The sequence below is a fragment of the Anguilla rostrata genome, chromosome 13 (genome assembly GCF_018555375.3).
Source record: "Anguilla rostrata isolate EN2019 chromosome 13, ASM1855537v3, whole genome shotgun sequence".
Lineage (NCBI taxonomy): Eukaryota > Metazoa > Chordata > Actinopteri > Anguilliformes > Anguillidae > Anguilla > Anguilla rostrata.
The window spans coordinates 18,463,691-18,533,291 of NC_057945.1; the positions used below are offsets into that span (position 1 = coordinate 18,463,691).

General features: G+C 44.2%; 6 protein-coding genes and 1 long non-coding RNA gene across 12 annotated transcripts; 2 read left to right on the plus strand and 5 right to left on the minus strand.

The window, feature by feature from the left end:
- The first annotated feature begins 2,988 nt into the window (after positions 1–2,988).
- Positions 2,989–4,226, plus strand: LOC135237724 (guanylin-like). Its single transcript, XM_064305098.1, has 3 exons — positions 2,989–3,147; positions 3,481–3,673; positions 3,975–4,226. The coding sequence occupies exons 1-3, from the start codon at positions 3,076–3,078 to the stop codon at positions 4,040–4,042; spliced, it is 333 nt and encodes a 110-aa protein (XP_064161168.1). The 5' UTR covers positions 2,989–3,075; the 3' UTR covers positions 4,043–4,226.
- Positions 4,227–8,574: 4,348 nt separating this feature from the next.
- On the minus strand, positions 8,575–13,387 carry LOC135238170 (lens fiber major intrinsic protein-like). Its single transcript, XM_064305886.1, has 4 exons — positions 12,508–13,387; positions 11,180–11,344; positions 10,790–10,870; positions 8,575–10,019 (listed from the first exon to the last, which is right to left on the minus strand). Exons 1-4 carry the CDS (start codon positions 12,865–12,867, stop codon positions 9,834–9,836), a joined length of 792 nt encoding a protein of 263 aa, XP_064161956.1. The 5' UTR covers positions 12,868–13,387; the 3' UTR covers positions 8,575–9,833.
- A 4,447-nt stretch (positions 13,388–17,834) lies between these two features.
- Positions 17,835–21,939, minus strand: LOC135238336 (aquaporin AQPAe.a). The gene is made up of 6 exons (XM_064306118.1): positions 21,848–21,939; positions 20,391–20,585; positions 20,056–20,217; positions 19,550–19,714; positions 19,260–19,340; positions 17,835–18,686 (listed from the first exon to the last, which is right to left on the minus strand). The coding sequence occupies exons 1-6, from the start codon at positions 21,911–21,913 to the stop codon at positions 18,471–18,473; spliced, it is 885 nt and encodes a 294-aa protein (XP_064162188.1). The 5' UTR covers positions 21,914–21,939; the 3' UTR covers positions 17,835–18,470.
- A 2,980-nt stretch (positions 21,940–24,919) lies between these two features.
- LOC135238646 (uncharacterized) lies at positions 24,920–25,187 on the plus strand. The gene is made up of 2 exons (XR_010325165.1): positions 24,920–25,027; positions 25,096–25,187. It is a non-coding gene; the product is annotated as an uncharacterized LOC135238646 (long non-coding RNA).
- LOC135238644 (bromodomain adjacent to zinc finger domain protein 2A-like) lies at positions 24,979–45,698 on the minus strand. Of its 5 annotated transcripts, XM_064306787.1 has the most exons (28): positions 45,488–45,696; positions 43,830–43,959; positions 42,686–43,669; positions 41,599–42,195; positions 40,768–40,944; positions 40,065–40,361; positions 39,776–39,830; positions 38,936–39,044; positions 38,737–38,838; positions 38,304–38,535; positions 38,004–38,065; positions 37,163–37,225; positions 35,790–36,119; positions 35,118–35,372; positions 34,587–34,801; positions 34,246–34,320; positions 32,764–32,896; positions 32,527–32,589; positions 32,295–32,439; positions 31,338–31,756; positions 30,958–31,141; positions 30,265–30,420; positions 29,956–30,113; positions 29,312–29,595; positions 28,820–28,940; positions 28,458–28,708; positions 27,974–28,117; positions 24,979–27,676 (listed from the first exon to the last, which is right to left on the minus strand). In XM_064306787.1, the coding sequence occupies exons 2-28, from the start codon at positions 43,957–43,959 to the stop codon at positions 27,517–27,519; spliced, it is 5,901 nt and encodes a 1,966-aa protein (XP_064162857.1). In that variant the 5' UTR covers positions 45,488–45,696; the 3' UTR covers positions 24,979–27,516. The 5 variants fall into 5 exon arrangements, with proteins under 5 accessions (XP_064162857.1, XP_064162855.1, XP_064162853.1 ...); XM_064306785.1 differs by having other exon boundaries at positions 28,458–28,940; positions 30,958–31,117; positions 45,488–45,698; XM_064306783.1 differs by having other exon boundaries at positions 28,458–28,940; positions 45,488–45,698.
- A 1,775-nt stretch (positions 45,699–47,473) lies between these two features.
- Positions 47,474–54,534, minus strand: LOC135237576 (prostaglandin E synthase 3-like). Its single transcript, XM_064304829.1, has 9 exons — positions 54,358–54,534; positions 52,506–52,619; positions 51,146–51,215; positions 50,910–51,008; positions 49,787–49,876; positions 49,566–49,622; positions 48,917–48,941; positions 48,791–48,823; positions 47,474–48,688 (listed from the first exon to the last, which is right to left on the minus strand). Coding segments are annotated over exons 1-8 (477 nt in total). The 5' UTR covers positions 54,360–54,534; the 3' UTR covers positions 47,474–48,688; positions 48,791–48,803.
- Positions 54,535–55,658: 1,124 nt separating this feature from the next.
- On the minus strand, positions 55,659–62,466 carry prim1 (DNA primase subunit 1). Of its 2 annotated transcripts, none has more exons than XM_064305509.1 (13): positions 62,126–62,465; positions 61,584–61,741; positions 61,339–61,445; positions 61,165–61,238; positions 60,344–60,480; positions 59,897–59,955; positions 59,424–59,534; positions 58,946–59,036; positions 58,601–58,733; positions 57,782–57,851; positions 57,581–57,678; positions 56,775–56,873; positions 55,659–56,252 (listed from the first exon to the last, which is right to left on the minus strand). In XM_064305509.1, exons 1-13 carry the CDS (start codon positions 62,232–62,234, stop codon positions 56,233–56,235), a joined length of 1,266 nt encoding a protein of 421 aa, XP_064161579.1. In that variant the 5' UTR covers positions 62,235–62,465; the 3' UTR covers positions 55,659–56,232. The 2 variants fall into 2 exon arrangements, with proteins under 2 accessions (XP_064161579.1, XP_064161578.1); XM_064305508.1 differs by lacking the exon at positions 55,659–56,252 and adding an exon at positions 56,491–56,628 and having other exon boundaries at positions 62,126–62,466.
- Between the last annotated feature and the right edge of the window lie 7,135 nt (positions 62,467–69,601).

Consider the following 69,601-nt stretch of genomic DNA (forward strand, 5'->3'; position numbering starts at 1 on the left):
TTTCCTGTTTATTGTTGTGGAGTGGGTTATGACATGAACAGCCTTTCCTGCTTAAGTTGGTATTTTTTCTTTTCTCTTTTTTTTTTTGTTAAATAGCTACGCTTGTAGCCGGTAGATGCATATTGTTCCTCAGTCACCTGTGTCAATATCCTGCTATACAAATCAATCATAATGCACAGTACAATGTTTGGTGTTAAATCAACTCTTAGAGTACATATGGTACACACTGGCCTCATATGTTCTCTTGGAGTTTAGAACTAGACATTTTGCTATGTGTGAGTCATAAAAGCCACCCTGGATATTGAATATTTTCTAGTAAAAATAATAAATATAATGTTTTGATCATACCAAACAGTAGCACCATCTTTAATTGTTTCTCAGAATTAAAGCCACATAAAAATAAAGTACACAAAAAATAAAAAAATCAGAGGCTGTTTTGTATACAACATAATTAGTAGGTATAATTAAGATGCATTCATACACCACATAATTCCATATGGAACTCTTCCTTACCAGCATGACTAAGCACTAAAACAATTAATATATATGAATCAATATAAAAATGAATACACTAGAAATAGCACAGAGAAAGACCCAGTGAAATACTATGCAGCTTAAATCACAAAGCATTAAATTAAGATCAGCTTACAAAAACACAACCTAACCCTCTTTATCGCATTGTTCAAAACTGGTCAGTAGGTAAATCTTGCGTAAGCAGCCTTTTCATGGTGATTGTTTTGTGGGTTTAAAAGTAATTGCTTTATCTTAAACAAACACTTGCACTGGCTGGTGCTCGACTGCTGTAGACTGATAGTGAGGTTCCCTCCTGCAGCAGACTTTTGGGGTGTGGTATCTGACTGCAGAGTGATATTGTGTCCTCACAGGTTCAAACACCCGTTCTCAAATGATGGCAGCAGCCACGTATTACTTATGACTGTTCCATGATTTGTGTCATGCATCTCCTTACCACATATTACGCACTTTCTGTATATATCAGTACCACACAAAAAATACTCCTGGACTGACATATCTGTTGAGGAATGATATAAATTCATGGGTCTCATGGCTTTTCATGGCTTTGCTGAAGCTGGGAGACATCTGTTCATACTAGGGACAGAGCCACATTTTTTCTGTCATTCCCAGCCTCACTAGTGACTACAGATGGAGTAATTTCATCAAAGTGATCCAGATGAGGATGTGGTGAAGGACCCCTTCTGGAAGTCATCAGTTCTGTCTGCAGGTCATTCTACCATCCACGGAAGGACCTCTCAATTAATCGATGGTGGCGACAAAGGCTCATACAGGAATGGTGCAGTGTATGAAAGCCGATCCTACTAAATGGGGATTCAAACTTTCTGTTTTGGTTGACTCCAGTGATGGCTACCCTGTGGACTATGTGTACACTGTTAAATAAACTTTCCCTTCTGGCACTGGATGTGGGTTTGATTTTGATGTGTCCCTGATTAAGTTGATAATCAGTTGCTTAAAACATTCATTAAAAAGATTTTTTGTTATTTGACATTCTGATGTGACTCTGTTTGAATAATCACATTCTCTTCACATGGTCAAATGAAAAAACACAGGACAAATTTACATGAAATAATTTAGGAAACATTGGGTAGCATTGAAATTGAGCTTGTTTCATTTGTGTGAGCTAAGACAGCCAAACGTTGTATCTTGGCCTCATTTTGATATAAATACTTTTACCGGCAGGCCTAGATTTTGCAAGTATTAATGAATGTTTTTTTTAGATACTTTACTATGAATCTTTAAAATTCCCATTGAGAAAACACACAAGTAAATCACTGAATTCCGAGAAATTTCAGCTCAGACAATAATTAATGAGTGATTAATAGTTGTAAACAGGCACATGATCACAAGAAATGCTATTGATGCTAGATGCACATGTGAAGCACATATTTCTCATAGTGGCAATAATCTCACACTTTTACTACCCCTAGTCTATCGTGGATAGAAATATGGTTGTAATAAGATTCTTTTGTGAAAAAGCCATAGAATGTAGAGCTGTGTACCTGGGGATCATGAGTTCAAATCCTGTCTGAAATGCTTGCAATGTTCTTTAGTAAAAAAATAAAATAAAATAAAAAGATCATCTCCACTACATGGGTGTCTAAGATTTAATATTTCATGTGACTCTGGGCAAGGGTATAACTATGGCATATAAAACTGTGAAAAACAGAGAAAGGGGGAAAAATAACATTTTGCAGGTATGTCTCGCACTCAAAATTAAGAGAGAACACGTGTATTATACATGACAGTTCAATAGCATTCTGAATCTGAAACACAAATTGCACTAACAGTCTAAACTCGGGCAAATGCACCCTAATGATAGGAATGTGGAATGGAATTACCAACTTTATGGTGAATAGCTCACTAATAACTTTCATTCCTTCAGAGGATCTACCTCTTAATGTACTATATTATTACTACCTAGTTATATTATTACATTAAATTGTTTTATCAAATCTCATCCATATAATCTTAGAATTGCACAGTTCCATAAAACCTTTAACAATGAGAAGGGCTAGAAAACTGTATATCCCTAAAGGTTTTGTCAGCTATTTTAAGTTTTCATGTAAGCTTTCAGCTCAACATGTTTTTATTTCTGTTAGATTGCAGAGGTTTGAGTGTTAGGCTGTTTGTTTTATCTGAGTGTTTGGCTATTGGATTTCTTTCCAGTTTCAGGTTATCCCCTTGAGCCATGTTAGTTTACGGACTGAAAGTGTGTGCCCTGCTACACTGGGCTATATCATTGATTAACAGAGGCAGACCATATTTTATGACTCTCACACCAGGGGTGCCTGAAAAGTCACGCTCTGTGAGGTCAGGGGAAATTTATGAAATTTATTTGAGATCATAAATCTGAAACTTACACATTAACTACGGAGACCTTTGGTCCGTTACCTGCCCAGCCAATCACCTGCTGTTATGATTCTGAAGTAAACACTTTAAAAGGAGAGGAAGAAGCAGAGCACAAGGCATAGACTGAGCAAGGTCACAAACAGGAAGACAAGACACAAAGCTATATCAAAAGCGAACCACTCACAGAAGAAGATGAAGCCGATGCTGTCTATCACGACCCTGCTTGTAGCTCTCGCTCTGGTCACCGAAGCCGTCCAAGTGGAAGTATGTAACTGTTCCCTGGGATTTATTTTCTAGATCGTGGTATTATCACAAAGTCTGGCTGGGTTCTGAAAGGTGGATCAAGTCAAAATTTGGGCTTCAGAAAATGTTTCCGACGTAGATGAATTTGCAATGTATAATGTTCAAGTTTTAACTCAATTCATGCCACGTGCCTAATTATCACTTGTTCAGTATTCATCCATAGTGTGTGTGTGTGCACTCCAAAAAAGGGCAATGACATCATATCTTTGGCTACCAGTTAGGATGCCCTGTGTATGTGTACTTAATGCAAACAATATTGTTTTCTAATTTTTGTCTCTTTCTCTCTGTTTCCAGGAAGGAGGCTTCAGCTTCCCACTTGATGCAGTGAAAAAACTCGAAGAGCTCATGGGGGTTGACATGACAGTGAAACAGAGCCCTCGCCTGGCAAAGACCAGTACTACGGCCGTCTGTACCAACCCAGGCCTGCCAGCTGTGTTCTTGCCCCTCTGCAAGAGCAAAGGAGCGGCCAATTCTTTCTTCAGACTGGGTAAGCTAAGGGAAGAAATTCAGGAGAAGGGGGGGTGGGGGGAGGACCTGTGATTGTGTGTTCAGCTCCATGTTGGTGAAGGGGGGGCATTGCAGACGTACATGTACATTGCAGAAGTGAAAATAATACAAACTTATTAATTTGATATGCTAATGTGTATTATCCATGAAAAATAAAAACTTCCAGAACCCAGCATCATTGCTCATGATAGGTGTGTTTGTATGCAGGTTCATGGGTGTGTGTGTCATTTATGTGAGATCTGATGAAATGTGACCTCCTGCTCATGTCTCTGTATTCCCAGGTTTTGTGGCAGCCCGAGCAGACCTCTGTGAAATCTGTGCATTCGCTGCCTGCACTGGGTGCCTCTGAAAGTCCTGATCCTGACTGACTGTCACACCCTCCCCCGAGTTTTCATTTCTCCGTTCTTTAAATTAATTTTTAAATTAGCGCACAATTATCTGAGATTTCCTGATAAAATAGGGAGAAAATATATGCTTTTTGTTTTTCCTTGTTCATTTTTTAATATCATTTATTAAACATTTGTTTGAATTTGTATTGTTTTATGTTTAATTTAATACTCCTATACAAAATCCAACCTTTTACATTGGAATAATGTGCTGAACGTGCAAAAGAAATGTTTTTTTATTTCTATTTTTCTATTGTACTGTTACTTTGGCTGAATTTAGCCATTATATGCTATTTAATGGTTCTTAATTTTGTGTTGTTATCATTGGCTTCCAGAGGCCCAAAAGGTAGCTACTTTATATTTAAAATAGCCTTTTTTTTATATTTTTGTAAATACAGTATTAGTATTGGGGCCTGTTTTAACTTGGTACAATGCTGTTTCTTGGTTCTTCGTCATTTTAATAAAATGCTTTAAAAAAGTTGAGTATCTATGTGTGTTATTTTTTAAATATGTTGTTAAAAAGACAAGTGGAGAAGCACATTTACATTAACTTTAAATCTGGATGAAAAAAAAATCATGTACATTTTCTTATATAACTGACACCCTACATTGCCTGTTGTATGCAAAATGGTCATTGATAGTGCATTGATGGGTACACTGGGTAAGTGCACCACACGTGTTTGACCACAGTAGGGATGCATAGGAATGACCTGAGAAGCATAGCTGGTGATTCCATATTGGAGAAAATAGGGCAAAACAAATGCTTCCAAAAATATAAACAAAACCTTGTTTATTGTTGTCCAAAGAGCTTCCAGACTGATTATGCAGGCTGTTTTTAAACCACGACTAAATCAGACGTGGGATATAGCTGGTGATGCTACTTAAAGGCTTCCACAGCTCCAAAAGTCGATGCTAGGCATTTGCCATTTTTTATTAAGGCATTCCAAATACCATTTTCAATATCATACGATAGATTTTCCAGCTGTTTATTGTTTTTCATTACATGAAAAGAAATGAGAAACAGGAAAGGAAACCACTGTTGATCGATTCCTCAGTATTGTCAGCTAGACATGAGACTTTCTGCTTTAAGATGAAAAGACATACCTTTAGTTATACAACATAAAGCAAAGTAAACATCCAGCTTTATTACATTTTTATTGACAGTACGTAATGTGCATTTAAGGAATATTTTATGTGCTCTTACTAGTAGCCAACTAGGTTAGTGTGTTATTCTCAACAAGTAAACACCAAGCAGAATGTGTCAATGCCAAAGAGAGGGACCAGGAGGGGAACCAGGAGATACTGCGTATGCGTGGGCTGACCAGACATACTCTTTTTACTGGACATTTATTCTTTTTGGGACCATGTGGGATTTCTAAAATCCTAAAAATGCCTCTTTAGGTTTTGCTAATTACATAGACCACATAGTTTCATACTATGTTCATAAAGATTGCCCACCCATCCTCTTTGTTTTAAATCCACTATATCGTCACACTAGTATGCAGTTAAACATTCCTTACTTGGTTTCAAAATGTCCGTTTTTCTTATGTGAAGTCATATGTTTCTCCTCAAAGCCAGTAGTGCAAATGTCAGATTTTTTTTTTTTTTCAATTTTTTTCATTTCAAGACCAGCTAGAGAGTATTTGCATAATATTCAACTTCTGATTGACTATTTCCATCCTTATTTTGGACGTATATACTTGTATATATCATTATATGAACATTAAGCCACAGACCACAAAGTTTCAGTGTGCTGTAAGGGTTGGACAGTGCCTTTTCAAAGATGTCTTATACAAAGGTATTTCTGGGGGAAATTTTAAAATGGCTCATGTTATAAATTCTGCACATGCAGCAAAACAACATGTTTTGCACAAAATTCTAGTGATCAGAGAATGTTGCTTTGTCAACCAGAGTTTGGCGCTACAAAACAGTTTAACACTGACCAGTTTCATTGCAGTAATAGCAGGGATATTTCATGATTGAAATTGCAGTTTGTCGGGTAGTCAAACCACTAAACAATTCCTGTATGATGGTAGAAAACTTTAGCTCACAAACTGTCTCATATCCTGACTGAATGTGGGAAATGAATGCCACATCAAGTGAAATCTCACATTTCCATTCCAAAAAATGGCATATAAACACCAGAATTAAGTGATTATATTGCACAGTATTTAGAGACATTACATAGAGAATGGCCAGTGTTACCCCATCTCCCCTTCTTTCCCCTCTCTCACAGGTCTAAAATGATGGTCAAGATTTTGAATAAAAATAAGAAGTAATAATAATAAATAAAATTTGTAATGATGGCAGGAATGTTGGTGCATGGCACAGAGGGTGTTCCTTTCTGATGCACTGTCCGTTCAGCACCTTGCCTATTTTGGCAACCTGGGAAAACTGTAGGACCACGGACAGCACTCATAGGAAGCTCATTGCCAATCATCACAGCTGTTACCCATTGCCTAATCAATGGGGTGTATAAAGGTCTTGCCATAGCAAATTACTAGTAAATGACGAGCGGTTAGCTACAACCATTTTTGTGCATCCATTCACCAATCACCATGTAACACAGTGACCACCCCGAGCACCGTGTCGCACTGGTGGAGAATGCAGGCATAGCACCCCCTGGTGGACAAAATAAAACAACAATGCCTGTTTTTGTTTCTACATAACTTATTTAAAATTTTCTATTTTTGTGACATTCCAGTCTGGACTGTAAATCTGCCAAGTAAGCCACAGTAAAAAGATAATGAGGCAAAAATAAAGCTGGACAGCTTTATGGAAAAGACATCACCTTTGAGAGGTGTGCAGTGAATTTCTGGAGGGCCAGTGATGACAGCTAATTTCACATGGTGGAGTTGGAGGAAGACCTTTCATATGTAGCTTTGGCACACAGTCTACAGACATTTTATTGACCCATGGTAGTCGCTGGGGAGTGATGAAATTAAGAGCCCTAACTGACTGATCCCTCTCCTACCTTGGGTGACACAATAATAATATATTAAGTTGTTTTGTTGACAATAAAGACCCACAGCTTATTAATTAAATCCAAATGGGGTATTTTTGATATAAATGCATGTAAATGTATCTAAAATCACACTTGAACACTGTTCCCAAGTGCATTTCATGAAAACCACACAAAAAGAAGCAAAAATATGAATATATAAAGAAACCAAAAGAAAACTTGAGAACTATATTTTATTTTCTGATCCTGAGAGATGAATACTTATTTAAACATGTTAATGTGTTCTCCCAGGATCTATTTTTGACAGCAAAAACAACATAAAAAATATCAAATGAGAAATTGAAGATTGAAGCTGTTTCAAAGCATTGTCTTCTCAGGCCCTCTATCTCTAAATTGTTGAAAAAAGAAAGGTAACATTATTTATCCAGCTTTTGTCAGTGGCGTAATTCCATTACGTTTTACATCAGAAACTTTTTCACATAGAGACTTGGAAAACAAACCTGTCACTGCAACACCTCGGAACACCCCAGTGATTAAATATGTATGCTTCACGTAAACTTGACATTTCAACTCAACACATCTTTTCATCTTTAATTGTTTTCTAATGCTGAGGGGGAAAAAGCTTGAAAAACATATAACTATCTCCAAGCAACTGAGATACTGGTTACAGAAGAGGGCTTGAGTGACTCATCTGAGGGCTTTTTTAATGCCCCCCCCCCCCCCCCCAAAAAAAAAAATCCCTAAACCTCTTTCAGCAAATCCAAGATATTTTGGTCCAAAAATCCCTACCCCATACCCTGCCCATGCAAAATAAAGCACCAGATCTCTACCGATACCAGGGTGAAGCACAATGCCACTGTATCACCCTGCATGTAGTTCTTCAGCAAAAGATCTCTTAAGTAAGATTTTATATTAATTTTTATATTTAATTTTAAAATTAAATGAAGCATCAATGCCTGCTGCTGGATCTAAGCAAGTTTGGAAAGTTCACCCACCAGTCCACACTGGGGCAGTCACTCAGCCCTTGTACTGCTGTGAGTGGTGGAAAGTGGTTATACTTGAAAAAACCTGCCTGATGCATCTAACCACAATGTTATTGTTGCCCAGCATGGATATATACAATTAAATTAAACTGGGGAGGCACAATACCATTCTTAAAAAACACAGCCGAGGATCTGTTTTCACACAGTAAAATCTGCATCTAAAACTACATGTATTTGGGTAACTAACACACAGCAGAGGGCTGAAAGGCGCGGTTACGACAATACATCAGTGTTTGTCATGTGTTCATGTTTTCGTGTTATTTTTTTCAATATGGTTGGAATCACTTTGTGGTATCAAGACCTAAAAAAGAAAGTCTGATATGTGTTCATACAGCTGCTTTCAACTGACTGAGCCGTTTCAAAACTGAGATGCAATATGTTTTGCGGACTGTGTCTTTGGAAAGAAAAAAAAGGAATAAAAAAGATGAAGTGGAAAGTCAGCAGGAGGTTTAAAGGTCTAAAATGAAATCTGATGGACAATGTCACCATATGGGATAATTCATGAGTTTATTGTTCAGGATAAACTGATGAATTAAACATAAGCATTGTACAAACACAGGCAAGTGGCAGTGAAACATCCTAAATGAAAGAATCAGTAAAAACAAACATGCGCACACACACACACACACACATACACAAGCATTTACATGCACACACATTCAGGCACACACATGCACACACACACAAGCACTCACATGCACACACATTCAGGCACACACACATTCACATTCACACACATTCAGGCACACACATGCGCGCACACACACACACACACACACACACGCATTCACATGCACACACATTCAGGCACACATGCTCGCACACACACATACACACACACACAAACACAAATGCATTCACATACACACAAACACACACATGCATTTACATGCACACACAAACACACACACATGCATTCAAACACATGCACACACATCGGCATGCATGCACACACAACATAGGCATGCACGCACGTACACACATACACACACACAAACACAAAAATCAAATTCAACTTGAGAATAAAATCCTAGCAAATTCTAATAGTACCATACATCCATTTCATGAATTGGAAGTGCAGAAAATAAATAAAACAAAAAAGGAAAGAGGTTAAAACATATGAAAGGGGGGAAAAAATGAAAAAAGCATGAATTCAAGTCCACTGCTCTAGTTCACTCCTATGAGACTACAGGTGAGAGAGAGGGGCCCTGGGTCTGATTGGCCCAGCCAGGTCTAGCCTGCCCACCTTGCGGCCCAGGCCTCTGCTGCAGTCTGATTTCACTGTCCTGCCATCTCTGACAGGGCACAGTGGAGGGGGTTGGAGAAGAGGGGAGGCAGGCGGCGGAGTGGGTACTCATTGCCCCCGTTTCAAAATGTCCAGTTTGAATTGCAAGCAGGTCGTGGGACAAGGAGTACTGTTTTGTGGACGTGTGTGTTAGTGGTGTGTTTGTGCTTGTTAGTGGTGCATTAGTAGTGGTTGTGTGTGTTTGTGTGTTAGGGCACGTGTATGCTTGTGGTTAGTTCATGTTACTGTTGTGCATGTGTGTTAGCAATCTGTGTGTCTTAGTAACGCGCATGTGTGTGTTAGCAATGTGTGTACATGTATTAGTAATGTGTATGTGTGTGTTAGCAATGCGTGTAAATGTATTAGTAATCTGCATGTGTGTGTTAGCAATGCGTGTATATGTATTAGTAATCTGCATGTGTGTGTTGGGGCAGGTGGGGAGGTAAAAGGGGGGTTCCCTAGCTTTATAGGGCTTGGGTCTTCAGCTCGATGGGGTCACCGCGGGGGTCCTGCTGGCTCTCGGACTCCGGGGGCCTGCTGCCCTTCAGGGTGGCCAGTCTTTCGGACAGACCCCGCATGCGAGGGAAGAGCATGAAGTCGTACAACAGCGCGCCCATGGCACCTCCAATCATGGGACCCACCCAGTACACCTGCACACGCAAAAGAAGAGCTAGGTTAGGAAATGCACTCACACATTCATACACAGTAAGGTCTTGGCTAGCACACACAGTAAGGTATTGTTTATCACACTCACACACAAGCGCGCACACACACACACACAGAGGAAGGTCTTCATTATCAAACACAATTTGGTAATTCCATCACATAACTATACACCTGCATTAAATGCACATCATTCTTATTGCTATAAATTACATTGCCCCAACATCTCAAATATTCAACCTGTGCCCTGTAATGGTACATTTAACTGCTGTCCTGTTTGAGACACATTCACATGAAATAAAAATGCATAAAGACAGTACTATAAACAAGAAAATACATATATATATATATATATATATATAAATATATATATATATATATAACACCAATTGTGTCAATGTGAGTAAACCTCTTCTAAAATTTAATACTTGCCTGTCTTCAGTTATCAAATACCTAATACCTATCATTCAATTTATTGGGTAATAAACTGGTAACAAAATTATATGACTTATTTCTTGTTATTCACATATAAAATCACATTGAAACTATGTATATAATAGACTTTCATCTTATATATATATGTATATAGTGTTTTCAGAAGCATTTTACATGGGATCAGCAATATCAACTTAATCTATCTTAACATGTAGATTTCCTTATATAATTTAACCCGTGGAATATATGAAAACAATAAATCTGCTCTCCTCAGATTTTTAAAGTACACAGAGGCCAAAGTAACGGCAGACGCATCTCTTACCCAGTGATTCACAAAGTTTCTGACCATCACAGCTGGGGCGAAAGACCTGGCAGGGTTCATCCCAGCTCCAGTGTAGTACATCTACAGCAAGTACAGCATCTCTTAGACATATTATATCAACCGTTCGTAATTTTACTATGACATGATCTGTGTAAAACATGTCAGCCCATTTACATTTTAAAATATTTTCTGACATTTGATTTGTAATCTGGTTGTAAACAGTTGAAATACTGGACACGTTTCAGTCAATTAATGTTGTATGAATACAGGGGTCAATGACAACATATGCGACTTGCATTTTAACTGCAGTTAATTATACTCGAGCATGTGTGGACTCTGGCATGGTGATTAATTGGAGTGCCTGTGTGTTTTTTTGGGACGGTCCCTTACCCCCATCAGGTGGCCAATGGTGACGGAGAAGCCGATGGCCAGGGCTGCAGAGCCCAGTCGGCCGTTGCGGCGATCGTCAGTCACGGCAAAGACGCAGACCACCAGCTGCAGCGTGAGGAAGACCTCCACGGTGGTGGCCATGCCCAGGCTAACGCCTGGCTGTAGCTGAGGGGGACAGAGGAGACACCTATTAATCCACACATACGACAAGCAGACCAGGAGCATTGGGATTTTAAATGTCTTAAATACATATTTATTGAACTATGCTTGGTAAATGCAGTTTGTTCTTCTTGTTATTATATCATTTTTAACCGAAAGATATGAGTATTCGAGGTGAAATGATGAAACTGACATCTCTGGGAACAGATAAATATTGCACAAGGGTTTCAGGAAGGAAAACAAGCAACAGTGCTGTGTGTTTTCCAATGATCCAGTGGGCTATCTCAAGCAGCAGACTGTCAAAACTGTGCCAAATAAAAACTCAGGAATCAGAGCACCACTCTGTTCAGTAGAAATCCGGTTCCTTTTAGCTTTACCTAAGGACTTTCCAGTAGAAGACAGGAAATAAATACACAAAATTGCTTCATTCGGTTCATTGATGCTAAATGCAGGAATGGTGCAGCGTGTAACTTAAAGTGCTGTCTTTTATGACCCTCAGTATCTGCTGTGATGGAACACTTTAAACAAGGACGGATGCAAACCACTCTACCAGTCCAAAGAATATCACATCAGTGCATATAGACATTTCAAAACTGACTCAGAAAGAAATATATATGAAGTATGTATTCCTATGATATTCTTAGCCAGTCACAGCACAATGAACACATGCTGCACTAGAGGAACAGTGAAGCTTTATAGTACCTGGCTAACATAGCACTTCTGCCTCATTACACAACCTGAAGGAGAGATTTCTGAAGCCAATCACAACAAATGACAGGTTTCCTTCTACTCTGCATATGCCCACTGCCTAGCTCCCCACCCCTGTAAGTGCTGCAGATGGACAGCTCTTTCAGGCCCTTGTTCCTGATTTCCAATAGCCTGGGTTCCATGAGAAAAGCAGCTATACTCATCACACTGTTAAGTATTTTAGCAGCAGATGATGGTCAAATTTCCACCAGCTCTGATAACATTTTCCTTAAAGTTTGTATTAACCAGTCATTTATAAAGGAGGCTGCAACAGAATGTTGGGGTGTTGCATGGTAACGTAAAGCAACATGTATTTGGTGTATGGAAGGTCCGTGGGGTTTGGTGCTGTTCTGGTCTCTGACACCGCTACGGGAAACATTACCCCGATCGGGGAGAGAGGGCACGTGCCCGCGGGCGCTTACCGTGTTGAGCGCCAGCGTGCCCCGCATGTTGTGGGGCGTGACCCCGTAGAGGACGGCGGCGCCCGCCATCGCCCCCAGCAGCTGGGCCGCCATGTAGAAGACGGCGCGGAACAGGGACATCTGCGAGCCGATCAGGTAGGCGAAGGTGACGGCCGGGTTGATGTGGCCGCCGCTGATGTGGCCAATGGACTGGATGAGCGTGGCGGCCGCCAGCCCGAAGCAGAAGGCCACGTGCAGGACGTGGTGCGGGCCCGCCGTCCAGCGCAGGGCCGCGCCCAGCCCGAAAAACACGAAGAACATGGTGCCGAAGAACTCCGCGAACACCGCCCGCCAAAACGACATCGACCTGAACTCCCACATCCTCACCAGAGGTCAGGGGCCAAAGGAAACACTGAGTGGGAAAGAGAAAGTAATGCGGACGCTTCGCGTGAACGCCCTTTTTTCACTCAATCGGACGACTGTGAAGCTAATTTTCCTATGGGCTCGGACGCTTCAGACCTCAATTTCAAAAACTTTCTTCGCCCAATCTTGACGTTTTTCTTTCATCAACAAAAAAAGACAAAGTCGAAAAAATGATCTAAGACTAAGGACGCGCCAACGCGTGAACAGTTTGACATACGGCTGAGCTGGACCCCACTCAGCTCGCCTCGTTTGCGTTTGTCCGCAACGTCAGCCTCTGGACTCGAGCGGTTTCATACAGGCATCGGTGTGCGTGCAGAAAGACGGGCGGCGGCTGGTTTTTTGTAGTTTTGTTTTGTTTGGTTAGTTCAGAGGATCTGTGCATCTATGTGAGCCTGATGGTTGGGGTTAGGAAACAGACATGGAGAGCATGTCCTGCAGGTATTCAGGCTCTCTGATAGTCCGGGAGGGCAGACGAGGGGGATTTATAATGGCCTGGGGGCCAAAGGGACACCATAATCCCCCAGGGGGCGGCCCAGTGGGAGGGGGCGTCCCTAAATTGAAAAGTTAACCCTTCCCTTACCCTTCTGTGGCAGTCAGACTGTTTCCAGTGGTTTATACAGATTACAAAGGTGTGTGTGTGTTTTACTGGGGTGGGGAGGAACAGCTCAAGTGGCCTTAATAGGTTTAAATGAAACGACAATGATGATTACAGTGGATGCTGAGTTTTGATTTTGTTGTTCAATGTCATCCTTATATTGGAATCAGGGATGGTATGCTCTCACACTAGCATACAATTCTCTCAGTGCATATATAGATAAATACTATTGTATTATTGTGTTATTTGATCACAGATGTTAGATATCATAAGCTCCTAATCAGCAGAAACAGGTGTGTTCAGGTAACTCAGGTATGAGGGCCAGGGGTCCTGACACCAGAGTGAATAAGCTTTTGTGATGGACAGCCCCGTCAATCGCTCTAGAACTGGGAGTTTAGACATTTCCTCTTGACTAACCAGAGAAACTGTGAAGTGTGAAAAAGATAAGCCGTTTCTCTGTATGGAGTTAGCACTGACTCTAAAAAAAGGCCTCCACAAATGATACCACTTGCAATAGCATAAGAGGCCCCACTTAAAAGGGCCTTAAAATAACAATTAGTGAATCTGTACACGGAGAACATGTTTTAATAATATCATTGCAGGCCTTATGAATGTATGCTCTCATATATGTTCCTGCATGCATTTGGGTGTGATTTATTGTGTGTGTGTGTGTGTGTGTGTATATACCTCTTCATAAGAGTGTGAAAATCTTAAAATTACATATGAACACTCAACATGTAAAGAGTACACATGTGAACTATAAAAAAAAAACAATTATAAGATGAGAGCAGAATAAAGTAACCTATGCTATTTATTTCACGTTTTGTTTTCAACTGTTAAAATTGTAGAAAAAAGCCAATCACATTTAAAAATGTCCAGTTTACATATGACAATTTTCTTTTTATGTGAATGTTAAATTCTCATGTGAAATTGTGATTTACACAATTAAAAGGCTAATGATTATTCATAAGGGGCAATAAATTAATATAATAATTTCATTGGGTGTGATGTAATTAACATGCTGCAACTAAGTAACTTGTCTGCAGTTGACATCTGTTCAGTAAAAACATAGCTTACTTGTCTTCTCAAAAACCAAAATAAAACAAACCATTGATTAAAATGTTAAAAATAATGTATGTGTTCATTACAGAGACATTTAAATCTACTGGCCTGAAAAAGTCCAAGTTAAAAGTTAAACTGCCCAGACTGAGTTTAAAGCAAGTAGGGATGATTCTTGCCTTATTGTTGAAGATATTGTATGAATGAGGGAAGAATGAAAGGTGAGCACCAGTCTGCCGATGACCTTAGTTTTGGTCTCATCTAAAATATTATTTGGTTCCTATCAAACTTTGATTTGAGAATCAGGTCCATCCATCCATTCATTCATTTTTCAAAAGGCAGGAATACACCCTAGACAGGTCACCAATCCATTGTAGGTCCCACATACCATTCACACACACATTCATACACAAAGACCATTTAGACTCTCATATTGACCTAACTTGCATGTCTACAGACTGTGGGAGGAAACCAGAATACCCGGAGGAAACCAGCAGGAAGATCTGTAAGTTTAAAAAACGTTATTTACATTTTCTTGTTTTGTGTGCATGTTATTTTTGCTTTACTGACAGAGCAGTTATTGAATAAACAACAGTGACAAGGGAATTTTGGCATAATGGGGGACCATCCATACCATTCTGATGGTAGTACATTCATGAATCAATTTCACTGGAGTCTGGAACAGCGAACATAATCAAACAAAAGAGACCTATTTCACAGCCAGTACAAAAGAGGGTCACAATATTTCAGTCAAACTGGACAAGTTCAAAAGAATACCTGAACAGAATAACATGACCTGACAATTTATGGAGTAATTTAAATGATGAAGTGTAACACAATCACTGCTACTGCTACCACTATCAACCTCCGTCACAGTGGAGTGTCTCAGTAACCACTGGGTCACATTCATTTATTAGCTTTAGTGTTCTGTAATTCTTGTTAGTATTTATTGCTGAAGCTGAAATGTTGAGACTGTCTCTACAAGAGTCCAGCATTACGGACATATCAATACAGAAAAAAGGCAATAAAAATATGTTAATCCTTTGATTCTTGATAATTGCCAATCAGGCAATTATTTCAAATAATGCTATAATGCCACCTTAAAATATTCTGGGTACCATAATGGCTTTCTGTACAAATATACTGCAGAGTAATGCCATAATACTTTAATGATATTAGGAGGCAGATAAATATGATTTTCATAAAATAATTTAGACACTTGTACTTTTGAAGGTTTAGTTGTAAAGGTGCAATTACATCACAGGTGGTCACCTTCTTAAACACATACATTTTCTTTGCCATGGGTTTAGGAAGGAGAAATTGAGGTGGTGGGGGTGCATGTGTGTTTACAAACCCCGAGCATGCTCAGTGTGTTTATAAACCTTGGGCATGTTCAGTGTGTTTACAAACCCTGAGCATGCTCAGTGTTTTTAGAAACCTTGGGCATGCTCAGTGTGTTTACAAACCCTGAGCATGCTCAGTGTGTTTACAAACCTTGGGCATGCTCAGTGTGTTTACAAATCTTGGTCTGGCATTTCATGGGCAATTTACTGTTAAACCTCTCCCTGAGGCATTGTGAATACATGCCATTCAGTATCAAGAGAACCAGCACCCTATCTGCTTCACCAATCGACAATTTCTCAATAAGCATCTAATTCTTCATTTCCCCCAGCAATTAACCCCTCCCCATTCCTACAAAAGTCCACCCTTCCAGCTCCATCTCTGACTGCGATCAGTGAAATTTGCCCCTGGCCTTTTTGCACTTTCCCCCTGGTTCTGGGCCCTGTGGGCCCGTTGGGTGCAGAAGTGATTAGACAGAGGTATGCATTGTGTGGGGCTGCAGGGACTGGATCCCCAGATAAAGCCCTGGAAAATCCCCCATTTGGAGCTGGGGGTGGGGCAGAGGGCGGGGGGGCATTGAAGTTCTTCACTGGGGCATCGCGCTGACGAGCAGCCACAGAGACAGGCTGAGGCTGAAAGAGTACTGCTGTGCTCAACATTTCACTCCACGTGCTTTACACATATAGAGAACACACAAAACAAAATGCTGGCAGCATATGGTTTTGCTGTTTTCTATTGTGCATGTGTGCGTGTGCGTATGTGTGTGTGTTTGTGTGTGTGTGTGTGTGCATGTGGAGTCGGAACGCTGGAATGAAATAATGTGGTAAGTGTGCAATTTATCCTTTTTAAATGTTCTTTATTATTCCATGAAATTTCACTTAAAAAAATACTTGACATAAACATTAGACTACAATGCTGTTTCTCTGACAGGAGGTTGCCCTCTACCATGTGTGATCATCCATATGATAGAGAGAAATCTCCCTCCCCCCTCCCCAAAAACACAACAACAGTACAGTAAAACATAGGCAGACCACTGCTTTATGCATGAGAGAGATCAGTTTTCGGGACTGGGATTGACAGAGTTATCCAGTTTAGTCAGATTGCCAACTGCCTGTTTTGCAATCTTTTGACATCATCCCCTGCTTTTGACACCTCTTACCCCTAGATAACAAGATCGTCTGGGTAATATTCTTCATCAGCATTCAGACTAATCCCTCACATCCATTTCCCCTGAAGTGTTTTATGGAAAAAAAACACTGCACCTGCTAATTAAGTTACACAAAAAAGAAAGAAAAACACATTAATTAAGGTTCTTCACATCTCAATTTGATGGAAAAACCATTGCACATGCTAATTAGTTAAACCCGAACCAAATAGGTTGATATATTTTGTGAGAAAACCATTGTACCTACACAATCATTTAGGTTCTTCACGTGTAGCTCTCAGACATGTTGCCTCTTTGAAAAGCCATACTGAAAAGGCAGAGTGGAAGGGCCTAATGGTGGGTCTCTTAGAGCAGCGAGAGGAATCCACTCTCTGTCCTCAGCCTGCAGCTCGCAGGTCAGTACAGGAACGAAAGAACATAGTGCTGCTTTGGCTAGTTTCTCAATCAGAGTGGCTGCTGTGAAAATGCCAGATGCTTCGCAGACTTTCAGACTATTTGAATGACATGCAGAAAGGACAATAAATAATAAATAAATAAACTGTTATGAATGAAGCGCTATTGCACTCTTCTTTTTTAAATGTAATAACCAACAGATCCAAAATCTACAAAAACACAACAGTGAAATATTTTTTAAAGTGCAGAGCAGCACAACTGCTATCTGTCAATTTGTCTTGATTTGGTGGGTCCCCCACACAATTGCAGTGCCCCTGTCCACTGTTTGCCCTCAGCCAAAGACCTCTAGTACTGTAGAAAATTATATATCGTTGGATTTCTCCACAGGAATCGTTATCTCCGGCAATAGGCAATACCTTAGTTTTCCACATATACATGACAGGTTAAGTCAGAGGAGCAGTTTGGGTAGAGTGGTCAATCAATGAATTAATCAAATCTTATTTACACTGTGCATTTTATAAGAAATTTGTCACAAGACGTTTCACAGTATACCCTCACCAGTGGTGAACTGCCATAGTTAATGGTTATGGAGGAAAGCTTACGGTAACACCATAGCTATGGTAAGCCTATGGTAAGGCCTCAGCTTTTTTTTTGTCCTACATGACATTGTGCATGTTACTTTGGTTGGTACAGAACAGTGTATGGCTGCATGCTTTCTTTCGAATGATTAGTATTTGATGAATACTGGTCAGACCTGGGTCAAATACATATACTTTTCTACGCTTTACTGATCTTGTCTGGTGTATTGGCACCAATGGAATGCTCTCAAAATGTGCAAACCCTGCCTTCTGGTCATACTGGCAGGCTCAATTATACCAGGCAAGATCTATAGAGCACAGAAAAGTATTTGAATCCAAATCAAATACGTATTTGTCCAAGATTTGATACTGGTATAATTATGGGGTGTCTATCTTTTCTCACCAGTATGGGTCTGCCCTCACGCTGGTCTTAGTTGTGGTCGTGTTTGTGGGCCTGTTTGGCCCTCATGGCAGTCTGAGTGACGGTGGACAGTGAGGATCGGGAGACGCTGGCCGTCTCGATGATCTCAATGTCCTTGCAGGTAAGGCAGGCCACAAGCTTCTGCCGAGAGGCACTGGCCGCGAAGAAGAACTCGTGGGACACCCCGGCAAGGATGGCCCCCAGCACTGGCCCAATCCAGTAGACCTGTATGAGAGATGGGGCAGGGGACCAGAAGGGAGGAATCAAAGGAACATTCATCCACAGACAGTTTCTATGTACATTTGAACTGATGAACTGAACTACTAATACAGCTGTGATTACTAGCACAGCTGTAATTACTAACAGAGAAACATCTGCTAATAAAGCAACAACTGCTAATACAGCTATAACCACTAATATATCTACAACTACTAAAACTGCTGTGATTACCACTACAAACAGCTGGTAATAAACCAACAACTGCTAATACAGCTACAATCACTAAAACACCAACCAGCCACGACTAGCTGTGATTACTACTACAGCTGTGACTACTAATACAGCAAGAACTTTTTAATAAAACCACCGCAAATGCCATTGCAATTATTACAATGTCTACTACTACTGTTGCTATGGATAATATTATATCCAATACAATAATTACAACATTATTATTATTATTATTATTATTGATGGTGATGATATTGATTATGATGAACATATTAATAATGATTATGATAATAATAATGATGATGATGTGGAGCTCCACATTGGCAGGCTGGGGTTTGGGGAACTCACCCAGTGGTGCTCCCAGATTCCTGTGATGATGGCGGGACCCAGGGAACGAGCAGGATTCAGGCTGCCCCCAGAGAAAAGGCCCTAAAGACACGTAAAATAACCGAAAACTTATTCCAGCGTACAGTATATTATAACAGTGTTATTACATCTGCTGCTTATGCTGTTATGACTGGTTATACTAGGCGTATTGAATGTAGGCCGTATGGCATATTGTTCGATTGGTGTTATTAATTATACAGTATTGACTGAGGCCGGCTGCTGCTGGATGGGACTTGGCCACGGGGTCTCACCGCGGTTAGAATTCCGGCGCTCAGGGAGAACCCGATGGCCAGGTTACCGGGCTCAGACCCCTCCCGCCGCCGCTGCTCCTCCACAGAGAAAATGGTGAAGACCAGCTGGAAGGTGGCCAGCACCTCCATGCCAAGAGCCTGGCCAGCATTACCCTCCGAGGACACCTGCAGTGAGACAGACTGAGTAGCACAGTGCAGAGGGACACACACAGACCAGCACAGTGCAGGGAGACACAGAGTAGCACAGTGCAGACACACAGAGTAGCACAGCTCAGAAAGACACACAGAGTAGCACAGTGCAGAGACACACAGAGTAGCACAGCTCAGAAAGACACACAGAGTAGCACAGCTCAGAAAGACACACAGAGTAGCACAGCTCAGAGAGACACAGAGTAGCACAGCTCAGAGAGACAGACACAAAGCAGCATGGCTAAGAGAGACATAACCTGAGTAGTACAACTTAAATGTGCATCTGCAGAAGCACCATCATGGGGCCCCTAGTTCACCTTGCTGACATAGCATTTGGCAGCAGATTTGAGTGGTAGGGCCAGGTAGAGGATTCCAGCCCCCAGGGTGGCCCCCAGACACTGGCCCAGGATGTAGGCTACGGCCCTCAGCAGGTCCAGCCGGCGGGTGGCCAGGAAGGCCAGTGTAACAGCAGGGTTCACCTAGAGGGCACAGGACAGGTAGCCTTCAGACTCAAGTCCTCACTTGATCATTGCTGAAAAGATGTTTAACCGAATCACTGATCTTAAAATTCATCTTGATTCATCTTGATCTTATTCACTCATCCACTCAATAGGTACCTTGTCCATATCTATGCCCTACCTGTACCCCTCACCTGGGCTCCACTCATCTCCCCAAAACAGTGCCCCAGGCTCACTGCCACCATCCCTGCAGCCAGGGCAGGGTACAGGGGCCCTTGAGCAACATCGCCGGGGCCCGGTACCGAAGCGCCCAACACCGCCGACACGAAAATGAGTGAACCGAGGGTCTCTGCCAGCACCCCACGCCAGAACTGTCGTCTCTGCAGCTCCTGAAGAGGAATGAAGCATTATGGGACTGAAACAAAAAAATCACTCTAAATTTGGACATCACATTTAGAAACAAATTGCCACACAGTGTCGCAATGGACAAAGAAAACATAATTGAACCAATTAGGGGTAGAAGGACTAGTAAAGTATTCCCTGAGCCATCCCTGCAACAAATTGAGACATTCATTTTAGTAATCCCCATGGGTTTCACTAATAATGGCTAAACTGAATAATGTGGTACAAATAATAACAAGGTCATAGAGTAGCTGATCCTTTTATGGTCATCGTATTGCATAAACGCGGACTTGGTATATTGTCCTTTTGTGGCTCTTTAAGGCAATTTTTAAGCCATGGGTTTTGCTTTTCTAAGAGCAATCAGCTGCCTCATCACCACAACATCGCCCATGATCCCAGGGTACACCTCTCTTCTCCTGTAAGAGCTGGTTATAAAGCAGACAGGCACGCGTTTGACGGTGTCAGTAGGTCTGGATCAGGTCGTCAAGCCTGTCACTAAGGAGATGACATCACTGCTCTCAGGGCTGCTGAGAGGCATGGATCCCTTTGTTCTGAGGGACACAGAAGAGGCCCACAGCCCTACACTCAGAATCAAAGACCGGATCATTCATTCAGCTCAACAAGGCTTAATTAATAGGCAGAGATGCGGTGGGCTCTGAATCAGCCTTTCCTGAAACAAACACATCACCTAGTAGATGCCACAGTGTTCTGGCTTCGTTTTGAGACAAATGCATCAATGGAGGTTCAACATTAATACATGTCAGATAAGTACTGACAATACACATTTAAATACACTTTTAATAACACTTTTAACATACAAAGTCAGAATTCTAAAAGATTAGATCATGGTAATGAAAATTGGACTATTTTGTTTCTATAGGCTGCACTCTTCAGTGGAAACCATTTTGACATGACCTCACTCCTACTGGCTTTGACGTGTGCACTATTTCAGTCCTCTGCCTTTTTTTTCTCAACCGTCAAGGAAGCAATCATGAGGGTCATTGTTCCAAAACAGCAATCCAGTTCAAGATGGAACAGCAAAGTCAAATCCACCTGGAAGTTTCATTCTGCAACCCAGTGCTCTCAGAAGCCGTGAGGGGGGACTGGCTGTCCCAGACACCTGTGTGGTGTGTATTCACAGAGTTTTACCGCGGTCTCTCTCTGTTTCCACACGGTGCCCCGCATTCCCCTGCCGTCGTATGGGTCCCAAGGCTGGGTGCGTATCCCCCCCCCCCCCCACCCATCTTACCTCGCGCAGCGCCATGATGGGTGTTGAGTGCGTTGGTCCGTCTCTCTCCGGCTGCTCGTCCGGCATGTGGGGCTGTGAGCTCGTTAATGACACTGGAGGAGCGTTCAGGAGGACCTGCACAAGCCCCCCCGGCAGCCCGCCCTTCCCCGCCTGCCCTTAAAGACGCCCTCCCCACTCCCCCACCCAAGCTCATAACAGCTTTACAAACAGCCCACTCAGACTAAAGTGGGCCAGCTAGTGGTACTGTGAGCAGAACAGGAACAAGTAGTATCTAAAATATGAAATATAATTTTTCTTTTTATTAAATAACATTTTCAGTATGTTTTCTGAAATCTGTTATTAGGAGATGGCTGCATGCAAGTCAAAGAAACCCAAGGTCAAGGACTTTTGACAATTATACCTTTCTAATGACCCTCAGACCAAAAATGCCATTATACCCATATACTCATTTACATTTATCAAGTGGAAACTATACCAATCCAGAAGAAAAGAGAAAGGAACCCCTGTGAGAGGCTGATCGGAGATCATGCCAAAGCTGCAATCAAACATGGAAATGTAATGTTTTAGAGCCGACTTCTCAGCCTGCAGAAAGACTGGTCATCAGAGTCCACTCTGGCTGTTTAAAAATTTCTCTACTGTTTAAATATCTTATTGCCACAAGGGGAAGCATGGTAAACGCAGCATTGAAAAACAGTTTGGACTCAATTTATATCCCCCTCGGCTTACCAACCTAAGCATCAGGTCTCCTTTCCCGAACCCACTTGTGTGGTACAGCGCACATTGCCATGGCTACAGCCGCCTTTCATCCTTCCTGTTGCCATGGTGCCTTTTGTGAAACCACAACAGTAAATAACTTGCCCTCCCTTTCAGACATGAAAGAGGGAGCACATCAACCCAATTTAATATAATTTAATAAACCAAATGGACCCCAAACCTCAAACAAGCGCCACTAAGGGAGGGATTCATAGTTTCCCATCGCCAATCCATGTATGGTGCTGGTCAAATTACTCAACTCATTACTTTCTGCCAAAATGTAGCTGGTAAATGATTTATTTGAATTATTAGTTATAATAGTAAGAGCTGCTCACTGACTGCAAAGGAGGGCCGTTCCTGTTGAGTGGCCAGCCCTGAAGGCAGATTAGAGAGGGTCTAACAAGAAAAGGAGAGCGTTCAAGAACCTAAAGAAATAGGATGTTGCTTCTGGATGGCAGAGGGGTTAGGAGTGGGTTTTGGAGATCGTTTGAAGGCTGTTGGGACACAACCAGGGTACAGGGATGAGTTCACCAGGGAGATGAAGAATGGGGGGCTGTCAGGAGAGATGGGCTGGAGGAGGGGTGTGGAGTGGGATTTAGGGAGCATGTAGTTGGACAGTGTGATAGCAGGAGTTGAGAGGTCAGCACCCTGTAAGAGGAGAGAACGCAGGAAGAGAGGGCAGGGATAATGAGTGGGGAGAGAAAGTGAGGCAGACAGGAATAGTCCTTAAAAATGTGGATGGAGATATTAAAGTGCATAATGCAACTCACACTAACGTGTGTGTATGCGCAAGTGGTTTTGTGTGTGTGTGTGTATGCGCATGTTGTATGTATACATATATATGCACTCTCCCATGTTGGATTGAGGGGGATTCTGCAGACTGGGTCCAGAATGCACTGGTTGGGACGGTGTGTGGGTGTGCCCATTGTGGGGGGAGATTACTCTTCCAATGCTGGTAACCCTTCTATTGTGGAAGTAAGCCCCGGTGCAGGACTAGTGTGAAACTTGCTAGCGTGGGGACTTTTCGGTTTCCAACCCCCCAGAGTGCTGACGAGGACACAACTCCCACACCCCCCCCCCCTCATTTCTGCCAGCTCAGGGAAACCAGTGGTGGACCCAACAGGTTCCCTTTTACCATTGGACAAAGTGCGCTGTCCTTTTCACCGCACCCCAACCCAGCACTGAGTCCCCTTGAATATTACACCATCCTATCCCGTTTAAACAAGACATCTTTCAACACCCCCCACCTTGGTCCACAGGTATGACAGAGACAGACTCAAAAATACTTACACCATAAAACCATAAAACATATGACAAGGTAAAGAGAGCCAGACCCATGTTAGGTTAGCATAGCAAAGTACCTCTTGGTCTAGTATTGCCCTCCCGTCTTACACAGTGTAAATTTTGGGCATGGCAACTGACTGATTTTCCTTTAAGGCAGCGCATGGACTCCTTGCTGGCTATGGAATTAAAATGCACGTTGAGATAGCTGGTGTGGGGGATCCAGTAGAGAGCTCAGCTGGGACTGACAGGGGGAGGGACCAGAGCCATGTGCGACCGACAGGCCTCACAGGGGGCCACATGGCAGGCTAGACGCCTCCGCCAGTTTCCGAATTATAAATGCGCAAGCCAGGCTTGCAAAGTGCAGCACGGTAAGAAGGAGTGGCTGACATCACATGCTTCAAAGGAGAGCACATGGTTGTCTGTGTGCTTTAAAATCAACTGAGGCTGCAATGAGCATTGCAGCATGAACAGACTGGCATTTCCTGATTGGGGGGTGGGGGTGGGGAGGTAAAAATCATTTAAAAAGTAAAAGAAAAAACCAAGAATAAAAAACATCATTTTAGTAGAATCATGCCCTGGATTCACCAGATGAGTGTAGAAACAGAACAGAAATATTACCTCAAGTGGTATATATTTCCGGGGGACAACATTTCCTGTTTGGGTGAGTATCGAAAGAATGATAATATTGCCCGTCACAGTCTTGATACTATTACCTGGTCAAGATTTAATTCACTTTCAAATGGTTGGACATAATGCAATGGCAAGGACTCAGCAATGCAGCTCAAATTTTGCAGAGCCAATTCAATCAAGTGAAAGCGCCAGAATAAACTATGTAATACAGTTTAATACGAGGGCTAGGTGCATGTTAAGTAGTGGCAATTCTGATTCCTGGGGCCAGGGAGACCTGCAATCATTTGATTGTGAGAAACACGACTGTGCTTATGAAGAGATTATGCAGTGCTTAAGGGGCTAGAATTCTTAAGCAGGCCCTTTAAGAAAAGACTGCCCGATTTCCCATACAGAAGAAACCAGACGAACCGGGACCTACTGCTGTGTGAATTCATTCAGAAAAGGAAACAAAGTGACAGAGCCCCTAACTAGACACACTTTATTTTCCTCACAGTACATTCTACAAATGCACAGGTGTTACATCCATACATGTTCTACAAATGCACAGGTGTTACATCCATACATGTTCTACAAATGCACAGGTGTTACATCCATACGTGTTCTACAAATGCACATGTACATCCGTAATACGTTCTACAAATGCACAGGTGTTACGCAACATTGGTATAACGTTCCGCAAAAGCACAGATGTTACCTCACAATCGTATAACACTCGCAGATGCACAAGAGTTCCATCGATACAATGTTCTACAAATGCAGAGGTGTTATATCACATTCGTCTATGTTTTTCCCCCAAATTTGGAAAGGCCCACCATAAACGAGCGCTCATTATTGGGTCCTCCGCTATCGAGCAGGGAGAGTGCAGACGAGCAGTCGGGTTTATGCAGGTACGAGTCAGATGAACACACTTCACCTGCAGGCACCCAATCAACCAGCAGGGGTCAGTAGAGAACAATGAGATGCATACCAACTGAACCCTCCCTCACAAAGGGCACCTCTAACGCCAATGATGAGCTACCCCGCATGGCTACTAGCCACAGTTCACACTGCCAGGGTCTGGATTTGATCCCAGACGGTGGGGCCCATCCATGAACTAGAATAAGAACAGTGCCTTAACCAGATGGGGCATCCAGCAACTCAATATAACATGTTTTTAATACCTCATAAAAATGATACTGGTCCTAAAAAAATAGAATGGAATGCATCTAATGATAAAATAGTACATTATTAAAATCACCAAAAGACCACATTTTGGTTTTCATAAAAAAATTGTCCCTTTAGAGCAGGGGTGCCCAACCTTATCCAAAAAGGGCCGGCGTGGGTGTGTGGGCTTTAGCTATATCCCAGCACCAACACACCTGGTTCTACTAGGGGTCTTGATTGAATGCCATGATTGGTTAATTAGTTGAATCAGGTGTTGTAGTGCTAGGTTAAACAAAAAACACCAGCACACACACCGGCCTTCTCCGATAGGATTGGAAAGCCCTGCTTTAGAGTTACAAACAACACATCAGTATTTTTTTAACCAGTGTAAGAACAGACGTTTAAACAGTCAGTAAACTGCAGAGCTATGTCTTTCCTTTCAGGTTCTTCCACAAACCTTGATAAACCAGTGCAGGTTTGCAGTGTATTCTGGGGGAAAGAACAAAAAAAAAATACATGGAATAAAAAAAATAAACAGCACAGATCTGAATGAGGACAAGCAGAAGCCACCTTCGTCTGTTACTACAGAGCAGAGCGAAACGAAGGAAACGCTAAGGGACCCAGAGGAGCTCTTCTGAGCCACGCTACGGCTCTCCGCACGCTCAGGCAGCAGCCCTCAGGTCCCCACACTGCCTGCGTGCCCCCCCCCTCCCCCCTGCTGGCCATTACGGGTACTGTCCAACAGATAGCCTCGCACCGACGCACCGTCACCTCAGCCAACAGCAGCGGCGAAACTGTGAGCCTGTGCCAGGGACCGCCAGCTTTTGAAATGGAAATTAACTAAATTTGAATGCCGCAGATTAAAGGCATTTATTTTACTTCAGGAAAGCACTGCCGAAGCAGCAGGTCCTGTTAGTGTTGAAACATAATAAAATCGAGGGGGGCGGGCATATTACTAAACCTCACAGGAAATGCAGCCGGGGGCCCACTGAGCGAACAAGCATTCAAAACTAAATATCGACTGAACAGGAACGCCAACTGTCAGTGTACAAATGCAGTCAACCAATCCCCAGCAGCAGCTTTAAAAACAAATGCCTCTAAAGCACAGAAAACATTTTCTGTGAATATATATAAACAAACTGGTACAAGACCTCGAGCCTACAGGAGCTACTGGGGAAAAAAGCAGAGGAATTAAATACCTGCTAGTATGATCACCAACATCCATCTTGCAAACAACCCAGAAGACGGAGAGAGAACAATCTCTTCCAAGCTGATAATGAGAACATTCTAGATAAAGCAGCATCTCAATGTCACAGAATTGAGTTGTCTGACTCACTGAAAATTAGCAAATAATTTCTGTTCCACCAGACATTTAAAGAATCCCTATTATTTGATATGTGCATGTTCATTATGACCCATTGCTACTAGAAATCTCAGCCAGTCAATGTACAATATGTTGGTATGCACACGCACGCATACACACACACAAAATGCTTCTAGCCTTTAAGACCACAGCATTGTATTTTCAGTAGAAGGCACTGACGTGGACCCAGTATGACAGGCAGCCATTTTCTGACTGAAGCTGAGCTCACTTTTTGGTTTCGAACATTGCTACTGTTCAGTGCCGTGGATTCATCAGCAGTGCGACCAAATCACAGAAAAATACATAACCCTGAATATAATCCCTGATTTAGCATGGTTAGACTGGAATTTATAAAGATGCGGTTGGGCTCCAGTAGCAGATCTGATGGTAATGAGGAACATCCGCAAAATGGTGGGAGATGAGAGATCCAGAGGTTCCACAAGAGGCCATCCCCCGGGGGGGACCAGGCCCTCAGCCCTGGGTCCAGGGGGCCCTGCTACTGGCCTTTGTCCTGGTAGAACTCGGCCCAGCGGCTCTCGAAGAAGCGCCTCATGGAGTGGCCGGCCACGCCCACCTCCGACGTGTCCTCGTTGAAGAGCTCGCAGTTGTCGAAGACCAGCCGAGCGTCGGCTGCAAACTCCTCACAGCTGCGATACCTGTGGACAGGCGAGGCGGGGGTGAGGGACAGGCGAGGCTAACACGCTAACCCCATTCTCAGGGGCCTAACCAGTTCCACGATTTCTCAAACCAATTCTACTTGCAATCCAAATTTAGACATTAATATAACCATGATTACAAAGTGCAATAGATAAAATCCGCTGTCAGGAGAGGCACTGCATTGAGGTTATTATAAGTTTTGAAAACCTCAAAATTAAGGGGCAGAGTCAATGGGGCTACAGTTCTAAGGGGAATGGTTTATGAGTCATGAGGGGTTTAGCGGGTGGGGCCCTTACTCTCCCTGCAGTAGCCGCTCTCGCATGGTGAGGAAGTCCATGGGGTTCTTGATGACCCGGCGGTAACCGGGGACCAGCCGGGGGTTGACGGGCTCCAGGAAAGGCCAGGCATCACCGTGGGCCTCCATCTCCATCAGGATGATCCTGGAACACCGGTGGACATTAGACTGACCTCAGCTCCACCCACACCCTGACCACCACCATCTATCTTAACCTCCACCCTCACTACCCATCTCCACTCTCCCAACCCCCCACTCTCACCTCTGTCTACCTCCACCCTCCACCCACCATCTCCATCCACCACTCCACGCTCAACCCCCACGCTCAACTCCACGCTCAACCCCACGCTCAACCCCACGCTCAACCCCACACTTAACCCCACGCTCAACCCCACGCTCAACCCCACGCTCAACCCCACAGGGTTGGGTTTTGGGGGTTTGAGTATGACGAGGTGGGGGAACAGGTAACAGTCTGAGTGACGTACTCGCAGTAGGTGAGGTCCGGTTGGTTGCGGGTGGTCACGCGACGGCGTTTGGCGGGAGAGCAGCTGTCCCCTGAGAAACGGGAATAAGGGGAGGAGGAGAATCCCGCGTCGTCCCTGCGCGGCCCACCTCCGCCCGCGCCTCCCCTCCTGGGGGGGTTCTCCTCGTCCGAGCTGCCCGGCTCATGCCCCCCCGGGTACCTCTTGCGTGCCCAGGACTTCTGCTTTGCAGGATGACGTTGCTCACCATTAGCCTGGGGACAGAAAGGCGGGGGGGGGGGGGTGGATTGGGTGAGTGAGATGTGGAGGTGAGAGGGTGAGGGCGGGGGCAGGAATGCAAGGGAGAGGGAGTGGGCGGGACTCACCGTTTCCCAGGCAATGGCATGTTCCAACTGCATTAAACACAGGGAGAGCTGGGCGGAGCTGCTACAGCGATCCAGGGCTTGGCGCCACGCCCGCAAACGCAGGGTGATCTCACTCTCAACACTGCAGGAGAGAACACGCATAAGAACACACGCCTATCGCAGACAAATCTGCACACGCACGCACGCACACGGCACCACCAGTATCATTTATTTTTATAGGTCAGTGTACATTCTCTCTGCAGTCTGTACGCAGGAACCAAAGCAGAGCTCTTTCACTTAAACCATAAAGCCACACCACATGCAACCACAGCAAGCTATGACTGCAGAGTACTAGCACCACCTGCTGGTGAGGATGATAACCACTGGACGTGTCAGAGCTCCAAATTAACTCAAAGACAAACGGAATTCTGCCCAGAAATTCTGCCCATTCTTATGGAATTTTGACATAAGACATAGTAAAACACGTGGGTAGCTAACATGCAGGTAATGCACCTCTCCAAGTCCTCCGGGACGGCCTCCCCAGCGGGCGGTTCGAGGGGGGCGAGCCGCACCACCTCCCCCAGGCTCCAGAGCGGCTCCCTCAGGCAGCGGCGCTGGATGCAGCGCTCCAGCCGGCCCAGCCGCAGCACGGCCAGGTCCAGGGGGTTGGAGGGCAGCCGCGGGAGCGCGCACCGCTCCCTCCTGGGCTTCAACACCCAGTCGTCCTGCAGGTCCAGCGCGTGCTCGTGGTACCGCAGGTCCTCCCGCGTGGAGTCCGGCTCCGGCAAGGCCCAGTCCTGAGCCACACGCGGAGAGTCCAGAGCAGTTATTACAGAACTACAGCGCATCACATTACACTACAGCCATTCAGCAGACGCCCTTATCCAGAGCGACTCACACAACGTTTACATGTCATTTACACTGCATCCATTTATACAGCTGGATATATACTGACGCAATGCAGGTTAAAAAGTACCTTGCTCAAGGGTACAACCTGGGACCTTTAGGTTACAAGACCACACATGGTGGATGCTGGCACACAACAATATTATACAACACACCCACAGCAACATGCAATACTATACAATATCAGGGACATTATTCCTCAAGTACACCCAAGCTAAACTGACTGGGTACTTGCACCTCGATCTGCCCACCTTTGCATGCAGTTGGGCCGCCAGGACCCTCTTCTCCAGGTCCTCCACCCACTGCAGCACGCCGAGGTCTGCCTCCATGGTCCTGTGCTCCCCATCCCACGCCTCGGCCAGGGCCTGCGACACCCTGCCCGTCGCAGTTTCCTCCTGGAACATGGGATCTGCGGAAACAAGACACCCCGGCTACAGTCAAGCCCCCTCCACGCAGAGGCCACAAAACCACAGAGATCACAACACACTGAGGCCGCAGTTTTCCATGGTCCAATGGGATCCCCCGGTGCAAAGCCCCTCCCCCCTGTGGGCGGGCCTTACCGCAGGGCGCCCGGGCGCAGAGCTCAGCCAGGTACTCGCCGTGCTTGCTCAGGTGTTTGTGCAGGGCCTTCTCTCTGATGCCCCGCGGGTGCAGGGCCTTCAGCAGGGCCGCCAGCTCCTCGGGGCCCCTCACCCACCACCAGCCGCGTGCCATCCCTGCACACACACACACACACACACACAAGCAGAGAGTGTTTCCCAGGGCTGCTCTGAGCTCCCGCAGGTAACCCACTGTAACGCTAAAGGGACGAGGGAGAACCCACCCGTCCACCTGAGCTTGTTTGCGCTTTTTTACAATTCTGTTCATTTGGAGTCGGTCCCTACTGGCTTCAAATGTTTCAGGACATCATTTGCAAATAAATAGATCGAGTAGAACAGCCAATTTACAGTGCAGTGAATTGCTTTTACACATGGGAGATTAGAGTGCAACTTTTTTCATTAAATGAAAAAATAATTTTAAAAACGTGTTTTGTTCACTCAGGTTCCCTTTGTGTGACAAATATGCAATAACAGAGAAAATCAGGAGGGGGGGTGGGTACTTTTTCACAGCACTGTATCTGTGCGTACTTCACTAGGGTCACACTACAAAGTTTCTTTGGACAGAATGTGTAGAGGCAGAAATACAGAACCCCTGCCCCTCTCTCACAGTTTGGGGGGGTGGCAGGTGGTGCCGGACACAGGGGCAGCTCTGACCTGTGGGAATGGGCCTGGCGTCCAGCTGAGAGAGGTACTGCTGCTCCACCTGCCGCAGGAGCGAGGAGGGGGGGCGGCCACGGCGCCTGGGGGTGCCGTGGGGGCCGACGGCACCGCCCCCCCTCCTCCTGCCCGGTCTTGGGAGGGGGGTGGAGCACACCTGAGGGGAGCACAGCTGGTTGAACTGCAGGAACAAAACAAAGAATGGGGTAAACAGCAGGAACAAACAATGCAATGACAAGTGGGGGCAATAAAATCTAATAAAGATTTTTTTTCAAGGCAGGATCATTACCAGATAAGTGATGGGCTTTTATGAATAGCCTAGTAACCTAGTGGATATCATTCAGCTGTAAACTTGCTGATTGATGGACAGGACTCACCGGGAAAAGTGAAGTGGCATGACAATCAGGAGCAGCAGGGGACAGGGGGGAGTCACTGGAGGGTAGGGCGGGGGTTTTGGGAAGCAGACTCTCCGCCTCCTCCTTCACACCGTTCCCGTGCTGGGGGTAAGCCCCGCCCCCCTCCTCCTCCCGGCCCGCCTTGCTGCTACGGCGATGGCGGCGGCTCTTGGCGGTCCTCAGATGCAGCTCCACCTCGGGTTTGATTTTTCGCGGCCGGCCCCGCCCACTGGGGCGGGACATGAGGGATGCGATGCCAGGCAGAGGGTCCGCCTCCGCGGGGGGAGGGACTGGAGGCGGGGGTGGGGCCGGGGTCGGCTGAGGCTCAGGTTTGGGTTCCTTCTTAACGGGAGCAAGATCTGGAACAGCTTCGTCGGACACAAACACGTCTCCCTGGCAACCTGCAAGACAAAGATCAGGATTGGGAGAAAGGGGAGGGTGGTACTGGTGCCGCTATGGATATGAACAGCATAAAAAGCATTATATAATCATAGGTGAGTGTATTTTTCTGTGCAAAAGAAATAGAACAGAACACCCAATAAAAGTTCAAGAACAACACAGGTTGTTTGACTCCAGTCCAGGTCCAGGCAATTTTCCAGCACTAATTTGATCATGGAGAACTACCATGATATCCCAGGAACTAGAAATTATCAGAAAAGAAATTCAGAAAAAACCTGAATCTGTAATCTGCATATGCTGCCCTCTAACCACAGCATTTAACCACAGAGCCAGAATCTGTCATGTCATGGTTAATGGGTGACAGAACTTCAACAAAAGCAGGTGCCAGCACTCTTCTGGTAACCATAAAATGTGGATACAGGTCACATCACTGGTAGCTTATGCCCAGGACCACAGTTTGGAGGATCAACAAATCTGTGCCTCTGTTTAAAGACGAATTTCGCTCTACGCACGAGGACCCCCGAGAGGACCCATACCCACCTAAGATCTCCTCGGACCCCTCCACCAGGATGGCGCCGACGCGCGGCAGGGCCCAGTACCGGCGCCGGTACCGGTCCTCTCCCAGGAAGCCCGCGCGCAGGGAATGGGACGCCTGCAGCAGCTTCTTACGGAAAAACACCTGCCGCTGCGAGAGGGGAAAAAACAGAGGATAAAAAAGTTACTACCAACCCAAACTTTCCACCCTGCTGCGGGGAGAGGAACGGAGCGTTACCTTGGTCAGCTTATCGATCTGCCGTTCAAGGTCAGGGACGCTGCCACAGGAAGTACTCTGACCCTGAGGGAGAATGAGAGTAAATATGATTTATGTAAGCAAAACATATGCGATAGACTTCTCTCCGATGCTCCAAGCATACATTTAGCAAAAGGTCAACCAACTGAAAAGGGAAAGTGGTTAACAAAATTCCCCTGACAACCTGACCTCATGGCCCCACCCAGTAGCCCCGCCCACCTGTCCGAGCTGGGCCTCCTCTTTGTCGGTGCAGTGGCTGCTCCTCTCCAGGCTTTCCTCCAGAGTCTCCTCTGTCCTGGAGGTCCTACTCTGCCCCTCCAGACATGGCTCCTGTGCGAGTGCTGCCTTCAGCCTGGGCACACAGAGCTGAATGAATGAAGGTGCTAATACGGTACATTCAGCGCTACTGCGCTAATACAGACCACTCAGCGCTGTCGTGCTAATACAGACCACTCAGCGCTACTGCGCTAATACAGACCACTCAGCGCTATCGTGCTAATACAGACCACTCAGCGCTACTGCGCTAATACAGACCACTCAGCGCTATCGTGCTAATACAGACCACTCAGCGCTATCGTGCTAATACAGACCACTCAGCGCTACTGTGCTAATACAGACCACTCAGCGCTACTGTGCTAATACAGACCACTCATCGCTATCGTGCTAATACAGACCACTCAGCGCTACTGCGCTAATACAGACCACTCAGCGCCATCGTGCTAATACAGACCACTCAGCGCTACTGTGCTAACACAGACCACTCAGCGCTACTGTGCTAATACAGACCACTCAGCGCCATCGTGCTAATACAGACCACTCAGCGCCATCGTGCTAATACAGACCACTCAGCGCCATCATGCTAATACAGACCACTCAGGCATCATGGCTAATACGACCACTCAGCGCTACTGTGCTAATACAGACCACTCAGCGCTACTGTGCTAATACAGACCACTCAGCACTACTGTGCTAATACAGACCACTCAGTGCCATCGTGCTAATACAGACCACTCAGCGCTACTGTGCTAATACAGACCACTCAGCGCTACTGTGCTAATACAGACCACTCAGCGCCATCGTGCTAATACAGACCACTCAGCGCTACTGTGCTAATACAGACCACTCAGCGCTACTGTGCTAATACAGACCACTCAGCGCTACTGTGCTAATACAGACCACTCAGCGCTACTGTGCTAATACAGACCACTCAGCGCTACTGTGCTAATACAGACCACTCAGCGCCATCGTGCTAATACAGACCACTCAGCACTACTGTGCTAACACAGACCACTCAGTGATATTGCACTAACACAAACCTCAGTGCTACTTAGCTAATGAACTCATTGAATGCAACATCAGGTTAGTGCACCAATATGCCCAGATTTGTTCTATACATACCACTCCACAGGCTATCAGCCATAGTATGAGCTTCAGACACTACGCTACTTGCTATAAGACCACTAGCTCCTGTGCTAATACAGACCACTCAGCGCTACTGTGCTAATACAGACCACTCAGCACTACTGTGCTAATACAGGCCACTCAGTGATATTGCACTAACACAAACCTCAGTGCTACTTAGCTAATGTAGACTTTGAATGCAACTATACAGTGTTAGTGCACCAATATGGTCAGGATTTGTTTCTAGTACATCCCCACTCCACAGGCTAGCGTCGTCAGGGAGATGAGCTTCAAACTTACTTGCGTAGCTTTCCTTCGATAATCCACTTGTTCTTCCTGTAGGTAGCCATTTTCTCCAGTGTGCTATCTAATTCCCTAAAGTGGATAGAAAAGGATTATCCAATGATACCATGAGCTACATACACAGTGAGCATGCAGAATTTTCTAAAAATATACACGTGATATTACATCCCCAAACATCCCCTTCAGCCCTCTTCCCTTAAGCTTTGCTAGTTATACATTTTGTGTAGAGATATCATCATGGCCACTTTATCCCTCTGGTTGAGAGGTAGAGGTGGAGACAGAGAGAGGGAGGAGAAAGGAAGGTGGTGGTGGTGGAGTTCCCATTTTCTGGCTCTCACTTGGTGACGATGCCGCTGTCGTTGAGCTCCCCCACCAGGAAGGCCAGCATGGCGGCTTTAGCGTCGGGGCTGTGAGCCTGGAAAGGCCTGGTGCACAGGCTGGCGCACGCGGCCGGCTCGAAACCACGCGACTCCAGAAAGATCCGCAGCCCCTCTGACACGCTGCTGGGGTTCAGCTCCACGTCCCCCAACCTCTCCCCGAGAATCTTCACCGACTGCAGAGAGACATTCAGAAACGTAGCAATTATCCAAATGTAGATAATTCTTTTAGGAAAGTTGAGAATTGGGGGGTCAGTATATATATAGTATAAATATTAACACTTAGAAACAGTCATACAAATAAAAACATACCATCAGTAAATCAATAATTATCTTGAGGACAACCTATATTAAACCTAGTACAGATGCTAAATTATTATTTAACTGGATTAATTGTGAGGCTGAATGAAGACGTGATAAACCTCTAACATTTTCTCCATTCATATATTCAGGGCGTGGTTACAGCGTCAGGCTGGAGCAGCCGGCCCTTACCTGGTAGCTGGAGGGCAGGCCCGGGTCATGGAGCGCAGCCTGCACTAGCTGCACCAGCAGATCCAGGAGCTCGCCCTCACTGCCCTCCAGGCCCAGGAGACCCTCCTGCAGGGTGGCCAGGCTGGGCACGTCGTGGGACAGCTGGAGGGCCAGCACCTTCCCGTAGCTGTGCAGGAACTCCACCACCTGGAGGCAGTGCGCGAAGGCGCGGCCCGAGAGCACCAGACCCGGCACACAGGGCAGCTCAGGCAGCGGCTGGGAAGGGAGAGGTGAACACGCGTCACAACAACCTCCGACAGGAGCCAACACTGTCATACCCACCTCCAAAAAGAGTCAACACCCATCACACCTAACTCCTAAAGGAGTCAACACCCATCACACCCGCTGCCAAAATGAGTTAACACCAGTCACACCCACTTCCTAATGGGGTCAACACCCATGAAACCCACCGCCTAGTGTTGTAATGCAGATGACAGTGTTTTGGATATATTTTGCAATTAAAGAAATTAATTACACTCTACTTTTCAGCACCGTCGAGTGTTCACTAAATTACCAGGACGTTGCTTAAACAGGGCAATCCAATTCAGTCCTGCATCTCTAGTTCAGGAAATTTGTGATCGGTCAAGGGTGCGCACGACCGTGGTCTCAGTGCACGCGACCGCGAAGGCTCACCTGGTGATCGGCGAGGCACATGTCCTCCGTGGGCTTCTTCAGCTCCTCCAGGAAGAACTGCTGCCTGCGCCGCTCCTCCAGGTGCCTCTGCACCTGCGCCCTCCGCTCCGCCTGCCTCCTGGCCACCTCCGCGGCGTGAGCCTGGGCCTCCTTCTCCGCCCTCGCCCTGGCCAGCATCTTCGCATCGCTCCGCCCCGAGCCCGCCCGCTTCTCCCGGGTGGGGGTGTCCTCGCCTGCCTCCGCAGCTGCCCCCTCCCTCCGCTCCAGGGGCCGAGGACTGGTCGCACCGTGCTCCTCCCACTCCTGATCGGTGCTTGTGGCCTTCACCAGCTAGGTGGAGAGAAAGTGCCGGAAGGTTTTAACAAAACCTGTTAAAGGGCCCTGTCATAGTCCTATATCTTATAGCAATAACATGCAGAACCTTCACATTACAGCACTCAGCTCTTTCAATAACATGCAGAACCTTCACATTACAGCACTCAGCTCTTTCAACAACACGCAGAACCTTCACATTACAGCACTCAGCTCTTTCAACAACACGCAGAACCTTCACATTACAGCACTCAGCTCTTTCAACAACATGCAGAACCTTCACATTACGCACTCAGCTCTTCAACACTCAGAACCTTCACATTACAGCACTCAGCCTTTCAACAACATGCGAACCTCACATTACAGCATCAGCTCTTCAACAACACGCAGAACCTTCACATTACAGCACTCAGCTCTTTCAACAACATGCAGAACCTTCACATTACAGCACTCAGCTCTTTCAACAACATGCAGAACCTTCACATTACAGCACTCAGCTCTTTCAATAACATGCAGAACCTTCACATTACAGCACTTAGCTCTTTCAATAACATGCAGAACCTTCACATTACAGCACTCAGCTCTTTCAATAACATGCAGAACCTTCACATTACAGCACTCAGCTCTTTCAACAACACGCAGAACCTTCACATTACAGCACTCAGCTCGCTCAGCAACATGCAGAACCTTCACATTATAGTACTCAGCTTTTTCAGCAATAACATGCAGAACCTTCAGTCTCCTTTAACCTTTTCCCCCATTCCCACTGTTCCCTTTCTCTCCCAGTCGGGAACACCCAACAATATTCATCAGTCAGCCCCATAGCTGCAGGTGCACAGGACAAACACTGCTTTCTTTCCATTCATCATGCGTGAGCTCAGCCCTACAGTCACCACTGTCAGAGGAGCACACTTAACGTGCAGCTCATGCAGACGCATGCTGGCATCCGCTTGACCAGAGGGGTTTGGTGGTCAAACTGCGAGGCACAGACCACCCAGCAAGAGAACCCCGCTGGCCACCAGCAGCATGCATCCAACAGCCTGCGGCCATCTCAGACTAACCTTAACCCTCCTTCTCTCCTGCCGCATTTTCCAAATTTTTGTTTCCTTTCTTTTGTTCCCGGTCTTGGAGTATGAAAAACACACACTTTTGTCAGGTTAAAACACTACGCCTCCACAAGGCAGTGCTGACACAGTCCAACTACTCACATTCGTGTCATCATTACAAGCAGCATTTACAATGTGCAGTTCAAAGCCAAAACATGCCCGTGAGTAAAGACAAATCAACTGCAATATCCATTCTGAACAAGAAAATACATTGTAGTGCTGACATGTGAAACTAATTTTTACAAGCATGTTGCTCAATGTTTTGTTATCATGAGCGGGACGCTCATTACACTAGACCAGGGGTCCTCAGTCTTATCCAGAAAGGGCCGGTGTGCGTGCAGGCTTTTGTTCCAATCGAGCAGGAACACACCTGATTCCACTAATCAACCACAAGAATCTCTGCTAAGGATTTTGATTAGTGGAATCAGGTGTGTAACCACTTGGTTAGAATGAAAGCCTGGCCCTTTCTGGATAAGACTGAGTACCCCTGCTCTAGATTGACCCACTGCAACCAATGAAAATTTCCACCTAAACCAGGAAGCTTTCTGTAACCGAATTTCAAACAGGAAAGAGAACGCTGCCTGGAATCCAACGTCCAACACAAAAATACAGGCATGCTTTACCAATCAGAGGCTGAGGGAAGTCTGCTATGTGCTTTGGTTGTGCTGCAGTGCTGAGCAGCGTACAGAGTACAGTCGTGTTGCACTGTTTGCTGTGTTGTGCAGTGTACAGTGTGAGTGTGCTGTAATGTGCTCCGGTCACAGTGCAAAGACTGCATTCTCTACATTCCTTCTACCTTGCTATTCATTTTCCTCCTGATTTTCTTCAGTTTCTCCTTCTCTTCTTCACTGAGAATTTCTGTGAAAAGTAAAAAAGTTAATTGTCAGAAAACATTTTGTTTAAACCATTGCATTTTATAACTACAAAGTATACACAGTACACACATTTGTGCCAACTTCTAAATGTTAAATGAATACCAGCCCAAGTCACTTGTGTGCAGGTGAACACCCCCTGCCTCTGACCCATCTTAAGAGACCCTAGCCAGTATGGCAGCCAGGTGAGCGTACGCACAGAGGCTGTGACAGAGTCCCCTTACCGCGATCCTCGAGCTTCTGCAGCAGCCTGGCGTCCACCTTCCTCAGCAGATCCATCATTCTGGCGCCGTGGGGCCTCCCCGGGCGTCTGCCGGGGCCGCCCAGGGTGCGGCGGGCGCGGGGCCGGGGCCGGGACCTCTCCCTGTCAGGGTTCGGGGGGCGGCCACGCCTCCCGGTGATGGCCATGATTATGGAGGGCACCTCCTCGTCGGCTAGGGGGAGCCACTGCGTGCCCTGCAGGAGGGACGCACGGACCCATGTGACCCGCTGCCAACAACGCACACACACACTCACTGCACGCCTTCTACACACACTGCACACGACCTACATGCACTGCACATGGCCACTGTGAACAATCTGCCTCATTCGTGTTGCGCAAGTTGACTCAGAGTAGAACCTTATTTTTAAATGCAAAATGGGCGCCGTCCAACTGACCTCGGCGGTTTCCCGCTCTTCATAGAAATCGCCCACGGGCATGCGAGGGCTGAAGCTGAAGTGCTCCCTGGAGACGGCGCCACCTCGCTGCCGTTTCAGATACTGCACAGACAAATCAGACAAACAGTTACTCACCAAAAACCAACACAGGGATGTGCATCACATACTATTTAACCTCGTGTTTCATCACTGCATGCACCTTGATGACTTCAGGAAACTGCTTCATCCTCCTGCCACATGGACTGTAGTACCAGGTCTCTCCCTTCAGCCGATTCATACACCTGCGCACCCGGACTTCCCGTCTCCACCTGCCACAAACACAAACCTCACACTTCTGCACCCGACCCCCAGTCTCCACCTGCCACAAACACAAACCTCACACTTCCGCACCCGACCCCCAGTCTCCACCTGCCACAAACACAAACCTCACACTACTGAACCCGACCCCCAGTCTCCACCTGCCACGAACACAAACCCCAAACTTCTGCACCCAACCTCCAGGCTCCACTAGTTATCAGGCCTGTGATACACCACAGGGTCTATACTGCAACTCTCATATTCTCACTAGAAATCTCTAAAAGAATGGCAGGGACGGCCCAGTGCTGCTCTCTGGCACCATGTATCCACTATTATCAACCTTCCTGTGCAGGGTAATGCTTGCTTCCCTGCTCAGTCTTCTATATCAGTACTCATTCTTCCCCTAGGAGAGGCACAGAGCATGTGCATTATTGCTGTCACTCAAAGCAGGTTGATCAAACAGGCAATAATACAGCTGACTCCCCATACCTGGTTTCTTGGGTCTGAACTGGTTGCCAATTTTATGAAAGCCAGCTAAAGACTTGTGTCTATGTAAATTTTTTAATGGTGATCCATGACTGAAGTAGGGCCGATGTGTGCAGCCAGTTAGATAACCGAACCAAGGGTAATTGGAAACAAAAACCTGTAAACAGACTATCCAGGCAGGAGTGTAATTGTTCTTGTCTGTTGTACAGAAGGCGTATGTGCTCAGAGAATGGGAAATCTCTGAAGACTACATTACCCATGCTGCAGTGGGAAATTCACTTGTTCCTCAGTGGCTATCCTCCTCCTTGGGCCTGCATGGAAAAGGTTGCAATCATAATGACACTCACAGTATCAGAGCCCTGAAAGGTCATAGTCTGAACCAGTGTTCACCTGCATACAGTTGGGAAACCAGGACATCTCTAGGGCTAGAGAAACTGAACTTTTGCAAATTAATATTAGCATTGTGATTGACACTACAAATGAAGAATCAGTTAATCCGTAACAAACTAACTGGCTAAACTTCTCAATTTAGGAGCTTTGCTCACCATTGGAGATGGACACCTCTTCCTCTTCACTATAGTGGTCTTCAATTTTCTCCTCCATTTTGGGTATTTTTGGTGCTTTCTTTGCCCTCTTGGCCTTGGGTCTGGCGGGCAGCGGGGAGGGGGAGGGGGGGTAAGGGTGGGAGCAGAATGGGTCTTGGCAGTTGGAGGGAGAGGACGCGGGTGAAGATGTGGGCGGGGCAGCAGACAGGCTGGGAGCAGAAGTTTCATCTTCAGAGGGGTCCAGAGATTCAGACCCATCCTCTGTGTCATCTTTCCTCTCCTTTTCACACAGTGAATCTGTCAAACACCAGTGATATTTATTAATTATAGGAAGGCTTAGTGAAATATATAATAATCTTTATTCAAAAATAATCATTTTCTTTCCACACAGACATCTCACGAGACAACCAGGGAGAAAAGACTGCATAACCTTGGTTGTGAACACATGAACTTGCAATTGCATATTGACACCATGAACAAAAAAGGCTGCACAGATGTGAAATCTATAGGTAGGTGGTGAACTGTGAAAGTAAAAATTGGTTAGCTTCACAGAAAAAAGCCAGGAAGGTGTGATGCTGGCAGTGTGGTTTGGGTGACCATGACTGGTAAGGGCTGGGAAGGTGAGGTGTTGGTGGTGTGGTCTGAGTTACTATGACTGGTGAGGGCTGGGAAGGTGCGGTGCTGGTGGAGCGGTCTGAGTTACCATGACTATTAGGGGCCTGGAAGGCACGGTCTTCCTCTGCACAGGCTCCAGCGCTGGAGGCTGGAGAGTCACACGGAACCTTCTGCCTTTCCTCCATCCAAACCCCCACTGCTGCGCTCTCAACCAAGCCTGGGGTATCCTGTACATCCTCTTCCTCCAGCTCCTCCAACTTAGAATCTGAGGACAGAAGTGCACTGGCTATGGGACTGAATGATCCGCATTACAATTCCACTGAGGACATAAACAAGCAAACTGAACAAATCAGTGGATGACTCCCATAAAAACACCTACCACTTTTCAGTCACCTTTTTTAGGCAACAATGCAACTTGTGTTCACTTTAGCTATAAACCTGATTGACACAAGGTCTTCTTGACCAAATAAGACCGAAGCAGGTTTACAGATAAAGTGAACACAAGCTTGTTGATGTGTCCACTCATTTCTCAAAAGGACAAGAGGTATTTTAGGTGCACAGCGTTTGTATCTGCCAGTACTTCAGTGCAGGAAATTGCATCAGTATCTGCAAATTGCAGCTGAGAGGCAAGACTGGTGCAAAGCACATTTCAGTGCACAGCATGAATAATGATCCAATAGCCATACAGTCACTATAATGCATGGTTCAGATTTTGTGGAACCAATTTGTCCAAAGTCAAAAGTTCTCACAATGGTAAAAAAGTGGCCATTTTCTGTCCACTGCCCTTATCCCCATTTAAAAGAATGAATAAGCCCTAACTGCATTTCGGGGAATGACAAACCATGACCCACCCACTCACCCTAGGATGAGGGCAGGGTGGAGACAGTGCGGTCAGAGTGTGGGGGTCTGACTTCCATACCTTCACTAAGGGTCTCCTCCAGGTGTGAAGCACTTTCGTCAGAATCTTTGGCAGTGAAGATTCCGTTTGCAGTTTCCTGGTTCTTGAAGAGGCTCCCAAGGGAGTGGTCTGGGTACCTGCTGTTTTGGGGGATGCAGGGAGGGTGCTCTGGGGTTTTGTTCCCTGAGGATACCATAGGACCATTTTGGGTTTCCGCCAGACCTGCGACCCCAGAGTGGAACAGGGGGGTGCTGGCTTCCACCTCCCTGCCCATGTTCATGTTGGACACCTCCTGTTGACCACCAGGTGTAAGGGAAGGCCCTACCATTGCTAAGGAAGAGTCTGACTCCGCAGCAGATCCCTGCTGATTTGGAGCATTGCGCCTAGATCCCATTTCAGCGGGTGAAGGAAAAGCACATGGCGGGTCCCTCGACAGCTGCCACTGGCTCGTGGGGCCTCCGCCATTGTCCACAAAGGTGTGCCGAACTTGCGAGTGGCAGAGAGAGGTGGGTTGAGGAATAGGAAGCCCTTCATTCTTGGGGAGCCGCTGGGTGACAGAAAACTGCTCGCTGTCACCGGAACGGCTGTCCGCCTCATTGCCCCCCTCATTCATGTGCCCTGGAGGACAAAACAAGGTCAATGAGACAAGAGGAAACAGATTGACAGTAATGTTCTAGGAACAATAAATCTTTTTAATTTCCTGAAATTTCAAAAAGCTAAATTTCAACAAGGAAAAAGCACTACATTCTGAGAAGTGAAATTTCAACTTGCACACATATGCTCAATTTCTTTCATTCATTGTACGCATGAACTTTACTAGAATCACAAGATCTCAGACAAATAATTACTACAAGATTCCGAACTGTTGCACGTTACACCACATACCACAAAAACTGGCAGATAGTGATCTAAATTTGGATGGTGGTTCACTTGTCTCAAAAATAATGCCTCAGAACAAAACTGAAACCAAATTAAGGCACTGCTAACCTTAAATAACCGACACGGACACTGAACTTAAGTTTCACATGACCGGGTCGGCTTTGCATTTTTAAACTTACTTTCGCCCACAGAACAAACCGTTTATTAAGAACCTAACACAGTCGCTTACCATTACTGTGGTTGAATGCAAGCGTCGCTGTATCACTGTTGTCCTGGGGAGTGCTGTTCTCCAGAGCAGCAGGTGAGCTCTGCACGGACAGGTGGCTGGCAGACCCTCTCTGGCCCAGGTTGTGTTGTCGAGGGCCACTGCTTTGGGGGGCGCAGCTCTCTGAAAATGGGGGCATCACCTGAGCCGGAGGGTGCGAGTGGTGAGGCGCCAGCTGGTGGAAGCAGGAGATCCCACTGAACATCATCCCATAAGGATGCTGCTGCTGGTGTTGCTTGGATGGTTGGTGCTGGTGTTGTTGCTGAGGTGATGATTGGTGGTGTTGTTGTTGGGATGGCTGATGTTGATGTTGCCATTGTGATGTTTGGTGTTGTTGCTGTAGGGATGGTTGGTGCTGGTGTTGTTGTTGGGATACTTGCTGTTGGTGTTGCTGGGATGTTTGCTGTTGGTGTTGTTGAGATGGTTGCTGTTGATGATGTTGAAATGGTTGCTGTTGATTTTGTTGGGATGGTTGCTGTTGGTTTTGCTTGGATGCTAGCTGTTGTGATGGGGGGTGTTTGTGTTTCAGATGATGCTGCTGTGACTGTAGGTTGTCGTGGCCCTTTTGGGGTGCTTCGCTGAGCTGAGGATGACTCTGGAAGGCCCTGTGTGAGCTGTACTCCAAGAGGTTAGGGGAAGTGCCATGCTGCTGGCCAGGGATACCCTGGTTCCAGTACCCGCCCTTCCCCACAGTAACGTTAGGTGGGCAGGAGGCCGCCAGCCCACCGTTTGGCTCAGATTTTCTGTGTTCCTGCTGCTGCAGGGTGGCTCCGGGGTCGATGCCCATTGGCGGACTGTACTGCTGCTGGCCCCACAGATAATCGTATTCCAGTTCGCTGTGGTGGCGGCGATGACCAATCACAGTGTACGGTGTGGAAGGAAGGGGGTGGGGCTGGCTGGGTCCCTTTACAGTAGTGATGCCATTAACATTCACCTCACTCTTCATATCTGCAAGAATCACAACAATAATCATTTAAAAAACAGGTAGGCCACATTTTCCTCTGAACATTGGCACTAATAATAGTGCAACACTTTAAACAACAAGATTTAGAACAGTGTTTTAGGTTGAATAACCATATTGAGAGAAGCCTGAGACCGAGAAGCTCACTTTTCCCAGGCTGTGGGAGGCTTATGGAGGACCCGTTAGAATAGTGAGAATCTCCTGAGGAAGGCTTAGACCCTGAGTTTGTCGGAACAGCTGGATGGCTGCCAAAGTTAAAATGATTATTCGCCTCCATCTGCAAAAGAAGAAAAAAACGACTTGTATGTTATTTACCTTATTGGCAAGTTCTGCAAAGACCAATCAAATGACTGTAGTACAGAAATGGCAGACCACACAAAATAAAGCTTTATACAAGAAATCTACTCTGATTCGGGGTGAATATCTATGTAATAAATGTAATATTTAACTTGCGAGAACTCGGCGCAGATTGCGTTCGGGGCTTGTCATCTGACCCAGTGTAAGTGAACCCCACATCTAAAAACCACGGATGGTATTTCCGATACCGGCATGGTTTCTTCAGGTCGAGAAGTCTCGGTTTAAAAACATTTCCATGCTGGTGATCTGATCTCTAGCTCTGATAACTACAGTAGTGTACTGTATATGTTGACCTATGTGATGGATGGATGGTAGGTAACTGAAGTGCCGCCGTCTGGCGTTGCCTTTAAAATAGACTGGTTACCGTAGCTAACCGAGTGGCAGAGACAGGAAAAATAAAAATAAAAAGTTAAATAAATTAACGTTATAATTTCATTTTAGGTTAGCTAGGCTTTAAGATCGATGTCTGCGCCCCAACGGCAACCCCTCTGCGCCCCCAAGTTTGAAAACTCCTGCTTTTGGATAAGTATCTTTGGCAACATTGCTGCGATGTGATGAACACGTTTTTCTGGAAAGCAATCTGGCTGAATAGTTTGCGGAATAGCTAACGCTAGTTATCTTGGTTTAACTAATTTGGCTAAAATTAATTACGTTAGACTAACTAGCTAAAAAAAAATATCCCATCTACAATAGCGACACAGTTGGTAAGACTGCAATTGGTGATAGAAGCTAAACGAACGAGTGAATTCAACCTGTGCTATACAGAATTTGTTTCTGACTAGCGAACCTTATTTTCAACTAAGATGTCAAGCTAATTTAGATAGCTAACCATCGACGTTACGTTAACCGATTTTCATTCAAACTAGACAGTTACCCAGCTAGGCAAGAAACGAACGGGCTAGCAACGCTGTTTCGACAAGCAAAACGTAATTTCTAATCAGACATTTAATATTTCATCATTAGACCCCACACAGGCCTTATATTTACAATACCATAACACCCCGCAAAAATATTTAGCAAAGAATTCAGTTCAATACAGACATCCTAAACGGATTCCACAAAAATAATTTCTGAAATCATACCTAAATTAGCTAAACTGCCTGGGATCTAGCTATAACGTTAGCTATTTGGATGAATGGTCAATAATTCGGCCTTTGCATACAAGGCCCTCCATAAATAACGACAGATTAAAGTTTATTTAAACAGTTGTTAAAGTTAATAAAAATACTATAGCTGCACTTCAACTTTAACAAAACTTTCTGGACAATTTTAACATTTACGTTTAACCGTAAAATATTTCCCAAGAATCCATAATTTGTTCTACTGTGGACAAACTGGATACTCCTCTTTTGTTTAATAAACTCAGTTTCACTGATGCAGTTGAGAAATTTTCAAACGGCAACCATTGAGCCGCACGCTGAAAAGTTTTAATACAAAAAAAACCAAACCTTATAATCCTCGATATCCAAAGACAGCAATATATTGAATCTTCTTGATTGACTAAATATGTCGTTTATGTTGGTAAAAACGATGCAAATAATAAACAGCTACTCGCTAACCTTTGGGTTTCATTATTAGCAAACATGGCTGGCTCTATCTACTTGAGTGCAGCCATGATCATTGAAAAGAAAGAAATCGACTCGAGGAAGTGAGAATCGTGGTGATGTACACAGAGCTTGGAGGACGGGCAGCCCTAGGTCCTAGAGCCGACTGTTGTGCTATCGTAGCCTATCTGGGAGAGGAGATCCTCAAAATATGTAAACTATGCATGCATGTTGTTTGTTTATTATTTGTGTTGTAGTTGTTTTGTTGAATACCAATATATAATAATAAGTATTAATTTGTATTGTCAACTAGAAATTACCTTGTGTGACATCGCTACATTCGGCCTGACTGATATCTAACGTTTCCCACGTAATTGTTAGTTATAAAGTTTGTTGTACATTATACAATACCGATGTTATTCCGTAAAAACTTATTTCATAAGTTTTCATTCATAAGTTCCCATATGCATGTATTGCAAGTGCAACTATTATCCTTAGGCCTATTATCTGCATTGTGGGATCAAACACGAAACCCATTTCCAAACATACGTAATAGTGTTTCGAATGTAATTTAATCACACAGGCCATAATTTCACTAAGTTTACTAGAAAATCGATTGATAACCTTTTCATTTTCTAGTGTCTGTCAAAAACGGGCAAATGCTACCACACACACCTGAACTCCCCTTTAAAAAAAGTGCTGAGATTAAAAATTTGATGTAGAACAGAATCAGATTTATAGGCCAGGTTTGCGCATATAAGGAATTTGCCTCGGTTTGGCTCACATACATCACATTAAACAAAACTCAACAGCAACCACAGAAAAGGGATTTGGAGTCAGGGTAGTTATACAAAGGGAAATAAAATATATAAAATTAGAATTAATAAATCAAATAATGTAAAAATGTTATTAAAATCTACATAAAATAATGAAATGGAGCAAAAAAAGTTAATAGAATTACTGTAATATATGGATTTAAAAAATAGTAATAACGGTAAAGGTCATACTGCAAGCGATAGCATATTATACAAGTATTGACCCGCACCAAAGATATGAAGAAATGGAAGGTTTCGATGATGGCAGTGTAGAACTGAGTCACCATTCTGAGGCTATTTGAATTGCTTAAGCTGGCTCAGGAAATACATCCTCTGCTGGGCCTTTTTGGTGACTTTGATTATGTTTCTCTTCCACTTAAGGTCGTGGGAAATTGTGGTGCTCAGGAACTCAAATGACTCCACATTGCTGTGGATCCATTAATATTAAGAACCTGCAGGGAGGGGGTGGGGCTTCTCCTGGTCTAAAATCATATCCGCCATCTTCAGAGCATTGAACTCCAGGTTGCTGTGGCTGCTCCAGGAAACAAACTCCCATCTGTACGCACACGCTTACCTCTCTTTTTGTCTCGCATCCTTGGGCAGCTCCATTGACCAGAATGTCCAAGAACTCAGTAACTGAAGAAAAAGGAGGAACCTGATGGGGCGGTGCAGTATGTTGGAAGTATAGTAGTTCTTCTTGCTGGCTATCCTGTTCTGATTGAAGTTGACAACACTTATGAACAAAAGCAAAACTGGTAGGAGTGACAAAACCTTGGCTGCCATCATCATTGGTGCCAGAAGTGATTTTAACAGCACTGATGACTAATTTAAGACAGAACAGTGGTGATAAATTTTACATGAAACAGCATCCACCTAAAATCAGTCACCCCTCTGTGCTTAATTAAATGGACACATTTAAATGTCCATTTAAAGAGGAAATACAGGGCAACTAATTCAAGGTGGAACATCACTTCAATTGCTCCTGAAGTGGAACAGTACTGAAATAATGCATTTAAGGTGGAACAGTATGGAGATTACCAATTTAGACAAAATAAACTAACTCACAGGCACGCTGTCAAAGGTGTCTTAAGTTTATTATAAAGATGTAGACAATAAAAAAAGCTCCCCACTGCATTTCAACAAAACTGAAGTCCAGCCCTTTAAAGGCTGGCAGGTTGACATACAAAGTAAGAATAGTGCATAATATGTATACTTATTTTACCTACACTTGCATTAATTTTTGACAGTGCAAATACAATTTGGTCATCCATTTGTTTACTGTCTATTTCGTACATTAGAATTATCAGACTAACCAGAGGCTTCAAATTTACTCATGAACCCTACACACATTACAGACACTCACACAAACTGCAGCCTCCAAGTATATTCATACCCTTGATAATAACCAAAAAAGACTTCCTGGAAACAGTGCAGTCAGGATTTTTTGTTGCTCAGATGGATGAACTGGGAGAACACCACACTTACATTTCTGGCATCAGCACAATCTTTGTTAGTTTAGTATGCATACATTTAGAGGCTACAATGTGCACACGTGCAGGCATATGCATGTGCATGTGTTGGTATGTACACACGTGTGTTTGCGCGACTACATGAGTCTGTTGGTCAAACATTCAGTACAGACATATTTGAGCTTCTCCAACTCGCACATGGAAGAATTGTTTTAATATCTGTATACCTGTTCCTCTTTTACAGTGATGAAAGTATGCATGTTAACCATTACAAGCTTGTAGTTGGTAATGAAAGATAACTTCATGAACATAAAATGTAAATTACCCTTGCGAAAAGAATAAGTACACGCCATTAGAAGTGGGAAAACCATTTCTAGTAGAACATTGGAACATTTATGAAAGTCCAAACAAATGTTTATAAACAGTATTTACAACTGTTAAAATGTAAGATACTGTGCCAGAAATAGTTTCCATTTAGTGTGAACAACACCAGGTAAATTAAGAGTGAAAAGCTGTATTGAAATTTAGGCCAATTTTTGAGAGCCTTCACCATCATTTTGTTTCATGAGCAAAGAATAATGCAAAACTTCTCCAACACAGAACGTACCCCCATTAGGAGGGTTAGACAAAGCTTTTTATTACTCTTCATGAGATTTCAAACTTCTGTTGTCATCAGTCACTGCGGGGGTTGTGCTCCAGTTGAGACCTGGGAGAGGAAGAGATGGGGAGTCGCACAGCCGGGAACAGCCCATGGGAACAGCGGTGTGGAACAGTGGATGAATATCAACCCATAGAGCTGCCTGCGACTGTTTCGGGGGAAACTGCTCTTGGAAAGACACAAAGGGGGGGTTTTGTACAAAAAAAAATGCTATCTGTTGTCCTCTTTTGATTTGTTAGGTTATGCAATAGTTCTTCACAGCTACCTCCTGGTCTCCATCACTCCAAATCAGGCATTTCTGAAAACGAACGGACAAGGAAAAGATATTGAATATGCAATGTGCGACTGACACGGGTTGAGAAATATTTAAGGCTGTAGGAAACATACTCACTTTCATCATCACTATCTGCAGAATCCTGGGAATGAAAGGTGAAAAATGATTAATTTAATTAGCAAGCTTTAACACAAAATGATCTGAAAATTTGTTCCATGGAATAAAAATACTCAATGTGTGACAAATCATTATTCAGGAACGTCCATCAAATTGTATGCAAACTGAATTGCATATAGTGTAGAATAATGTTTAGTGAACTGTGCTTTGCGGGTTTGATTCCCAGCTTGGGGCAATGTCATTGTACCCTCAAGCAAGGTACTTAACCTGGATTCTTTCAGTGAATATCCAGCTGTTTAAATTGACTGACTTACAAAAAAAACTTATCTGTGCCAATCACTTTGATAAGAGTGTCTGCTAAATGCCAAAATGTTAAGTAATGTAATGTTGCATTTTTAACATTCCATACCACTATTTGCTATCACTTGGGATAGGCAAAGCTTTGCTCCACACAGCTCCCTGATGGTTAAGCTCAGTGCAAGAGCAGTTAAATTTACTCATCACTGCAGCATGCTACACGCCTCTAATGCCACACCAAACCTGTATAGTTTGTGAGGACAATTACAATAGCATAGCCGTTTAAGCTTATGCGTCTATGAAAAATTACCATAATTAAAAATAAAAAAAGTTAATGACAAGTGATTCTTACCTCATCTCCACCATCCACATCTGCCAAGTCATCCTCCCCTCCCATGTTGTTCATCATCTGAAATCAGCCATACAGACTGGTGAAGAGCAGCTTCGGCAGCAGTAGCACACAGCACACAGTTTCACTGCCAGCATTCCCCATTCTCTCACATGTACGGAAAAGCATCAGAACCAGCCCGTATCTTTACGGAATCCCCGTTCCGGTCGCCCCAGACTCCGTACCTCTGAGAAGTTGTCGAAGTTGGACAGTTCTTCGTCGGAGTCGTCCTCCCAGTCCTTCCAGTTGTTGAAGTCGACACTGAGCCAGTTCAGCTGCAGAGCAGAGGAGAGTAAAGAGGAGGGCGGTGCCTGCAGTCGGCTGAGCGCGACTGCGCCCATGCAGGCCTCAGGCACTGTCAACAGGGCTCAACCTGGGTGAACACTGCAGGCAGTCTGACCAAGAAGAGCATTAACCAGGACTGAACCTTTCACAATGAGGTTTAGCCTGTGTCAGTACAGAAGCTTACAGTACAAGCCATTTATGATGTTCAGAAGTTTTCTGTTTTTATCGTAACTTTTAAATGTTTTACTTCTGGGAAAACTGTTGACCTCAGAATAGTAATGACTGTTCCCAGACACACACAAGCCCTTACACAATCGTCAAAGTAGGACCATCCTACTGCTGCAAAAACGAGTCCCCTTAAAACACCTTAAAGCTGGAACCATTCTTGATTTAAAATATACGATCGCGTACGCAAGATGGCCATCACACTTATCCTGCGGTCATTCAGAGCGCTCTTTGAGTACATCCTCAAAAATTAACGCTGCGAGGTGCAATACCAGCGTAAACAGCGGGGGCAGCATACATTTTATGCCAAGTGACGTGACTGACGCTAGGAAGCCAGGAAGGATGGCAGAATCATTTGAAGAGAAGCCATGATCAGCCCCCTAGTGGACACATCTTTTAGACCTCCAGTCAGACAGAAAGTAAGCAGACCAGCATGTGAACAATGTCGCCTGGGACGCAACCACTTCACGAGCACGAAGTGCAAGAAAATTCAGGCATGTTTCCAGCCTAAGTCAGTCTACTTGCAGCACCAGTGCTCACCACGTGCTTTCTGCAAGGTTTTTTAAATTTTCATTTATTTGCAGTAACACGTACACATTTCTGTTGCGTGATATTTTGCTGTTGAGCAAAATATCAGTCCAGTTCGACCTTCCCTCGCAGGGTCAATATGAATGTTTTGTTTACCAGTCAAAGTCAATAAAGACACTTGTATTGCCGTGTACAAACTCCAGTCACTGGACAAAATGATGGAAATGAGGTGCCACCCCAGGCCCAGGTGCGGCCCACGCGAATACTGACCTTGGCCTTGTCTTTGGTTAGCCGTGGCCAGGACTTCCCAGGGTCTGCTTTCCGTAAGCAGCACAGAACAGATCGATCTGTTCGCCTGTGTTTGCAATCCTGTGAGAAAATTAAGAAACAAGCCCATTTTAGCACAAAGCTTTCCCAAACTGAAAAAAAACTGAATTCTAGACATGTTAAAACTGCTGAACTGCAGTTGCAAACACAAATTGACCTCTGAATATGAACACACTTACATTTTGATCAATTGCTCCATAAAGGTCAACTTCATTCAGATGTTTGATGTTATCTGTTCCACCAAGACAGCTGAAAGGAGAGAGTGTGCAAGAAACACATTCAATCAGAACAATACAGGAACCATCATTTTTCCAGACAGACAAATTAACTGGGGGAAAAGAAGCCAAATGGCAAGTAAACTAAAGAGGAGATGAGAAGATGTTGGAATTTGAAAGCTATGATTTCAACCTTGGTGTGTCTGGTATGCATGTTAAGAACTCCACTTTCTCTAGTTCAGACTCATTGGATTACTTAGCGCCAAGCCTATATATTATGGCTAAGCAATTAACTACTTATTATGGCAAAAGTCTTATACAAGGCAAGCAACGCAAGCACAAAACACAAATGCACAAAATAATATTCCATTAGAAATACAGGCACAAACGACAGAGATACTGGTCCACTCCAGTGCCAATGGGCTGCACTGAGCTGTTATTCAAATATTTGAGCACATTTATGTCTAGAGGGCCATGATGCATGCATGGCTCAATGTTTAGCATGCCAAGTGTGACACACCTTAATGTATTTCCCTCTCTTCTTTTTTTTTTTTTTTTACAGTTAATACAATAGCCAACAGAACTACCACTAAGATACTATTATACCATAATAAATTAGCCGGAAATGTCTAGAGCAGGGGGGTCCAATCTTATTGCCCAATGTGCGTGCAGGTTTTTTTGTTCTTTTTTTGTCCAGCACTGACACCTGCCCTGCGATGAATTGGCCACCTGTCCAGGGTGAATTCCTACCTTCTGCCCAATGCATGCTGGGATAGGCTCCAGCACCCCCCGGGACCCTGACTAGCAATAAGCGGGTGTAAATAATGAACGAAAGGCTGGACGGATGGACTGTGACACCTGACTTCTCTCAGGTTGTCACTCGAGACCCTGATAAGCAGGAGTCTTAGTCTAAAACAAAAACCTGCAGACAGAGGCTCTTTTCCAGATAATATTTGATATCTCTGAGCTACAGCTTCCCCCTGCTGGAAGGAAAAGGCTATTTCACACTATGACAATAAAATAAAACGCATACAGCCTTTAAACCTGCATTTACTACAGGTTTAGAGAGACTCACAGATGATGTAATTACAGCTGGCTTGTTTTTACTCACCCGCACCTTCAGCACACAGCACACAACACACTGAACACACAGTACCAATGAAAGCCCCACAGCACACACAGTACCATCTTAGCCCCCGCCACATGTGACACATGCTAAGAACTACAAAGGAAAAAAACTGGGCCACACTGCACAAGACATAGACTAGAGTACAGTGCTAGAGAGACTAACTCAGTACCGCCCAATGATATGCACACCACTTACCTGAAATCAAACTTTGACTTTTCAAATTTTACGTGAACATCTTTACTATCTTCTACACAAAACTCAATGAAGACATAGTCTCGTCTGTCATACCACTTTGCTGTTGCAGGCTGCCTGGAAACAGAGGAAAAGGAGGACATTGAGTGCAGGAAGCATGGTACTCCACTCGCACCCATAGTCACATGCAGCCTGTTGTCTGAGGCACTTTCAGTTTATAAGCTCATCCCAAAGACTGACAAAATGAGCAACTAACAGAAGTTGACAGTCTCACATGAATACGAGTAGGCTAACCCACACACTGTGTTTAATGCATGCAGTGGAAAATAGCATACATTTATTAGGTATAATCACACACTTCTGGGTTAGGTCTAGCACCCTTACACTGCTAAACTTCAAAGCGAGTTATCAGAAAAGATGGATGGTATTCTGCTCCCTGTAACCAGAAAATATGAATTTTCATTCTAATATTTGGACAGTTTGTCATATTTCCAGGATTTTGGTACTGCAGTACTCCAGCTCCCAGCCCCCTCATCAAGGTCTGTAAGAAGTTATGCAAACAAAGAGATTTGCCTTTTAAATGAGATGTTTAAATTTGTTTAAAAGAACTACAGAAAAGTTCTACTGAAATTTGTGGTACAGTTAAGATACCTCACATTACAATTTAACATGACCAAATATAAAAGATAATATTAAATAACAGTTACTATGTAAACTTTAATAAAATTTAATAAAACTCTAAATTAAATTAATTCTCTCATAATATTTTCCTGTGCACGTGCTTCGGAATCCCAACTTGGGAAATGGCACCATTCGTCCTGGTATCAATTGAACGTAGCCATTCATGTGACTTATCACATATATTTATATTTCAGCATTCTACATTGCAGGATCTAAAAACACACTCAAAGGACAACCGACCTCAATGTAAACATGACACACATTTTCATTGTGCAATACCTTTCAGTCAGTTAATACGAGCAGGAGACGACCTAAGTAAGGTGTAACGCTAAATACGTCAAATTAATTAAGCCATCAGGTCGCTTAGGTTGCATAGGCAATTGCGTAAGACGGCAACGCGACGGGTATTTGCCATGTGACGAGTAGCCGGCTCGAATGAAAGCTAACGTTAATTAGCCATCTTGGTAACTAGCTAGACACAACACTCCCGAAGAACAGTCTAGAAAGTACCTGTCACGGTCACATCGATTCTGTATAAGTAGTTAACACCAACATTCTCAGCAGCTATAAGATAAATCTGGTGCAAAGTTTCAAATGTAAAGGTTTTCAAGGTAGTGACCATGCATGTTTTTAGCCAATCAGCCCAATTTAAACTGTCAGCTATGTTGCGACTGTAACCAAAAAATAGCTAGCTTTTGCTAACATTTGCTGACTTGATAGCATAGACTACGCATTCTGTACAAGATACAAACCAGTGCGCTACAACTAACCTTACCACCTCCGATGTATATTATCTAAAAAAAATAGTAAATAAATAATAAAGCCAACGAGTCCGTACATAAAGCTACCCAAGTTAGCTACATATACGCACAGTAACACTCATCCAAAGAAAACGCGCAAATCTTCCCTTTATGTAGCCAATACAGCGGACACTGGTTGTCCAGCAAGCTTTTAGTTCGCTCGAAATCCAGGTAGCAGCCATCTCTACAGGGCTGACCGACGATGTAAAATGAGGCCTACCGCGATTTAGCAGGCTGAGCTATATTCCAGCTCGCTAGGCCATTCATACCATCGGTCTGCACTTACACACATGTCCCATTCTCTTTCTGGCAATATAATAATATCTAGTTCACTCACGACATAAACCCCTGCCGATTAGCTTAAAAAAACTTACATTTTATTATGAACCTGTCCTTTGTTAATAGCAATATGTGCTGTCCAAGCTCAGCCTTTTATTTCAATTAACCGAGAGGGCGCGCAGTAGAGAGAAACGAAACAACACCCAACGACACCGTGCAACTGGCGCCTCGTGTGGGGTTCTCCATGCACTTGCGTGATGACGTAAACCTGACGTTACTGGCGCACTCTATCTCTATCGCAGCTGATGAGATTTTTTTGCCAACGAAAATACACTGTTGACTGGTGGGACTGCACTTGGCGTAAAGAACTCAGAACCCCGGTTTGTACGCTGGCCTACTCAATTAACATGTTAATTTATTTCATAAAACCTAGTCAGTTTGACGTTTTGACAGCAGCAAAAAAGGAATACTAGCATTACAAATGTAATATAGACGTCGACTTAGGAGAGCAGGTACAATCCTCTGCTGCGAGTTCGGAGCTCCCAGCTTGTCCTTGCCAAAAGTACTCTTGTGTTATCATGTTATTTTAATGTTGGAGAAATATTATAAGAAATAGGCCAATCTGTAGAGTGCCACTGTGATGTGCTAAAGTTGGCACCTCCGTGAAGCTGACACTCCATGTGATCAGAACATGAATAAATATATTGTCATTCGTTTGTGCCGATTTGTGCCGTAAAAATCATAATTTGTGCCGGTATGGTTTTTTGATATATTTCACATTATATTTTATGATCTGTGACGTCACTTTCCACCCCAAGTAACTCCAAATCGCTCCAAAGTAGTCTTGTTTGTTTTACGTTCGTGCTCATTTGTGTCGTTGAAAGAAACAAATGTGCTTTTTATTCTTTAGATATTGAACATATTTATTTTCACCAGTGACGCCATTTTCCACCCCATCATTGTCCAAATCGCTCCAAAGTAGTCTCGTTCGTTTGTGCCGTTGTTTATTTTGATATGAAGCGTTTTATTATTAGCCATGACGTCATCTTCCACCCCAACAAGCTCCGAATCGGCCCAAAGTGGTGTCATTCGTTTGTGCTGGGTTTGTGCCGTAAAATGGTCCACATGTACCATACAGAGATTTCCACAAACTCTTTATAAAACAAGGCATAAGTAGCATCCGTGTAATTCAATGGACCAGTGTTCTTAAAATATTCAGAACTGTTGTCATTGGTTAGAGGTACAGGGACACTGTACAGATGGTAACCTAGATACGGTGACAATTTTTTGCACTTGGGCAGTACATTTTTTTCATGTTTCTCAATGACCATTGGGCCAAGATTAAGTGTACAGCAGGCCACTAGCTATTGTAATAATAACCACACAGAGACTTCAGTAAACCAGCCTTGCATCTTTATTTCCCATGTTTGCAGGTTGGAGAACCACAATTAAAGTAATGAACCCATTTACACCAGTGAGACTGGAGTGTCTTCTGGCTTCAGCTTCACGATTATGTACAGTACAGGGTCCCAAGAACCACCCCCATTTCCCCGAGGCCCAGTAATAACAAGGCTTTCTATCTAGTAGTTATCAGGAATTCTCTACTGCGCTCCAAACAAACTTTATTAGAAACAGAAAAAACCAGGGTGTGAGCATTGCGAGACATGTGAACTGTACATTGCACATTTAAAGAAACACCAAGGTGACTGCCATGATATGCAGTTATTCTTCTCTTGCTTGTTCACCACACATCCCTGCATAACATGCAGGAATGCACTGCCCAATTAAAGCATACACTGAAATACTGGAGAGTGCCCTCAAATCTGTTCCTGTAATGCATTTCTGTGCCCGTGGTTATTTTTAGTTTTACTGTTTATAGTTGCTGGGCAGCTGAATGTTAGTCCAGGGGGCAGACATCTCTGCCCTGTGACCAGTCATCCTCCTCCACTGCAGGGCGATCCTCCGCCATCTTAAAAGTCTTTCTGGAGATCTGGAGATAGAGAACAGGTTGTTCACTCTTCATGAGCTTGTCTTTGCTGACGATTTTTCAATGGCCATTATGTTTAAAGCAACTGGTTTATGTGGGGTCAGCTGATTGTTCAGTTTTTATTATGATTATACTCCTGCCATTGTCTTTCATGGTCTTTCTTACTGAAGAGATTGAGTGATCGCTATACGTATTTCTGCTTAGAGGTCAAACAGATACAAACAGTGGCAGCCACTCCCAGTGCTACCGACCTCGCAGTTCTACGGTCTTAGCGAGGCTATTCTATCAGCTGGACAATCCAAACAGGAGAATGTAGTTCCCATCCAATCATATAAGGCCTGAGCTGGGAGAATGCAGGTCCCATCCAATGAAATTAGACCTGCGCTGGGAGAACGCAGTTGTCATCCAATCAAATAAGGCCTCCAGTAAAAGTGAAAAATTAGCATTTCTTGTAGTAAGCAACCCCACACTCATCCCCACAGGGAGGCTTGTTTGACATTTTGGCACATTCAGCACCAAACTCACCACTCTTCCGCAATAGCTCCCCCTTTCTGGAACGTTCCATTCCATCCAGAAAATTGTCAAACACCTTTATGTACTTTGCTAGGCTTGTCCTTTTGTAGTCTGTGGGAACAAAAAGGTTATACCTGGTTGAAATTATAGGTATTTGGTACATACATTTTTTCTCCCCAGTTTGGAGCAGCTAACATGCTCTTGCTGCAACACTCAACACAAGCTCTGCTGTCAATGCACAATTTGGAAAAATGCAATTATTACATAAAATAGCCTCGAAAAAAGTCACTTTGAAATAAAATCTGTTATGAAGCAAAAATGTAATTAAATGCGACAATGTTGTGAAAATTGGTATAAAATAATATTTTATAATGAGTACTATTTAATTATTGAATTCAAAGTTTGTTGACTCATTTATATACCATTTCATTTATTCATCAATAATGCAATCATTTACTCATGATTATATCAAAGACATATTTATTTAATTTTGACAAAAATGGTATTTTATACAGCAATATGTTAACTGCATTTTAAACAAATGTTCCAGAAGTCTGACTCAACCTCAATGTGTCTGTGGGGTTTTCAACTGGCCACATTTTAATCAGGCCAGATGATTGTGTGTGCTTAGCTGAATACCACAGCAATAAGACATCACATGCAGCTAGCATTCTAACTGCGTGTACATTACACAAGTGCCAGCATTTTATATGAATGTAACAACTCTTATAATTTAAGCATTAAAAAAAAACAATATCTCTTATATCACCTGACGATGAACAGGAAACATGGGAGGGACCCCAAAATCCTAAACTTACCTCGAATTTTGCGCCTCTCCCCCACCTCCCTCTCGCTGTCTTTCACCTCCTCCTTCTCCTCCTCTGGTCTGGGCTGGTTAAGCTCCTCACAAATTAGGCTGAAGAGATAGACAGAAGTCCCATCTCAAAATCCTGTCACAGCGCAACTTAAGGCTCTTGTGCATAGCTCCAGAGTACTTACCAAATTCCAGCATTCCTCACCTTATTGTGGGAACATCAAAGGGATCAAATTTGTCGAGTTCTCTTAGGTCAATGGGCACTGAAATTCTCCCTGTTTGAGGGAAGGAAAAAGAAACAATATTCACTCTCACACACACACACACACACACACACACACACACACACCGTAACAAACCATTCCTTCCTTTTTGGCTACGTGAGTCCCTTTTTCTCTTGGGTCTTTCAACCACTCCCCATTATAACAGAGTCGGCACATGCAGTTCGGCATCCTCAGCCTGTTCTACGGCAGGGCAGCCGATGAGGCTGTTCTCTCACACCAGCCATTTTTCTAAACAAGCAGTACATCTCCTAATACTCTGCCCATCCTCCTGCACCTCTTATCAAGAATGCAGACAATACACAATAGCAACTGCTTGTATTTTCTATTGCTTGATTATTTGCATATTAACCAGAACTCTACTCTCATCTGTAGTGGGAACCTGAGGAATCACAGTGGTAGCAAATGCAAGGTAGTGTGCAACCAGAAGTAGGGGATTAAACTATTCAGTTTTTGAGGGAATTTAAGCAGGACACCGGGGTTAACACCCCTATCAGTTTTGCCAGGTCTCCCATGCATTACCAAACAAGCCCACACCTGCATAGCTTGAGCAGTCTGACATTAAAAGGTTACAGGGTGGTATAGCAGCTTAGCTTCTGTAGTTTTACATGAGACGTGTACAGGGTGGCATGGCTGATTAGCTTCAGTAGTATGACATCAGAAGGGTACAGGGCGGTATGGCTGCTGGTCCTATTATTCTGCGGCAAAGACTGAATGTCATGCATAGCTTCGTCATTCCTCACCAGTTTTGGGGTGCACACTGAAGGGGCTCTTCAGAAGGTGGTTAACCCCTTTGCTGACATTCACATCAAGCCGAGGATAGCAGTACTGCAGCATGATCTCCTTCTCCGTGTGAACAGCCTTCTTAGAAGATGTCTGACATAGAGGGGGAATTTAAACAGAAAGTTCGCTCCATTGTGTGATGCTAAGCCTGTAAGTTAGCAAGAAAGATAACTACATTGTGCTCGCTAAAAAAGAAATAACAGGGGAACATGACAATTTTACATTCTTTTCCTTGACTTTCCAAGCACAGAGATGAAGTTTTTCACGGGCGTTAAGTTACTGTGGCAACCTTGAACTGCGCTCACCCTTTTTTGCTGCACCAAGGCCTTCAGCCTCTCCCAGCGTTTTGTTGGGCTTCTTTCAGACTGGAAGAACGTGGCCAGGTCTTTTCTGACCTGTGTGACTGAGTTAAGGGTTTTTAGCACACAAATGACCCACAATAAAAGATTCTTGAACTGGACCTCCAGCTCTACTGCAGTTCAGCTTCAATACAGCCATGAAATCGGTCATCACTGAAATATCAATACAGCTAATTGATGCTTTTAGCAGCATTGGTGAATGTATAAACAGGTAGCAATCATATCCAGAGAAAAAAATTCAGAGTGACTTAATGCCTGCCAGCTGTAAGGATACAGCCAAAAAAAGGTGGTAGCATGTCTAGGAATTTGGTTTATCGGGACACAAATAAATCTAAATTATTCAAGCCTCTTAAAATGGGGCTTGAGAGAAGATTGTGGGTGAGAAAAGGAGAATCTGACTGTGGGTTTTGCATGAAGAAGGATATCATCAGGCAGGAGCGCTAGGACTTTGTCTGCAGACTCCTTGCTGCCCAGGATGTCCTGATCCACCAAAGCGTACTGAGGGAAGTAGTGCTCCACCACTGCCAGAGACTCCCTGCAGCGAGACACGAGACCCCCTCTCATCTGTGCACTGCCGCACTCATCCAAGAGAACGCTACAGCACGCTGGTGCTACATGGTCCTGGTGCTACACGACTCTGGTGCTAATAGAGATGCTAGTATAGGAGGCCGACTTGCGTGGCTGTGCACACACAGGGAAATGGTCCATGATGCTAGCAGCTCTTCTACATATCCACTCATAATTTCATAAACCAGCTGTTTTTTTTCCTAAAAACAACATTTCCGTCACAAGCATTCTCATCATCCATCAGCTCTGTCCTTATAAAATGTAAAGGGATTCATGCAAAACAGCATTATTACATGTCATTACACACGCAAAAAGGCAGCGGTCTCTTACTTGATAGAGGGGTGGATGGGGTCTGAGAGCTGCACTTTCCTCAGTGTCTCCTCCCCACCCTGCAACACACAGCATCCTTATTACAGTTTCCACATTTTAAGGGCTCCTTCAGTGTGATGATCAGAGAATGAGAATGGGAGCACAACTAGCACCACATCTGTGATTAGAAACAAGTTTAGCATGCATTGCACAAGATGTTGAATACAGCTGCAATTAGGGGTGTCGTGTGAGATTTTCACAGTATGATAACCTTGTCCAAAAATATCAGTTATACGCATCGCAGTATTATGCGGCCATTTACAAAACACCAAAAAGCATGTTCTGAGTTGACCCACCAGGTTACACAATAATGAATAATAAACAGAAATAAAGTGGACAGTTTGACTTAAAGTCAAATGGTGACCTGGAGTGGTAGTTTGGGGGTCTCTGCATTTTTCGGGGTCTCACCTTGACGAGGCTGAGGTACTCGCACACAGCCGAGCGGGCCGCCACAGGGAGCCTCCTGGCGGAGTCGTCACAAACCCAGCAATGCACCCCCCTCCTGCCCGAATACACCCACAGACAGTGCCGGAAACCAAAGTCCTCTGCACCCCAAAAAACAACACAGAACATATCACACCATAATACAGCACATGACATGCCCCATCCCAGCAGCATTTCTAACAAAATAACACATAAACATGACCCACTCTAATGTCTCCTGTACCACACTCTGCGGCTTATTTCAGCACTAAATGGTGTTGCCGGGTTACGGGAGATTCCTGGCTTTGTGCGGAATGAGCAGCAACCCTCTGTGCTGCACAGTGCACTTATTGCTCTTCAAATAAACAAGAAATTTAAGAAAGGAGAGACACTATTATGAACCACAAAAAAACACAATGAAACGAAAAAGAGCCAGATGCCACTCGCTATGAGAATCTAGACAGGTTCCAAACACTCAGCTTTTCTTCTGTTCAGATACTCATATGTTTATTTTTGGGCAGCACCATCAAATGACAGGCAGTTCTGCAGTAATTAATCAGGAAATATGAGCTGCCCGTCATACACATAATTCCTATATACAGATGTACAGAATAAATATGTACTTATGCATATTTCTGTGCCGACCAGTTTAACAGAATACCTTCTGTAGCAGGATGTGTTCCTTACTGCTCTGCTGTCACCATTAAACAGTGGCAAAAAGCTGCTCAGTATTCCTGTGGTACAGCTGAATACTGGCAACGAGCAAGGCTGTACGTGACAGCAACAGCCAGCACAGAGAGCCTTACCCCGAAGGGCCCTGTCCAGGATGCGTATCGCGATGGTCATCAGAGTCCAGCATTTGGGGCAGATGTCCGCTGAACTGTGAACAATAACAGTGTGCGAGCATCTGGTCAGTGAAGGAAATATCTTTGTTGGAACCTCCTGGATACAGATCTCACAGGCCACATATTACAGCATACCTGCAGCAGCTTCTGACATCATCATAATCAGTCATGTCAATGTCAAAGACCAGCTCTTTCTCCAGCGCCTGGAAAGTTCCAGACTTCACGGTGTTGTGCTGATTGGGCTGGGTCGGGGAAAATACAACCACAGGTTTACATTAAACCACAATTCATGTCTACAAGAAACCTCAATGTACTGTAACCGCTGCCTGACGAAGTCACGGTAGAAACAGTGCTATGCATTAAACCCAATCCCGACTCACCCTGTGGCTGTAGACAGCACCGATGTCGATCTTGTATGGATTCATCTTCTGCATCTCCTTCTCCAGTTCGCTCTGGTTGCTGAAGGACTGGTAACGGACGTAAATGTCATCCTTCAGGGTAAAAGAGAACTCGCGATTCTGGAAGTAGTTTTTTGTCACTGCAGGAACAAAATAAAATGTTGCTTTAATAAATAATTTAGTCAAAGAATCTGGATATTCATTAGTCTAGCGATCTGTTAACTATAGCTTGTGCAAGAAATTGACAACACCTAGCTAACGTTAACCCACTTGCATTAGCTAGCTATCTATAGCCTTAACAATCTCATTTGTAGCTATGATAACACGACTTAACAGTTCTGCCGAGATAGAATGGTTACATATGTAGGCTAGCTAATGTTTGTTAAACAAATATGAATTTACTAGCGAATGCTGTTAGCTAACTGGCAGTTCGTCATTTCCTTACCATACATTAGAAGCGCAAGATTTGCAAATGGAATAATTAGCCACCAAGCCACGCAATTTCTACATTAATTTAGACTCACCTCCGCCGTAATTCAACCAACGATAATACTGTGCAAAGGGGAAAAGTCGTCGGTAGTATAGGGGTAGAAGGTCCGGCAAACTCGCGGAGTCGTAATTGCATGCAGGCATTTCTCGCGAAAATCTGTAGCTAACCAGCTCAAAACGTTGCTGTGGGTTTTCAGAAGTAAGTTACGTGGCAAGAACAAAAGCGACCAACTCCAATGAATGTACGTATTCAATAAAACACAACAGTCAGCCGTTCATTTTCACAAATTAATCTAGCTACAGAAAATGGTCTTTCCTCCTGGACAGTGTCAGTTTCCGAAAAAGCGCGCGGGAACGGTATGAAACGAGAAAGAAAATAACAGAGTCTCGAGCTTGCTGGGATATGTAGTCTGAATGTTTGATGAGCCATGCCAAATAATTTCTACGATCACTAGATGGAGTCCTCTCTGCCAAAAAGCGCATATTGTTCATAGACAATTATGACAGTAAAAAGCGCTATGCAAATGCAATTTTATTGACTATATCTGTAACCAATAAACAAACTTTGGTGTAGTCCATAATTTTAACGACAGAACGCTTGCTAGCACAAAAAAACTACTACATCTGCATATTTTTGGTTTGTGTCACCTATTTTTGTTCCTGATTAGTGGGCACAGTCTTCCTAACGCATGCACACATCGCAGTCTTTTCACATCGCAGCCACAAGCCATGCACGCGCACAGCAGGTGTGTGCTGAGAGCTGAGTTGGCCAACAGGGGTCGCTTGAGCGATGAACACTCCCATCCTCGGTGACAGAATCTCTTTCTACGGCTCTGCATTGGGCAACAAATTAAGCGCCATCCCTGCTTCAACATCCATGCTTCAAAATTAATAATAACCAACCTGCATCTTTGTTATTACACCAAGAGAGGGCAGTAACGGATGTGCTTCTACAGGATTGTGCCTTAAAAATATCCCGTCAGAAAACACATCAGACCCCATTTCTTACCAGCCCCTGCATCTGCTATTACTGCAAGAACAGGGAGAAAAGCTCAAAAATGCGCTGTGACAAAGGGGGTTATCGTACACTAGCTGTGTTAGAGGGGGAATGTGTTGTGTGTTTCCACGGTCCTGTCTGAAGCTTGAAGCATACCGGTTGTAAGCTGAGCTAAGATACTTTACTGTTTTTGGTGTCCCTCACAGCCTAGTATTTTTTATTTGCTTAAGTGGGTCCTGTGATTCCTATTCATGCCAACAGTGCTCCTTGTGAACAGCTCTCCGTCTTGTCAATGCCTTCTTGCAAGAAATTCTCAATCAGCTTTACCTCTTTCTGCATTTTTAACATGTTATTTTCTTTGCTTTTCTCCTTTTTTCTCCCCAGTTTGGAATGCCAAATCATGCTCATTCTGCAATCTTCATCACAGCCTCTGTTTGTTGTTTTGGGAAAGCGTAGACAGACATGTGCTCTGAATTTCAGAATGTGATGTCAGCCAGCTCTTGTTATCACACCACAAGACTCACAAACATGAATTGGAGGAGGTCACTTCATGAGCAGCTCAACAGATGAACTTACGATCGACGAGTGGGGGTTGCTGATACGCAATCATCCTGGCCAACTCATACCCTTCCATCCCAGACCAAAGCCGTGGCCAGTTGTGCATTGCCCTGGGGGTTTGACAACTACAGTTGGCACTGGCCTGGTCTAGTTTTGATGGCGGACCATGAGGCCTATCCATGTACTAGAACAGTACAACTCAGCAGCCACTTCCTCTGCAGTTGAAGTGTTGAGATGAACAGGAAACTACAAAATAATTTTATTTTTGACTTAAAGGCCCAGTGGACAGCAAACCCTATATAATTTCCCAATACACCCTGCTGTGGTCCTAGTAATAACTCTGTGTGTACCCTTTGTGGGGGCACCTTAGTGACATCATAACCCTGTGCCAAGAATCTCGGAGTGGTGATGGACAACAGGTTGTCCCTCTCCAAGAACATCGCAGCGGTAAGCCGGGCTTGCAGATTTTTCCTGTATAACATCCGGAGAATCCGCCCATTTCTCACCACCTACTCAACCCAGCTCCTGGTCCAAGTACTACCCCGCCTGGACTACTGCAACTCTCTTCTGGCTGGACTACCGGCACCTGCCATCAGACCCCTGCAACTCATCCAGAATGCTGCAGCTCGTCTGGTCTTCAACCTCCCCAGACACTCCCACGTCACTCCCCTGCTCACTACCCTCCACTGGCTGCCTGTTATGGCTCGCATCAAATTTAAAACATTGGATCAGCCCCAGCATACCTCCACAAGATCTTCAAACCCTACATGCCAGCCAGACCCCTCCGTTCCGCTACCTCAGGATGCCTGGCACCTCCCCCTCTTCGCACCTGCACTTCCCGAACACGTCTCCTGTCTGTTCTGGCCCCACAATGGTAGAATGACCTCCCCGTGGAGGTCAGAACAGCTGAGACCCTGACCCACTTCAAGCGACAACTGAAGACTCACCTCTTCAGGCTGCACCTCTCCCCATCCCTCCCTACCTCCCTGTAATCCCTAAATTGACTGTAAGCTTAGGGTTGTAACTAGGTAGCTGTTTCGTAGGTGACTAAGTTAATGCACTCATCTTAACTACTGCTATGCAATTTTTGTGCATAGACTGCGTTGTTGCTGTTCCCGTTTGTTAGTGTTAATCAGTTTAACCTACAGGGTCCAAGTTGAACTATGCGGTTGTTCCCTGCACTTGAAACGGTACTTCTCTCTAGGGTTTTCGTCACACTTGTTTCTGGTTATGGTTATACACTTTGTTGTACGTCGCTCTGGATAAGAGCGTCTGCCAAACTGTAATGTAATGTAATGTAATGTAGAAAAGCCTGTTGCTTTACACCTCTGAGAGGGTCTATCAGTGACAGTGCTCACCACAAGCGTAGGCTGAGTACAGGCTAAGCCCTGCAGCTCATACTTGTGTATGTTAAATTGTGTGTGTGGGTGTGTGTGTGTGTATGTGTGTACATGTGTGCATTTGTGTGCATGACCTATAAACCAACATTTAAAGGAATGATGTCAAACTCCAGGGACATTCTATTTAAAACAGAAACACCCGGTTTCACCTGATCGTGCCTGTGCCATACCATGTAAACATATTTTTGTGGTTTTGGGGGTGCATTGTGTTTCTAAGACAAGCCTGTGTATGTGGCCTAACTCCCCTTGTTTAAAATAGCTGCAGTGTATTTTTAAACAGGACTGCAGCAGTGGGGAGGAAGGATGGGGGCTCCAGGATGCAGGGATTGTATGCAGAATTTCCTGCTTCCTCTGGGGGTAATGGAGGCCCCCCCAGGCCGCGACCGGAACCCCGCTTCCTCCCAGGATCACCTAGCAGCGTCTACCACTCTTTAAAAAAAACAAAACAAAAGAAAAAAGTTGTAGTCCAGAGTTTTTGTTAAGATGTACATGTTTTTGCCAGTGCTTTTCCAATCTGCAGAGCCTCCATTGATTTTCAGGTGTCTGCCCCATTTCTCCATGGGTCTCTACATCTGGCTATCAAATTAACATCTGATTGGCTAAATGATCCTTTACAGTCTTCATGCACAATTGTCAGTGCAGGGTGGACGGTTTGTTGTATTCAGTCAATTTGTGTGTACTGACAATTATGAAAGAAGTGCCATTCATAACTGCATTTAAGACTGGATAGGATAATCAGAGCAGCACATGCACATCATAGCCTACTTAAGGGATACTCTTTTTAAGTGCCATTTCCCTTCCATTTCTATTTAAAATGACAAGTGAGACAGTTTCCTGTGCACTGTATAAGCCACCAAGTAAAGATTATCTTCTGAAAGGGGCTTCAAAGGAAGCTATTAAGAGTATCATTGTTGAGGAGAATCACACAAAACATGTACTGCACACAAATTCCCATTGCTACAGAATTCCAAACATACTGCCACAACACTACTCTTATTCCTGCAGAATTACAAACATCTATATTCTGTTTTATTATTCCAAACAGTGCGGTTAATATTTAATCAGTAATTGGCTTTTGCAAGCAGAAATGTATTCTGAATTAATGGATTTGCTTACAGATAAAGGGGTAGGCGTGAGATACTAATTTGATTCCATGAAAAACATTCAGATTAATGATATATTATTATTATTGTTGCAGGTGAATGGGTCACTTTTTATTTCAAGTTTCATCTTGAAGATTTTATGTATAAATGTTTTTTTTTATATACATAAATACATAATGTCTGCACTATTAAGTCCACTTACATATAGGGTAAATGCTGCATATGGGAAATTTAACAACAAGAGAAGAGCAGTCAGTAGCCGTGCCTTCAGATGGGATTATTTTTAAAAGCCCTTTGCGATGGAGAGCGAAGCCTGTGTTTCTAATGTGTTGTTGTATATCTGAGCATTCATCATGCTCTTTCCAATTATCGCACCCCCAACTCAGAAAGCCCCTGGCCAGCCCCACCCCCGGAATGTGATTGGTATAAAGCAGCAGATTTCCATTAAGTCTGAGCCATCCATTCCTCACGCCCGCCGTCATGGAAACCAGTGGGCATCGCTGTAATTTACTCTGGCGAAGAAATGCAGCGCATGACAGCTGAACTGCATTAGAAATATGGAGCGGAATGTGCCATCATTCATTTTACTAGACGCCCATTTACATGGCGAAACAGGCATTCAGGAAAGACTTTTCAACACAATATTTAATTCAGGTTACCTTCTCTTATTGTAGCATGTTTAATTGCATTCCTGTCCTGGCTATTTTATCATTCCAAGATAGATGTTTATGCATGGCAGCAAATACGAGACAAAGTGTAATTCATGCTTATTAAATAGGAAATATGGTTAAATAATTAAAATATAAACACAATATCAAATTGAAAATGCAGGCATTGCATGTTTCATTCATAACTGAAATCTGCATCATACAGTCCAGTCTTCACATTTAAGCAATTAGCAGATGTTTCTATCCAGAGGAACTTGCATCACTTACATTTTTACATATATTATATTATTATATTACATATACAGCTGGATAAAGCTGCATGGAGCCAGAAGCAGAGGAGCACAGCTGTCTCAAATCTTAAGTGAAGGAGTTTCTGATAAAACATGAGCAGATCCTACTGTATATTTTCACAAACAACTTCAGATTGCCATTTCCATACTGCGTGAATACAGTATGGCTTAAATCTGGCTGCACAGGTGGTAATGTGAACAATTGCATGCATATAACAACTCTACATCAGGGAAAGATATGTAATACTGCTGTAAAAATGATTTACTCCATCTGTACTGTATTAGCTGTATTCGTTAAAGAGTGTTCCCTCCTTTCCATTGAAGCACTGACACCATGAAAACTGCTAAATAAATGCAATCCAATATCATTTATTAACACTATAATTATGACATCACTCTGTTTATGTACTGCCTGTCTCTTCCGGTCTCCTGCCATTAGCCTGTGTCTGCCTTTTCCCCTTGGTTACTCTGAGCATCACCTTTGTATTCATGAACAGCATTTTATACGTACGCTCTTTTATTATTATTGTCACTATTATTGTATTCCATCCTGTGATAAAATGATGAAGGATGAAAAAAAAGAAGAATGTCTACACAGAGGCACACACACATGCACGTGCACACCCTCATATACATGTGCACAATGCACAGTAGACTGGGCTGTTGTTGCTATGACTACCTGCTTCCCGCAGTTAAAAATTATTTAAAAACACAGTTGGGGTTGTAGGCAGTACAGCACAGAACTGTGCCTTATCTGAAATGAAAGTGCAGACACTCTTTACCTCAGAATGTCTGTCCACTTAAAAAAAAGTACATAATTTGCAAACTCACTGTGGGTGGAGCTTACAGGGATGCAGGAGCCAATCCCAGTATGCATTTGGTGAGAAGTAGGAATATACCCTGGACAGGTTAACAAATTCACTCTCACACCATACTTATGAGCAATTTGGACTCTCCAATTGGCCTAGCACAGGGGGAGCATGGGGGCTACACACAGGGGGGCCCCAGCCAGGGTTCATGGGACCTTCCTGCTGTGAAGTGACAGTGCTACCTAGCGCACTACTGTAATACCCCACCTTGTCATCACTAAGCATATAAAATGTGCGTAGGTTCTACTCAAGTATTCCTATTCAATTTGCAAAGTAGACAAACCCAATTAGCTAGTCAATGTACCTTGGGGCTTGAATCAATGCTGTGACACGGTTTAGTAGTTCTGCCCTGTTGTGCTGCATGTACATTTCAGAAACATTTAGAGTATAGCAGTCACTGGTGATGACTGTGGTGAACACAAGTAATTACTTCCCTACAGAAAATAAATACAGCACGGCATGGTGTTGCTGTACTGTTTATCAGTGCTACCCACCACAGCTGTGTGAGCGTCCTTCAAACACGACCATGATTATGGGAGCAAAATAATAACAGCACCATTTTTATGAGACCTGGAGATAGCATCCCAGAAACACTGCCATATATTTTGTTCATTTGAGTCCTGAAATTTATTTTTAGAAAGAAGGTCATTTAAAGGTACAACACAGCAACATGGCTATTAATTCACTGTTCACCAGTGCAAAGCAGCTGTGTGGTTATTACAGTGGTGGTCCTTTCTGTTGCCCATGTTTACTTATGTTTAGTTCTAAAGGCTTAAAAACTCCACTTAAACTAACCCTCATTTTAACCCATGATGATTATATTAACCAATTACGTAGCCCTGCCTCCCCTGGCTGCCCCCCACCCCTCCCCCCCCCCCCCCCCCCCCCCCCCACCAGAAAGACAAGTGGGGACTTGAAGATTTGTGAAGTGACTCCTAACACATTTGTATATTGTATAATATATCTCAAAACAGGACAATAGGTATTCACAGCACTTAACTACACTTTTACTTATGTATTTTTTCCATTTTTCCATTGAATTTTCAAAAGTAAATTTGAGACATGCTTTAGATTTCCATACATAAACTATAGACAGCGCGAACGTTCATTTTAACAATTTCAGCCGGGGCAGCTGAGTTACCTAGCAACCTAATAAAAGGCCCTCCCTCCACCTGCCCTCGTTCTTCTCAGTGTTCGGGTCTTACTCTGGGGTGCCTCTGCTATTCTGCCTGACTGGATAGCTGAATACGCTGAGAGCTATACTGCTGATCTCCAGCCCTGCACAGATATCTCTGTTCTGCAATGTCAAGATGGCTGGCTATCCCCTCCCTGTGTGATTGCTTCTCTCAGTCACAATACCTGTCTGTACTGGCATCACAGTGGCAGAATAAAACTTGCCACAGAGGCCAGGACAGTGGAATCACTGGTTATATTCCAAAGCTGAACCCACCTCTTCAGACTGCATCATGGGTCCCCTCCTGCCCTACTCCCAGCTCTCCTATCTTATGCAATTATTTCAAGTAATTGTGGCATTCTTGTTGGACTTATGATGTTTTATACAGAGTTGTGGATGTTTATCTATATATAGTAATATTTAGTGGTTTGGTGATGTCATAATTATTCTTG

Excerpts from the sequence above, each read along its gene's own strand:
- LOC135237724 (XM_064305098.1), top strand. The coding sequence starts at position 3,076 with ATGAAGCCGATGCTGTCTATCACGACCCTGCTTGTAGCTCTCGCTCTG. Across the intron at positions 3,148-3,480 it reads CCGAAGCCGTCCAAGTGGAA|GAAGGAGGCTTCAGCTTCCC; the intron begins GTATGTAACTGT and ends CTCTGTTTCCAG. Across the intron at positions 3,674-3,974 it reads CAATTCTTTCTTCAGACTGG|GTTTTGTGGCAGCCCGAGCA; the intron begins GTAAGCTAAGGG and ends CTGTATTCCCAG.
- LOC135238170 (XM_064305886.1), bottom strand. The coding sequence starts at position 12,867 with ATGTGGGAGTTCAGGTCGATGTCGTTTTGGCGGGCGGTGTTCGCGGAG. Across the intron at positions 10,871-11,179 it reads CCATTGGCCACCTGATGGGG|ATGTACTACACTGGAGCTGG; the intron begins GTAAGGGACCGT and ends TACTTGCTGTAG. Across the intron at positions 10,020-10,789 it reads GAAACTTTGTGAATCACTGG|GTGTACTGGGTGGGTCCCAT; the intron begins GTAAGAGATGCG and ends TTGCGTGTGCAG.
- LOC135238336 (XM_064306118.1), bottom strand. The coding sequence starts at position 21,913 with ATGCCGGACGAGCAGCCGGAGAGAGACGGACCAACGCACTCAACACCC. Across the intron at positions 20,586-21,847 it reads CCATCATGGCGCTGCGCGAG|GAGCTGCAGAGACGACAGTT; the intron begins GTAAGATGGGTG and ends ATTCCTCTTCAG. Across the intron at positions 20,218-20,390 it reads GGGAGATGAGTGGAGCCCAG|GTGAACCCTGCTGTTACACT; the intron begins GTGAGGGGTACA and ends TGTGCCCTCTAG.
- LOC135238644 (XM_064306783.1), bottom strand. The coding sequence starts at position 43,959 with ATGGAGGCGAATAATCATTTTAACTTTGGCAGCCATCCAGCTGTTCCG. Across the intron at positions 40,945-41,598 it reads GGAGGAGACCCTTAGTGAAG|ATTCTAAGTTGGAGGAGCTG; the intron begins GTATGGAAGTCA and ends TTCTGTCCTCAG. Across the intron at positions 40,362-40,767 it reads CCAGGCCCCTAATAGTCATG|ATTCACTGTGTGAAAAGGAG; the intron begins GTAACTCAGACC and ends GGTGTTTGACAG.
- LOC135237576 (XM_064304829.1), bottom strand. Across the intron at positions 51,216-52,505 it reads AAGTCAAAGTTTGATTTCAG|CTGTCTTGGTGGAACAGATA; the intron begins GTAAGTGGTGTG and ends CTCTCCTTTCAG. Across the intron at positions 49,623-49,786 it reads ACTTCGACAACTTCTCAGAG|ATGATGAACAACATGGGAGG; the intron begins GTACGGAGTCTG and ends GGCTGATTTCAG.
- prim1 (XM_064305508.1), bottom strand. The coding sequence starts at position 62,234 with ATGCCTGCATGCAATTACGACTCCGCGAGTTTGCCGGACCTTCTACCC. Across the intron at positions 59,535-59,896 it reads CCCATCCACCCCTCTATCAA|GGAGTCTCTGGCAGTGGTGG; the intron begins GTAAGAGACCGC and ends GTCTCGCTGCAG. Across the intron at positions 56,629-56,774 it reads GGAGCTATTGCGGAAGAGTG|GTCTAATTTCATTGGATGGG; the intron begins GTGAGTTTGGTG and ends CTCCCAGCGCAG.